Raw genomic sequence first — 72,089 nt, forward strand, 5'->3', positions numbered from 1 at the left:
AGTGTATTTTTGGGACTTAATTTGTAAAGATTTTCATAATTCAAGGGGTGTTTGGTATTATTTGGACTTAATATGTAAGGATTTATGGAAGCGGGGACTAAAGAGTAAATTTTGGACCTGTGTTGAAAAGGATTTGTGGAGGGAGGGTTGTTGGGTAAATTTCGGATTAGACTTGAAAGGGATTTTTGAAGTGTAACACCCAAAAATTTCATGCCAATTTAAAACTTTTTCAAAATATTTAAAAACCAATCATCATTACAAAGTTGTTTTCAAAATATCTAACATCAGAGTTTTCCCAGAAACATAAACAATTATGAGGAGCGGTACGATCATGTCTTCGCCTTGCTGCGGTCCCCTGATGTACCTGAAACAATAAACTGAAACTGTAAGCCCGAAAGCTTAGTGAGCTCCCCCAAAATACCAACTCCATACCAAAATAACCACAACAAATAACAATTTCAGATCAACATGCATAATGAGCCTTCAGCCTAATTGGACCGCCTCACAGGGCCTACAACCTATCTGGACCGCTCCCGAGCCTTCGGCATGACTGGACCGCCTTGCAGGGCCTACAGCCTATCCGGACCGCTCCCCGGGTATGTTGGCCTACAACACAAAGCAGGACCGCCTCAACCCAACCCCCAGTCAACGAACATGTGCACATAAATACCATACGCTAGCTCATATCATATAATAGTCAATTTGATCTAACATATCACTAATCATAACAACATCCCAATAACCGGGATACAGACCTAACCGGTCACTAACATAGCATTATCCTATAACCAGGACATTGACCTAACCAGGTCGCTAAGCATAAGTATACCATTGTCCTAACTACCAGGATGTAATCAATAAACATATCATGCCATAATCCCGATACAATATATAAAGGGCCGGCCTTGGTGCCTTAGACCCTGTTGATTTAGTGAGGATAACTCACCTCACAATGTTGTGCTGAAAATGATAGGCTCAAACTCTCGAATCACCAACACGAACTCCACCACCTATAGTTACCATAAAACCCTTTTTCCATAAATCTCCAAATTACCAAAATACCCCCAGAGGTCAACTGGTCAACCTTGGGTCAAGGTCAAAGTCAACAGTCAAGGTCAACAGTCCATGTTGACCCAACTCGTCGAGTGCAGTTCACCGACTTGTCGAGTTCTTCCTGAACTCAAAAAGTCGTGAAATACTAGGTTGACTCATTGAGTTCCCTTATAACTCGTCGAGTTCATACGTGTCCAAAGGTTGAGAAAAACCCTAGCCGACTCGCCGAGTCCAAGGTAATCTTCAACGGACTCACCGAGTTGTTCATCAACTCGTCGAGTTCATGCCCATCTTTATATGATTCGCCGAGTCGACCTTGCGACTCACCGAGTCCCTTCAATCCTTCATCCATACAGATGCTTTTAAGCCATGCTAAGGCTCCATATTGTAGATCCAGCTTCCCAAGGCATGTTTATCACGTAAAGTTGCAAACTTTACGTGCATGCAAGGCTCTAAATGACAAATATAGGATTATAATGGAGTTTTACACTCAAGGAAGGCTTCATGCAGGACCAAGCTCGAAACTTTACGAACCTAGAACCCAAGAAGGGTCCAGATCTGAAGTTGCAACTTCAGATCTAGTTCATACACCACAATATCATAATAACCAAGCCAAAAATACCCTAAACTCCACCCAAATGAGATCTAGAAAGGAATGAGGTAAAGGTGACGACTTGATACCTTCAAATGATGTTAACTGAGGTAGATTTCTAATCCCCACAAGTTCCTTGCTTCTAGTTCCTCACTAAGATTCACCTTCCAAAACTTATAACACACAAAATGAAGCACACACACAAATTAGGGTTGGTTTGGTTCTCAAAAGACTACAAGGGGGATAAAGGAAGGCTGTTGATCCTTTAAATCAGGTGCAAAACCCCGAGATTTAGGGTTTCATCTGCCAGCTCCTACTCGTTGAGTCCCTCCTTGGACTCGGCGAGTAGGTCATTAAAACGTGTGGACTAACCCGTTGCTACTCGACAAGTAGAGCAACCAACTTGTCGAGTAGCCCTTGAAATCAAGATACATTATATTAAAACAATACCTGAAATCGGGGCGTTACATGAAGATAGGGTAGAAATGGTAAATTTGGGATCGAAATTGAAAGAAAAGGAAGGAGGAGGGACTAGATGTGTAATTATGGAATGAAGTTATGGGGTCGGGGTATATAAACCCGTTACCCCTAAACCCTAACTCTAATGGATGCTACAGCCGCCAACTTCACCTTCACCCTCCTTCAACTCCAGCGCTGCACTACCCTATTGCCTCATTTCACCACCGGCGATGCCACCATGCAGTTTCTAATCGGAAAACGATGACAGCGACCACCGGAAGCTGCCATTCTCCTTCTTCTCTTTTTCCAGCCACCATCACAAAGCCTCATCCATCACCACCATGTCTCCTGTCGATTCTGCCATCAAAACACCGCCATCACTACATCGTTGGACGTCGTGTGTGGTCGAAAAACCACATGGATTGTTTCCCCGTTGCGCTGAAATGGTAAAGACATAGCCGCCGCTGCCGTGGGACGTCGTGTGTGGTCGAAAAACCACATGGCGGTTGGTTCATCCGGTCAAGTTCTCCGACTTCCTTCTGTCGCCGTTGGTGGCATCTATTCCTAGCAAGTCGAGTGTCGCTGTTGTTTTGGGTGTGTGAGCCTTTTTCTTTTGATCGGAAGTGGAAGAGAACCACCATGGTCGCCAACCATGGTGGCTGCCACCATGGTCGCCAACCATGGTGGCTGCCACCATGTACCACCGTCTCCCACCACAGTGCAGCTGAGTGTGTGTGTGTGTGTTATTTTATGTGTGTGTGTGTGTTTGAGTATTGTTGTAAAGTTGTAATCGTGTGGAAATAATCAAAGAAAAACCTATAACCACCACCAGTCGTCGTGTTGGGTGGCGGTGTGCCTTGTTTGTGTTTTGACTCGTTTGGGATGCTTGGACAAAATGGACTAGAACCATAACCACCACCATGAGGTGGTGGCCGCCGCCGTTGACCACTGCTACCCGAGGTGGTAGTGGGTGGTGTCCGATTAGTGAAACCCTAATGGCCCTAATAAACCCTAATGGATCTAAGGACTTAACTTTTGGGCCTAATGGGCTAGTATTGGGTTGGAAAACCTAACTGGGTTTGGAAAACCTTAATGTCATGAAACCCTAATTTTGGGGATTGATTGGGACCCGCACTTGAATTATTCAGTAAACTTAAAATGTTAATTAATAATCATTTGCAAATTAACCTAAGATAATATTGGACTTAATGGATTAAATCCTTAATGGGTTAAGTATGAACACTTAACCCTAATAGTCATTTCATGTGAAATTCCTAATTTCACTTGGGCCTTGAGTTGGGTCTTTTCTATTCGACTTTGGTGATTGGGTTATTGATGGGCCATCTAAGAACAAGCATATGAATTAGAATGTTTAGATGGGCTTTAGGGTAAGGCCCATGTGAGGGACTTGGGCCTAATTTGGAAAATTGGGCCATCGATGGGTCATAATTGGGCCTTTATGATTATGTGATATTGGACCATGGGAATACCAAGAGTTTGGACTAGAATAATTAGACGGGCCTTAAGGAAAGACCATGTAGAGGTCTGGGCCAAATTTGGAAATTTTGGCCATATATTGGGCTTTAGCCCATTACTTGACTTTTGGGCCTTTGGAGTGTGAGTTGGACCTTGGGCTTGGAACCCAATTATTAATTGGGTATTGTTTGATGTTGACAGTTCAGGAATCTGTCAACCAACAGCTAGAGTTTTATCTGCGGGATTTCAACTAGGGGTGTTGATCGGGTAAAATTTTCGGGTTTCGGGTAATTCGGGTTTTTCATATAAAAAAATTTACCCGTTGCCCTACCAAAAATAAATTCGGGTATGGGTAATTCGGGTAATGGGTCGGTAAGGGTAATTCGGGTATTACCCGATTTTTATTTTTTTTTTTAATTTTTTAATGACACCTAAAAATAAATGTAATGAAATAAGTATGTCATGCTAAACTTTGAACATTGAGATTTTTTACTCAATAATATTAGAGATATCAAGTATTCTTTCCAAACTTTCGATCCTGGGTTGAATTCTTTATTTTTTTTTCTATCTTTCTTGTGGAACTTAATCATTGGTTGGGTTGTCAACTTCAATCGTCTCATCTTCTACTTCAATATAGTCATCCATTGGTGACGAATACCAACAAAGAGCGGACGAGGTACGAGGGTTTTTTGACGTGGGGAAAATAGAACGAGCCTCAACGAGGGAAATTGGGATTTGGGAATTGGGAGGGTTAGATAAACTCATAAAGGGACATTATTTCTTATATATATTTCGAGTAATCGGGTATACCCGAAACCCAAACAACTTACCCTTTACCCAACCCGAAAAAAAATTCGGGTTACCCACTTACCCGAAAAAATTAACCCGATACCCAATTTACCCGTTACCCGAAAAAATCGGGTGGGTAATTCGGGTAACGAGTATTTTTGACAGGGCTAATTTCAACAGTGCCAGGTGAGTTATCCTCACTGTATCAAATGGTTCTAAGGCACCAATGTCGACCCTTATTGGATTTGTATCCAGGTTTATCACATGATATGCTTATTGATTTACATCCTAGTAGTTAGGATGGAGTTATGCTTAGTGACCTAGTTAGGTCGGTATCCTAGTATATAGGATGATGCTATGTTAGTGACCGGTTAGGTCTGTATCCTGGTAATGGGATGTTGTTGTGATTAGTGATCTGTTAGATCGGTTTTCTGTTATATATGCTAGCATATGATATGTATGTGCACATGTTTGTTGATTGGGGGTTGGGTTGAGGCGGTTCTTCTTTGTGCTGAAGGCTAACATACCCAGGGCGTTCCGGATAAACTGAAGGCCCTACTAAGGGGTTCAGTTAGGCCGAAGTCCTAACGAGCGGTCCGGATAGGCTGTAGGCCCTGCGAGGTGGTCCAAACGTGTCAACGGCTCGGAGAGTGGTCTAGATAGGCTGAAGGCCTACGAGGCGGTCCAGTCAGCCTGAAGGCTCATTATGCATGTTGTTTACTTATATGTTATATGATACGATTATGATTTTATGGCATTGGTATTTTGGGGGTAACTCACTAAGTCTTCGAGCTTACATTTATCGATTATTGTTTCAGGTATTTTGATGATCGCGGGAAGGGGAAGGCGTGATCGTGCACCTCCTTACATTTTCATGATTGATTATGGGGATACTCTGATGTTTAAATTATTTTAAAAGTAAACTGTAATAACTTAATGGTTTTAAAAGTTTTAAATTGGCTTTAATTTTATGGGTGTTACATAATTAATATGGGTCTTAATCTATTAAGTCACAAACTTGGCCCAAAAGCATAAAATTTCCCATTTTACCCTTGTGGCCAAAATTCATCCTCTCAAGCATTCCTTCTCTTAAACTCGCTTATCTAATCTCATCTTAGCGACTTAAACTCATCTTGGCCAATTTCATGAATTTATAACTTCATAACCTTACAAAATTCTCATAAATGACCATTTTTCCTTTTTGGTCAATATTTAACTTAAAGTTAAAGCTCTCTAAATTTTGGGTTCTTACAATCTCCCCTCCTTTAAGAGATTCCACCATCAGAATATTTTTTTAATCTCTTAGTCATTTTCGCCTCCAGTGACTCATTTCTAAGGTTATATTCTTTTTTAACGTTATAACCCAAAATAACAATCTAATTTCCATTTATTTGCATTCTCAATGCAATCCCCAAACTTTCTTCATCTATCTACTCACCGTGGTTGTTATTGGACATCTACTACTCTATCTACTCTTATGCAATCACATTGCATACTAAGCATTATCTTTCAACTTTTTGTCCCACCTTACACAACCATGAGTATAGGCTTACCCTTTTCATTTTTTTCTCTCACAAGTGTGGGTTCAAACTAACACCCTTCTTAACCAACTTCTCTAAGGTAAGTTACAACCCCATTGCACTTCTATTGTATCATTCCGACTCCATTGGTGGCTACACTACTACTCTTCTAACTCTCTTCTAAGCCCTTAGTGAAGTATTGCATCTACTCACTTCACATTCATCCTAAATTGTCGCATCTAACCACGACCTTTTAACTCATCAACCTCCTAGTGTTCGTGTACTGAACCTTCAAATATATCTTTATGTTATTCACAAGACTCCAAGTCTCATTTCATACATGGTAAATTTCTTTCCAAATACCATGCTAGCACTTCTTACCCAAACCACCTGATCCTCAGGTCACTTTATCATTCCATTGAACTACAATAAGTATAATGTGTCTGCAATGCCCATAATACAACATGCAAACTATACTTATATACCTTCAATTTCACCACTCCATTCCTTGATTCATAAGTATTATATCTCTTTCTTCTCAACCTAAATTCTCAACATGAAAATTCATGGTTATTTATCTTCTTTAGCCCTCAGCTGCCTTATGGCGGCTTACCTACTCTATACTTGATACATCTAAAAGATGTATTTTCACATACAAACTCATATCTTATATTGGGAAATCACATACACCCAATGTTTCTACAATACGGGACAATTTACAGCTAACCACTAGTAATATCAGTGTTAACACTGATAATTGAAGAAGGCGCCCCGGAAACGAAAGAAAAAATAGGCAATCTAGACAAATCAGAAACCATCATGATAAATAACACATACTCGGACCAAGGAATTTGCATATGATGTACCAACCTCACTTCGAGAAAAGCTTGGTTAACTTGTTAATAGAATATGTTGACATATTCGCCTGGAAACCAGCAGACATTGTTGGAGTATCAGGACAAGTAACTGAGCAAAAACTCAATGAAGGGCCAGTAACAAAACCGATTTGGCATAAGAAGGGAGGTCGATATGGAGAACGCAACAAATCCATAAATGATGAAGTGGATAAACTAGCAAACGCAGGCATTGATTAGAACATTTTGTTTCTGAAAAGTGCAAAAATTAGAAAGAAAATATTTTTGTAGAAAAATTAACAGGATCATCGTGACCATGTAGTAAAACTGAAGGCATAAGATCTTAAAGAGGATAACATGAGTATCATTACTTATGATACTATGTGTAACTCAAGATGAAGGAATGAAATGATGATGCTTTATGAGACTTCTTGATGAATATTTGAGACTAGTCTTATATAAAATGACTAAAGATGTGAGATCAAATTGGATTAAGATCTTAAAGACCGTTTGGGAAAAACATAGAAGGTAAGGCTGGGTTTCGAATTGTAGCTTATCCTAAGATCCATATATAAATCTTATTTCAGACGGAATCTATCATAATATGGTGGTTTTTCACTTCAGGATCAGGATCTTTAAAAAATAGACAATCCGTTAGGATATATTAATGGTAAATGGTAACACCGTAGATAACATAGGATACGAGTAAACAATTTACTTTTGAATATTATTGTCAAGAACACTGGTTCAGATTTTAAGTTTTACCCCAAAATTTTCATTCAGGCTTCTAGTTTTATCTGCCCTTTTTACCTTTTATCACCTGTAAAAAAAGTAGAACTAGAAAGTAGAATGTAATTAGTAATTAATTATATTATAGGGATATATACAGTAAAGTCCTGATATTTTCATCCAATTGACACGAAAGTCCCAAACTAATTTTTTTTAACACAAAAGCCCGAATTACCGGCATTTATTGACCCAATTGACCTTTTCTGCCGGTGCATCCGGTTTACTTGGTGAAGTGGCACCAAATGCTTACATGGACCACTGATTTATTAAATGAGAGGCTTATGTGGAGTTTTCGACCTTACTTAAGCACCATACCGTCAATTCCCATGAACCCTAGCTTCGTATTTGTCAAAGGAAAAGACGAGAATGTCGTCTTCTTCATCTGTTGGAAGCAAGGTTATGCGAAGGTTCAATCCCCCTCAAAGGACACATTGCGACTGCGGTGACTTAGTTGGAAGGTGGACTTCATGGAAGACAAGAAATCCTGGAAGAAGATTCATTGGGTGCCCAAATTATAGGGTTAGTTGTTAATGTTGAAATTCTTCATCTTTTAGTTTTTTTTTCTTTCTTTAATCTTGGATTATCCAGGATTCGAGTAAAGATTGCAAATTCTTTGATTGGATGGATCCTCCATTCCCTAATCAGTGGTACAAGGACTTGCTCTTACAATTGCACAATGGGTGGAATGGAGATGTTGTAGAACAAATGGAAGAAGCAGTAGTAGAAGTTGTTCCAGCTCAAGTTCAAGGTGCGGGTGGTGTTGTTCCAAGGTGGTCAATGTTCTGGTTTATTTTGGGTTTATGTTTTGGTTTGTATTTTAAGATAATGTAGTGGGATATGTAGTCACTATGTACGATGTTGTTTCTTTTGCAATGTAATGAACATTTTACTTATGTTGTATTGAATTATGGTGAAATCAAAGTACGACAACTATGAACCACATATGAATAATAAAACTATCAATAACCAAGGCTAACCTGCACAACCAAACTTGAAATAAAATATGACATTGATCAATTGTGACCATTGATTAATGCCCTTGCTTAATTACCAGTAATTGTTTACAAAATATGAACCAATATAAGTGGATATGTACCACCATTTACAAAATATGAACCACAAGGTGGTATGCAAAATATGAACCAAAAGATGGTATGCAACAGTTTACATAGTAGCACCTTTTACAAAATATGAACCAAAAGATGATAACCCCTATCACTAATCTATAACTAATGCCTTATCTTCACACATTCCTATACCAAGAGGGTCAACCACCTTCTTTTTCAGCTTCTGAAGAATGATCCTCTCTGAGGGTCTCCTTGTTCTTTGTTTCATATTATTCCCAAAATGCCCTTGTTGTACTGGATCATTCACTGGAACACCTTCTTCATCTTCTTCTTGTCCATCTCCTTCTCCTTCTTGTCCATCTCCTTCTTGTCCATCTCCACCTCCTTCCACTCCATCTCCTTGTCCATTTCCTCCTTCTTCTTCATTACCTTGTCCATCTCCTTCTCCTTCTTGTCCATCTCCACCTCCTTCCACTCCATCTCCTTGTCCATGTCCTCCTTCTTCTTCATTACCCTGTCCATCTCCTTCTCCTTCTTTTCCATCTCCTTCTTGTCCATCTCCACCTCCTTCCACTCCATCTCCTTGTCCATGTCCTCCTTCTTCTTCATTACCCTGTCCATCTCCTTCTAGTCCACCTTCAACATTGGCAGCCTAAAACAGAAAAAAAAAATAGTAAAAACACTTAATCATATACATAAACACTAAATGAAACCTTACCACATATCCAAACTCTTCTAAATGAGCTTTTGTAATTCCAAGGCATCTCATAATGTCTACATCAGTGTAACCTGATTTCCTCAACTCTGTAATTTGTTGTGTAATGTAGTCCATATCTGCCATATCCAGCCCATCTCCATCACTCATCACATCTACATCCACCATCTCTTCAGAATTATATTCTTCATTGACCCTTTTTTGGGGTGGTACTGTATTTGAGGTTTCACCTCTTTCAAACCAGCTATGAAAGCCACCCCCACCTCTAGGTACCCTACCACCTCCTCTATTTCCCATTCTCCCCCCTCTACCACGTCTTGTCCATTGGGTTAGACTAGGGTCCAATCTTGGCCTGCCTATTTTCTTATTGGGTTTAGGATCTGGTTCAACATGTGGAGTTTTACAGGTTTTCTTGTTGTGCCCCTTTTGTTGACAGTTTTGACATTGGACAGTTCTGCCCTTTGAGGACACTTGAGAGAACTTGTCATCCCTCTCTGATACATGCCTTTTCCTTTTCACAGTAGGCCTGCCTGGCATCCTCCTCTCTAAGGGGGGTAAGGGCTTAAGATAAGGAGCTTCTTTCCATAAATTGTTGCCATTAACAGGTAGAATGTTAGAACTATAACTTGAAATGTACATTGCCTTACCAAACCACTTGTTGATAAATGTCTTTGGATCCTGATGAGTTAACATGATAGATGCTTGGGCATGGACACATGGTATCCCTGATACATCCCAAAGTCTACATGCACAACTCCTTTTCTCTATGTTGACTCCATATGATTCAAGACCATTTCTAACTTCAAATTCATTTTGTCCACTAGGGTGTACCCTCCAAAACCTGCAAATAAAAGTTGTTACTAAATTAGCATAAAAGTTATTAATAACTTAGCATAAATGTATACAAAACAAGGAGAACTTACTTCAAGTCCTCACCAAATTCTTCCATTTTCTTAATTGCAGATGGACACACATCTCCTTCCCATTTTTCAGCTAACTCCCTGAGGTTGTAAAACCTGTCCATCATATACAGCCTTATCTCTTCAAGCATGGTCAGTAGTGGCTTCTTCCTAGCATCAAGTATAACTGCATTGAAGCATTCTGCCATACCATTTTCTACAGCCTCACAGGCCAATCCAGTGGAAAAGAAAGCCCTGCACCATGTATTTGGCTCCCTTGCCATTAGATGTTCATAAGCACCTGGGCTAATCTGTCTAATCTCATCCATGTGATTCTTGAATTCACCCTCTACAGTTGATTTGGCAGCCTTCCAGAATAGGTTCCTTAACTGAATTCCACTATATACTTTTCTGAAGTTGGCATAGATATGTCGTGCACACTGTCTATGCTCAACATATGGTAACACCTCCTTTGTTGCCTCAAGAAGACCCTTATGTTGGTCTGAAATTACACACATGCCCCTTCCTGCATCCATTCCAAGGTCAACCTCTAACAACTGAAGGAACCACTTCCAGTTAAACTTATTCTCAATATCAACTATAGCCCAAGCTATGGGAAAAACGTGATTGTTTGGGTCCCTACCTATGGCTGTTAATAATTGTCCCTTACACTGCCCTTTCAGAAAAGATCCATCGATCCCTATTACCCTTCTACAACCCATCTTCCACCCTTCTTTGATTGATTTGAAACATATGTACATCCTTTTGAAAATAGTTGTACCATCATTGTTGTCTTCAACACAAATTTTAATGGTGCTGTCTGGATTGGATCTTAGCAATTCACCACCATAATCCCACACCCTTGCATAGTGATCACCTAATTTTCCCTCAATCATGGACATTGCCCTACATCTAGCCCTATAACTCCTTACCCATGAAATCTTAGTGTGAAATTTGTGTTGAACTTTTTCTTGGATTTCCTTAGCTTTCAAATTAGGTGTCCTAATAAGTTCTTTAAGGAATTGTCTAGCTAACCATGTTGGTCCCATAAGTTTTCCATTGTTAAAATTCTTGACACATGTATGATGTGGATACATTTTCTTTATTTGGAATGACTTTTCAGTGCTCATCCAAGAGGCTTTAACATAATAAGGGCAACCGAATTTCTCATGATCACTAGCACACACACAGTGTAGTCTAACACTATCACATTTATTAAACCTAATCTGATAACCTTTAGATATGGCATGATTTGTTAAACAGAGTTTAAGTTGCTGTGGAGATTCATACCTTTCTCCCTCTTGAGGTTTCATTCTATTCCATTTCACATTTGGATCATGTGTGGAATATTTAAACTGAGCTTCACTATCATTTTCCTCTTCATCCACAACTTCATCTACATTTTCTTCCTCCTCCTGTTCGTCATCCAAAGGTTCTTCTTCCACGGGTACTTCATCATCTTCAACATTCTCGAATAATGGGATAATGAAGTCTTCATCTTCATCGTCAAGAGACAGTGATTTCAAGAACTCATCTCTACATCTCCTACTCTGTTTCTTTAGAAGGTCTTCATCTAGTTCCACGTCGATCGTGTCAAAGTCCAACACACCTTCCATCTTCAAGGCTCCAACTCGTATCTCCCTTTGACTCGAATTCGTATCTCCTTCACAGTAAAAACCCTAGAATTGTCGCAGTAGAAAGAGAGGTTTTTCCGGCTCGATTAACCCTTCTTCATTTAATGATGTCCTCGTCATCTTCCAAGTAAGCGTTAGTAGCCACATCATCTCGATTACCGGCTATTAAATAAGTTACCGGCAGAAAAGGTCAATCGGGTCAATAAATGCCGGTGATTCGGGCTTTTGTGTCAAAAAAAATTAGTTTGGGACTTTCGTGTCAATTGGATGAAAATATCGGGGCTTTACTGTATATATCCCTATATTATATTATATTATATATGATAAGTCTGAAACAATTTTTACGTTATTTCCAAAGCAAGCAGCACTTGCATGGCAAATCAGCTTGGCACTTTATAATGTTGACCGACTGAATGCTACATAAAAAGAAAAAACCCTATAGTACATACAGATGCAGTTACTCTATGCAACCAAACCAACCAATACTCTCTACATACATACATACAATACATATACATATAGATATAAATACCACAATAAAGAATAAATTAAAAAAAAAAAAAAAAAAACTTGGGGAAAGGAGGGGCTCAATCTTGAATGCGTTGGATCTCTCCCATCATAATACGGTTGCTGGTAACCTTAAACCCAAGCAGAGCCGGGTCGATCTGCCTCCCCTTTTTGCCTTTCTTTTTCCCACCGCCAGCACCAGCACCAGTTTTGCTATTATGTCCCTCTGCTGCTGCTGCTGCTGAACCCTCTGGATCTGGTGAGGGTGGCTTCCTAATAAGATGATGATTATTATTGTTATTATTACTATTGCTTCTAAGCATGTCGCTAAAAGATGCTGTCTCTGATACTGCCACTGATGCATCACTCAATGATGACGTCCTCCTAAACCCACCACCACCTACCATCATCATCATGTTCTCCCTAGTTTCTCTTTCTCTGAAAGTTGAATCCACCTCACGTAACCCCCCTTCATGAGATGATGATGATGAAGGGCGTCTCACCAATATATTTATATTATCACTACTACTACTACTACACCTTTTCGACCCCCTGTGCATGCAAACCCTCAACATAAGAAACCAAAACATATCAATTATCTGTTCCAGGATAATAACTGAAATTACCTGTCTTGACCCTCTCCTCCTCCTCCTCCTCCTGCTGCTGCAAAAGACTCAACCCTGTCATTGTATAAGCTTTTATTCCCACCTGCTAATATCATATCACAACACAAATATATTTATTTGTATAAAAAATAAATACCATCATAAACAGATTAAAATTTACCAAAATTATTTGGCATTTCCCCATGGTCTATAGCAGCAACACCACCTTGTTGAGTTTCTGCAGCTACACGTATCATCATGTTATTGTTGTTGCCAGCTTCACTTTTAGGTACTTTTCTGTTTCCCTGCATGTTGGAATTTGTATAGACTGCCTCCTGAGTCTCAGAAAAGAATGGTACTGCTCCTCCAGGTCTAGTATGCACTCTACCCTCCCCAACAATTGTCTCCTCACCCAAACCCACCAACCGTCCCTGTCCCTGTGGCCTGTTCACCGAGTTAAATCCATAACCACCAACACCAAATGCATGACTCGAATAATCCCTTTCCCTACTATCAGACCCTGCCATATTATTATTACTCACATCCAATGCTAATGCTTCTTCACTAGTGGACCGATTCTCTGCGGGGTTCTGACTCTGTTGAAGCAGTTCCATAAGCAACCTCTTTGAAGGATCATCATTGCTTCCAGCAGACATCCACACACTTGGATCTTCAGAAATCCTTCTCGCTTCCTTCTGCCTTTCATTATCAATATGCAGCTGTTGAATCCACTCATTTGGCATTTGTCCCTCTGCACCCATTTGAGAGGAGGGATGGAAGCGGTTTGAGGCTAACGGATGCTGATTAGCAGCACCACCGTGGTGCAATGGAGCATTGAACTCCTGCATATTCTGATTAACTCGACCCATGGAATTAACATCAAGGTTCATTGCAGGACCACCACCTGACATACGCAATGAGCGCTGCTGAAGTCTCTCTTGCATTGAAAGATGACTCAACTCATCTGGAGATAGCCTCTGTTGTTGCTGATAAACATCTAAAGGACTGAGGCCACTGGAGTTGACCCGGTGAAGCCCACCAGCATTTCTTAGAAACTGAGTGGTTTCATCAACAGCCCCAGGCCATACAGAACCAAGACGCCTCTCTTCTTCCATCTCCATCCTCTGCCTTAAACCCAAACCCAAAGGCAAAGGCAGCTGCTGCCTTCCCTGAAACTGCTCCTGCTGAAGCATATGATGTTCCATCTGGCCATGCTTCGCATGTGCAATGAGCTCCAACAGCTCGTTTGGATGTCCTTGACCTTGACCTTGACGACCATACTTTGCTTGAATCAGATGCTCTATTGATGATGGATCGACATGCTGTGAACGCTGGTGAAGTTCATTCAAGATCTGATGCTTGAGAAGAATCTGATCGAGTGCATTATTTGATCTTGCAGCATCCGCACGTGATTGTGCTTGTGCTGCACGCATCTGATTTTGGGCCAACTGTTCAAGAAGCAACTGTCGTGATTGCTGTTCCTTGAGCAGCATTTGCTGTTGATTCAACTGCTGTAACTGCAATTGTTGCTGCTGGTGAAGCTCAATCCGCCTCTGCTGCTGCTGCTGCAACTGCAGTGCCACAAGGTGATCCACACCTTGCCCTGAAAACTGTTTTAGGTTTATAGGAGGTCGAACTTGAACAGGATCCAGCATTGATTCATTCAACTGATGATGAGAGTTGAGCAGATTATGCTGTTGGAGCAACTGTTGTTGAATTTGGTGAGACCTGAGTTTCTCTGATAAATCAAACTCGGTGGTCTCTTGATCCATGGCATTTCTTCTATAAATATCAGACCATTCATCAGCATCGGGGATTGTGTTGAAATGAGATGACCTCTGACTTGGTGAATTCACAAATTGCTGCTGGATACCACCAGACAAAGATGTCCTAGATTGCTGATCGTTCCTTAAACTTGATCCTTCTAACTCAGACCATAGCAATCCAAACGGATGCATTTTATTATCGGTTGGAACAGGAACAGTGTGGTTGTTCATAAAATTTACTGCAGAGTCACTGCTGCCTGGTCTTCCTGGGAAAACAATTTCTGCGACAACAGGGAAACGACATTAGGATGTTACATTTTATAGAATGAAAGAAAGGCTAGATTAGGTTTATGAAAGAGTATTTAACCAACCTTCTTCATGAAAGCTTTGACCCTCTGAGTAAAAATGCTCAGGTATTCTGGCTTGATTATCTGATGCAGACATAAATCCCATTTCAGAAGCAGGCACAGGTACAGAGACGACATTAGCATCCAGGTTCCCATGGAAACCATCAGACGACTTGTCCAAGTTGGGACTTGGATCATTGCTAGTGGTGTAATCATGCCTGGGAATCAAGTGTGGCATAACATGACCTAATTCCATGAAAGGAGCTTCATCTGGTGCATCTGCCACTCGAACTGGCAAATCTGCCCCAAAAAATCCTTGCTCAAACCATGAGATGATGTCTACCCCAAGAAATGGTCCCTGGATCTCCCCTTGAGGATCACGATAGTAAAGACTTAACTCCTCAGGCATGATGCCCCTGGTTAAATGTTCATTTGTATTATCCTGCATATTTCTTGTCCAATATTGCTCAGAAGATGGATCAACAAATACAGAGTTTGAATCATTAACCAGATTTGAATTGGTATCAAATGAAGATGTCTGGAAATTATCCAACGGATGATGCCCCATAGAACCCAAATCTGGACCGTCGAGATTAAAAGCTTTATCTTGACCACAGTCAATAATACTGGTGTTTGACCTTGTTTGCAGTTCATATGATTCCATCTGAGGGACTCCTTGCTCTCGATCCTGATTAGCATCTCGACCTGAAATGCTTTGTTGTTAAACAATGTATGTTGTCATAACTGATTACTGACAACCAGTAGACTACTAGAGTTCATGGATCATAGTTGGTCAGTACTCACCCTCTTTTGTTATTGATCTTTGGCTGTCAAAGAGTGAAGTATTTTGACTTGGATCAATCATATCATCCCCATCTTTCCCGTTAGTGGATGTTAAATCCAAGACATCTGATAAAGGATAATATCTTAGATACAAAAAAAAAAAAAAAAAAAAAAACATTTTCATATCCATAAGCTCCATTACCTGTAATGTTCTCAGATGACCCGATAACTCTCGACCTGCTGGCCACCAACTCACTACCAGTGAGTTTTCCCTTGGAAATATCACCAAGGATGGCCTGAGTGCTTATCAGGTTAGCAAGATAGAAATACATAAAAACTTTACTGATGGATTAAAAAAAAAAAGACATTACCTCCTCTTCTGCATCAGGAGCAACAAAAGCAAGAGGTTCCAGTGCAGCTACTTGAGTAATAGAAGGTACTTCCTGAATCTTTTCAGGCATGTTACCAAAAGAAGGGTCAAGTCTCTGTGTACGGTATATATCAAGAAGCTTTCCCCTTGGGTAGAAAAACATATCCCCAACCCCAGGAGGCTTTCCAGGCACACCCTCGATGGAATCTGGAGATGAAGGCCTTACAGCAACAGTAGCACTAGATCTGCCACGTCCAACAGTAAACCCCATGTTAGGGTTTGAGTTTGAGTTTGAGTTTGAGTTTGATCCCTCAACCCTTCCTTTGTCAACCCCAAATCCAGGTGCAGCACGAAAGGCACCAGAACTTGCCTCCATTATTCTATGTCGTGGCCTCCATTTATCACGTGATTCGGGATCACGCTCAGAGACCACTCTAGTGTTGTTGCCTGCATTTCCTTGAGAGTGAGACTCATCTTCCTTCTCTGCATCTGTTGTCCTCTTCTCCTTCTCCTTCTCCTTTTCTTTCTCATCTGGGCCCCATCTGGATGACCATTTGCTATCACGCCTTGCCTCGTTCCCAGAATTACGGTTACCCACATCAAGCCACTTGTCAGAGGAAGGAGCTCTGTTATCAGACGCCACGTCAGCACGGCGATCGGTTTTCCTGCGCTCTCTTCTGCTGCCAAGTAATCCTGTTTCTCTTTCTTCTTCACGCCAGCGACGCCCGCTTTCTGTCTCACTTCCAGACTTCCTCCAATCTTTCTTGTCATCAGATCCATCCGCACGCCAAGCCTCCTTCAAACCCGAGTCAGCAGAGCTCCCAAGGGAGAGAGAACTTGGTGCTCGCATTTCCTATAACCATAATAACAGAGGAGATTGAATTTTTTTTTCTATTTTTAGATAGATTTAATATGCCAAAACACAGCACTACAGCAGTGGTACGGTGGTAGAGAGAAATACTTAATAGTGTTTGTTGTATATTAACTAAAATGAATATCAAGGGAGCTGCTAATGACAATATAAAAAAGCCATGAAAAATAAAACTGAGAAACTATTCATGCGGAGTGTATTTCATTGATCTCATGTCCATAAATATATCTACAAGTAATGTTTAATCAACTAAAAACACTCACCATCTTACTCTCGCCTGGTTTAGAATAGAGCCACTGAGGAGACAAGGGGATGCTGTTGTCCAAAGCTGCTTGATCTTTATATGAACAATCAAAAAGCAAAAAATGTGAAGTCAAGAAAAAGACTTGGGGGAAGTTAGCAAACTCCCCAAACTGTTTACTTATTGACCAAATACTACAGACCACAATCCATGGATAAAAGCTACCTTTGGGATCATAACCAGTCATCTTATCTTCACCATTCCCTCCAGAAAATTCCACTGTCATGACACAATTGCATGTTAAAGATAAGAATATTGGGAGAACAAAATTTGGCAAAGCAAGAGTAAACAAAAACATATAACACCACATGGCATATCTCTATCATGCTTTTAAAGAGTATTCTAATACAATACAAGTTACTGATGAAAGAAAAGCATATAAACCTGTCTACATATGAAAATTTTAGAGTTGCATAAATTTCAGAAAAACAGTGCTGCCTTGTGTTGTCCTAAATAACATCACTTGTACAGCATCCTTATATCAAACTCTAAGCCTTCTGTTTCCTTCACTTTTATAAAACAAGAAACTCAAACTCTTTTACCAATCCAAAACACAGCGGGCTTGGACTGTTATATTGCAATCTACCAAATAAAATGACAAAAATCTCTCCAAGTACCCAACCATGTCTGTTAAAACGAAAACGAGCATAGCGCTAAATCAAGCAAGATGTATTACTGTGTTTTACTATACAAACTAATGAGACAAATGGAGGCAGATAGCAAAATGAAGTGTTAGATCTATAACATTTGGTAGTGTAGAAGAACTTTAACTTTCTGATATCACACTTAAAAATGAAGAGATCTAAGTGTAGAAGAACTTTAACTTTCTGATATCACACTTAAAAACGAAGAGATCTAAAAGGCCTGCGCCAACAATTTTTAAAAAGTAATAAATAAATAAAGCTATCAAATAGGCCGAAACTCAAATCATCTTCCAATATAGCGAATATCTGCGATCAAATAGAAGATTCATTCTACAAGTGTGCGTAAATTTGCTGGAAATGAAATTCAGCTATGATATGATCACACATACTACCAACCACTCAATTATAGATGCAATCAAATAAACCCGAACTGAAATAACTTTCACATCAGAAAATTTGCAAATCTGGATTCGATTTTCAACAATTTTGAAGAAAAAAATGCATATATCATTGTGACCAACTGTAGATTAAGTAAACATATATAAGTTATAATCTGAAAATCCTTGATTCAAAGAGATAAACAATGTAGATGCAGTCAAATTGCAGTAGCATCACAAATCCCATTACGTACAGATCAAATAAACCCTATCTTAACGTGAACCCAAGGAATTCGCATCCATTAACTACGGAAGATTCGGAAAAGGCCGGGCGATAAGAGATTACCTTTAGAGGTCCAAGAATGATCAGAGTGTTTGGAGGAGAGAAGATCGTCGGGAAGATCAAGCTTGCCTTCAGCCATCGAACGGTCAATGAGAGAGGATCCGTTTGGAGATTGAGGGATGAGAAGGAGAAATAGAATTAAGAAAGAGATTGAAACGAACGGAAGCTCGAGAGAGAGAGAGAGATTCGTTGTTAGGGTTTCGAAATCGAAAAGCTTCGGTAGACACTGGCACAGAGCGAGATTGGGAGAACGGAGAAATGGGGCGAGGGTTTGTATGGTGGTAGTAGAAATCCGGATTTATTAACTCTTACGTCATCAACTATTTAATTTTTAAAACTATAGGATTTGCCGATCAAGATTTTTTAAAGCCAAAAGCAAAAGAGTTTTTCCAATTACTTTCTTGTTGCCACATTCATAAATTAATATTCTTAACATAATCTGCTGTGAATAAACTTTTTTATAAACTCATTTTATAAGACCTATCGATAGATTTTTTTATATGTAGCTACTAAAGTAAAAAAGAATGAAATAAACCCAAAAGCTTTGAAAAAAGAAAATCGAAATAGCTTTTAGAGTTTACCAAATTTATGACCTAATGATCTTCCACTATAGAAGTTCTAGCCATTAAAATGATTGTATATAAACTATAAAAGGTCATATTAGCGGATCGTCTTTTAAATTTCTAACAACAAATCATGCTAACTTCGTGAAAATTACTTTGCAAATTACCCAAAGAAATATTTTCCGATAAAAATGACAATTTTTTCTTTATGATTTATCTATATTGGATTCGCTAACTCACATCAGGGAATTGAAAACGGTCAACCCTTTGTAATCTAACTTTGGACCGATTAATGTTGTATCTTTTTTCTTTTTGAAACAAGTTATTAATATTTTATAAGGAGGAAACATGGCGAAAATGAAGATGATTAAAATAGGAAAATCTTCAAAAATTGTTCTTGTGGTTTCCAAGAAAATCAAGTTCACTTCTTAACTTTTTAGATCATGAATGATGGTCCTTGTGGTTTAAAAACTTTTAATAAATGATCCTTCACACATATAAAAAAAAACATGTATGCCATTTTCTTTTCCTTTTATAATTAAATTTAACGTTTAAAAAAACACAAAGGATAAATAGTGGGGTCCACATTCTCTCTCTTTCTTTGTGTGTGTGTGTGTGCAAACATCAAATGCAAAGGAAAACTCACCTCCATTTGAAAATCAAAAATAGACATGAAGACCTATTCAAGTGATCAAAGAAGGACATTTTCAAGAAGAAGGATATATATATATATATATATATATATATATATATATATATATATATATATATGTGTGTGTGTGTGTGTGTATGTGTGCGCGCACACACATTATTTCAATATATTTTAGTCATATTTTGGTTAATTACAAATATATTTGGTACTTATGAGTATACATTATATTTTGTAACCGAAGAAAGACATTCTCAAAAAGAATGACCAAAACTAAAGAAAGTTGGAAACTTTGAGGTTGGAGCATGCATCAAGAGGAAAAAATAATGGAAGTCGTACATAAAATGTTTCCCATGACCTGGCCTTCTCATTGTCACGGCGTGGTGGCGTGTCAGATCTGGAACCTTCATCAATTTTGCTTGAAGACTTGTTGAATATGCGTTTAAGATGTCTTTCATAGCGTTGCAGGCATATGACCACGACGTGGAACTTGATTTTTAGCAAGTAAAAATATTGATTTTGTAACACCTCATGTAATGCCCCAGATTTCAACCAAAAATTTTCGATTAAAACTTTAAGTATTTATTTAATTCACAATTGCAAGATCTTAAGACATTTATCAGGGTATCATTAAAAGTTATCAAGTACATAAGTCCCCCGTTGATGCGATGTAATCGAGTCGTGCCCCTCCTTTAATATGAGAAAACCTTAAACATGTAAACCACAAATCGTAAGCACAAAGCTTAAAGAGTCCCCCAAAATATCACACACATCACAACACAAATAAACAACTATGAGTTATCAGCAACCCTGAGGACTATCGGCAATCCAAGTGGGCTAACAGCACGCCCGATGGGTTGTCAGCAACCCCGGAGACTATCAGCAGCCTCAGTCACATATAAACGACATAATACAATAATAACAGCTAGACTCGGCTGGTCATCACAAATACAACTATTTCGTCACACAAGTTCATACAAACATGTGAGAGTCACAAAGACAGCTAGCATCTTACATACATAATTTAGTAAGTCGGCATTGGTGTCTTCGACTCACGAGCACCGGGAGAAGACTCACCTGAATCGAAGAACCTTGAAACACTGCGACACAATCTTTTTTCTGCACTGCTCGCACCTGTGAATCCACTAATACCAGAACCAGATAAATCTTAATTAATAACCCAAAACCCTCAAGTTTGACCCAAGGTCAAACTTGGTCAAAAAGTCAACAAGTCAACTTCAGACTGAGTACGCCCAGCGTACTCACCACATACAAGTACGCATAGCGTACTCGAAGGTACGCCCGACATACTCGGCCAAAAGGCACTTTTCCATTAAGAGCTTAATCTCTTAAGTCATTTCATCCAACACTTAGATCTAGTGTCACAACATCATTCTAAGTCATAAAGTTTCCACCTTTATGACTTTCCATGTCTAGAAAAGGTCCAAAATCCAAAACCTTAACTTATTAATCCATTAAGACATCATGACACTTTCATGGAAGGTATAGAAGGATCAAGATCACATTTTTATGGATCCTAACAGATCCACAATGGATAAAGTTTCCAACTTTATCCATTAGAATTGTAACACCCGGTTCCTAGTATGTATATTTTAAATTAAAACATTCATTTTTGCAAAGGGACTCGACGAGTTGGAGGCCCCAGACTTGTTGAGTAGGAACAAATGATTTGACGCGGGACTGGAAGTCTGCTCGACAAGTCAAGAGGCCCCGACTCGACGAGTAAGGCTGCTAGGGTGAAACCCTAATTTTCAGGATTTGCACCCTGTTTAAACACTTTAACTGGCCTTAACCACAGCCTCCATCACCTCCAAACCTTATTTACGAAACCCTAACCCATTTTGAGTGTTCTTGAGCCATTTTTGTGTGTTCTTGGTGATTTTGAAGCTTAAGAAGGAAAAGGAAGCTTGGGGGTTTAAGAAGAAGCAAGTAGATCCAGAGTTTGTGCTCCAATAAATCTCCCGCTCTCAGCTCTAGAGATCATATCGTTCAGGGTCTCGCACCCTGACTCATGTTCAATCACCCGCAGTTAAACTGTAGCATCTGAAACAATCTCTGCCCTAAATCGGGCTACGACTACTCCTAATACATAGTCTCTAATCCCAAAAGTGCAATAGATCACACAACCAATCCTTATTGTCCGATGCAAGAAATCCAAGGCGAATCGGATCTCACAAGATACTTATGTCACCTTGAACCACCCGCGCTCACCAGCGCCGAACTACTGTCGCCAATCCCGACGACCAACTGACCCCGAGCTGAAATATGACCTGATCCTGGGGTCACAAGCCTGCTCGATCCTTCGAGCCCGTAAACTGGAAGGGCACAATCCTTACCCTAGAAAATGACATTCCAACCCTATCACTTAACCATCCTACTTTCAGCTGCCTATATCCAGCGGAACATAATCATTACTCCTTTTCGGAGTCCCCGCGACTCATATTCCGGCCTCGAGCAAAACCCCCGAAGCCTCAATCTAAAAACTCATATGCTAGACTCTCCCGCTTGGTCCGCGGAATGTAACGAGTACAGAACATCTCCCTGATCCTAAGTAACTGCAACCCTTTGCTCATTAAAACATGTCTCGGTACCTGCGAGCTTGACCAGCTCCTTCCCTTACCGTCTTTACAGTTGTTATAGCTGTCGCGGCACCCGCTCGGTAATGGCTACATAGCGCTCATAAAAATACTCAACTATGGCAGTCTTGATAGACCCAAACATCTCTGGCAGCTATCCATGGACAACCTCGATTACCTCCTCTCGGATGATCTCACTGACACGATCCTCTGACAATACTGGCCTATCCTGGCTGCCAGCTCCCAATCCTGACCCGAATCCGGTCTCAAGACGTATCGCAACCAACATTCTGATAACACACCAGAAATATCTCTAATAGCCCATATAATGACAGGGAACCAACTCCCAACCAAACCCTAGGGGTTGTGACTTCCTTGCTACGCATATGGGTCCTGTGCTTTCAGTAGTATGGGCCCATACTACCTTTCACACCTACCTATATTTTTCTCAAGTATCACCACAATGCCCTAACTGAATACACAACATGGTGAGCGCTCAATCCTCACTCCTAGAGGAATGTTAAATATCTCATAACTGGCCTCCCGGCCTCTCACAACCCACCCATCCATGAAACTTCCACCAACCCTGCAGCACTAGTATATGCTAGTCATACATAACGTTGGACCCTGTAGACTTTCAAATACTTGATCCTACCCTAAGCCCTTCATCAAACAAGAACATGAAATAAGGCCAAACCAAACATTCTCAAGCTATAAGATCTTAGTTATGTACGACCGTGAAGCATACACTAAGCAACTACAATAATGATGTCAATCTCATATAAGGAAAACCCTAAGCTACCAGGCATCATGTAATCAGACAATTCTATCATGCAATTCCTGAAGATCCCTAGCCTAGCACTAGCATGTTGTTCTAACATGTCACATAATCAAATACTGTATGGTATTTTGGGGTCTACTTACTGGCTCCGGCTGATCGTACACCCAGCATCCTCCTTTACTTATTTTGAAAACAATTTAAAAAAAAAACATTTTGAAAAGCTTTCCTTGATTTGAGATTGGATTCACACGAATGTGCCTCCAATTCACTCAAACCAAGGCTCTGATACCAACTTGTAACACCCATAAAAATCAAGCCAATTTAAAACTTTTCCAAACATCCAAAAGCCATTAGATATTACAAAATGTTTTCAAAATAATTTAATACCAGAGTATCCCAGAAACCCAAGTCATAAAAAGTGAGGAGTTGTACGACCACACCTTTGCCTTGCCACAATCCCCTGATGTACCTGGAACAATAAACTGAAACTGTAAGCCCGAAAGCTTAGTGAGTTCCCCCAAAATACCCATACCTACAACAATACACACATAATCATAAACAACATACTATGGGTCCAGTTAACCATTGGGTTGGAAAACCCCAGGCCCTCAACCAACAGGTTGGAATGCCAACACACTATGGGTCCAATCAACCATCAGGTTGGAATACCCCAGACCCTCAACCAACAGGTTGGAATGCTAACACACTATGGGTCCAATCAACCATCAGGTTGGAATACCCCCGACCCACAACCAACAGGTTGGAATGCCCACATACTATGAGTTCAATCATCCTCGGGATGGAATACTCACGACCCACAACCAACAGGTTGGAATCCCCAGGTCTATTGGCTTTCACACAAAGCAGATAAGCCTCAACCGCCAAACAAACATGTGCACATATAACAGATAATCACATAACAGTCTATAGACAACAAACTGATCTACTAGATCATACCACATAACATATAATATTATCCTACCCTATAGGATATCGAACTAACAGATCATACCACATACCACATAATATTATCATACCCTCTAGGATACCAATCTAACGGATCATACTAGCATATCATAACTAGATAACAATCAAAAGGGTCGGCCTTGGTGCCTTAGACCCTTGAGTATAGTGAGGAAAACTCACCTGGCGCACTGCTGAAGTCCCGCAAACAAAACTCCAGCTGCTGGTTGGCAGATTCCCAAGTTGTCAACATCAAACAACACCTAATTAATAATTGGGTTCCAAGCCTAAGGTCCAACTCACACTCCAAAGGTCCAATAGTCAACCAATGGGCTAAAGCCCAACAAATGGCCCAATTTTCCAAATTGGGCCCTCTATATGGTCTTTCCTTAAGGCCCATCCGATTATTCCAATCCAATTCCCATGACCCATTATCACATAATCACAAAGGCCCAATTATGGCCCATCAATGGCCTAATTTTCCAAATTAGGGCCAAGACTCTCACATGGGCCTTATCCTAAAACCTATATAATTATTTAGTCCATTTGCTTATTCTTGGAAATCCCATTAATAGTCCAATTGCCAAAGCCCAATAGAAAAGCCCAACTCAAGGCCTATGTGAAATTAGGGTTTTCACATGAAATGACGATTAGGGTTAAGTGTTCCTACTTAATCCATTAAGTCCAATATTGCTTTAGATTAATTTTTGCCAATGATTATTATTTAATATTTCAAGTTATTAAATGATTCTCGTGTGTGTGTCCCGATCAATTTCCACAAATTAGGGTTTTCCAAACCCTAATTGGGGTTTCCAACCCAATACTAGCCCATCAATCAATTGGTTGGGCTTTTAGGTCACTTTGGGCCTCATTGGGCCCATTAGGGTTTTATTAGGTCAATTAGGGTTTCATTGGGCTCATTATGACCTCATTAGGCCCACCAAGGTTTCATGCATCCCAAACGAATCAAACACAACAGGGCACAACACACCGCCACCCAACACGGCAACCGCTGGCGGCAGCCACCACCCTACGGTGGTGGTTTGAGTTTTTTCTTTTCATTATTTCACTTTTATTTGTTACAATGTACAATGCTAAACCCCAAAGAACACACACGCATACACACAACCACCTTGTGTTGGCCGGTGGTGGCAGCCACCACCTCACGATGATGGTGGTGGCCCTCTTGTGAAATCAGATCAACTAGCCACACACACGCTCTTCTGTTTGTAAACGAGTCCAGCCACTCATCTGGTGGCGTACGGCGGCAATGGTTACACAAGAAGGCGGCAACCTCCATGGCTAGCAGCCATGGTGGTTTGTCTTCAAGTTTTTTCCTGTCTGTCGCACATTATCTCACAATCAGCAACCCAAAACACCCCCACACTTGCGTCACACGGGCTGAAACACACCAAGACAACCTCCTCGGGGTGGTGGATGACGACCAGAGTAGTAGGAGAACTAAACAACGACAGTAGCGACTTCTTAGAATGAGAAAGTGAGGAATGGTGGCGTCACAACAACGATCCGGGAAAGAAGGAGGCTTCGTGACGATGGCAGTCATGTTCCAGCTCCTCTGGCTTCTCCCAACAGCCACAACGATCCTTCTCATCGGTCCTCGTTCTTCGTCGGTAGTGGATGAAACAGTGGCGATCCTCAACGATGCGACTTCCGGCTTCGTCGTCATCGGCAACAGTCGTTCGGTGGTTCACTAGAGTGTTACGGAGGCGGCGTCGGAGGTGGGTGAGGGAAGGGTGGCGGCTGGTGTGAAGGGAGGCATAAGGTGGCGGCTAATCATCCGATTAGGGCTAGGGTTACAATGCATGCGTAATGCATTTATATGCACCGTCCCTTCTCAAACTTTGTCCCTCTTGACACTTCCAATACCTCCTTATACTTCTTCATTCAAATTAGATCCCAAAATTTACCTTTTCTTTCAAATTAAATCCCAAAATTTACCATTTCTACCCTGGCTTCCAAAATCCTTCTCAGAATAAGTCTGATATTTACTCCTTAACCCCCTCTTTCCATAAATTCTTTTATATTAGGTCCAAATGATACCAAAGGGCCCCCTCCTCTTACAAAACCATTCCAAAATAAGTCCCTTAATTACGCTTTAACCCCCGAAACTAACATCCCGATAATTATTATTTGTTTTTGGGCTATAATAAACTAAAATAATAATAAAATTACTTCTCGGGGTTCCGGTTTATTATTTAATTATTCTATTTTAAAAGGGATGTTACATTTTACGCCCATATAGTGCTTCATATACCTTCAGTATATTTTATATTGTTTGGATTTTTCTATTCGTCTGACCATCTGTTTGGGGATAATAAGTTGTGTTGAGAGTGACACGAGATCCCAATTTACATTGCATGCTTGCCCAAGAATGAGAAGTGAAGCTACTATCATGATCGGAAATAATCTTTAGCGGCACACCATGTCTTGCAACAGTTTCATCCAAGTATACATGTGCGTATTTATCCATTGGAGTTGTTTCACGCATGGCAAGAAAATGTGCACTCTTAGTTAGTCAGTCGACAATTACCCAAATGCTATCATTCTGTCTAGCAGTCTTTGGCAATTGGAGCAACACTAGACATAAAGTCAGTTCAGAATTTTATTTGCCTATCCGGGGGAAGTCCAGGCAAATCATTGGGGAAAACATCAGGATATTCATTAACAACGGGACCATCATTTACAGTTTTCTTCCCCTCTTTTGAGATATCAGTTGTATAGGTTAGATAAGTAGAATACCCCTTTGATATAAGTTGACGAGTTTTTAGGAAAGAGATTATTTTTAAGATTTTAAGTCTTTGTTTACAGTAGACATAAAATAGAATCCTTCCCTTTGATAGGGATGCGTACCATCTTTTTGTAACATGAGAGTTCTGTGCAGTTCTTTGACAACCAATTCACGCCGAGAATAATACCAAAGTTGGGTAAAGAGATAGGAATCAGGTTACCAAGAAAACTATAACCTTCAATTTTTATGACACAATCTTTATAGACTTTATCAGCAAGTAATGATACACTTCCCGCGGTATCTACATGAAATGATTAGGCGAATGTATAACAAGCAATTTGAAAAGAATGCGCAAATTCATGAGACACAAAAGAATTTGAGGTGTTAGAATCAAATAAGATATGAGCAGGTCTAGAGTTTACGAGAAATGAACCAATCACAACTTTCGGGTCCTCGTGTGCCTCTTCTATGGTAATCTAAAATGTACGACCTTTAGCTAGATGATTGCCAAACTCTTCAAACTTAATTGATGGCGGTGCTCAAATCTGCACTTGCTCGTCATTCTCTATTGGGCTTTCGGTACTAATCTCCGAGTTAAAAACTCAATTCTTATTGCAGACTCTTACTCCTTTTTAAATTCGATTTATAAACTCAACTGAAGATAAGGTCTTCACTTTTGCTACAACAATAATTCGAATGGTCATATTCTAATGACCTTTGATTTCATAATGCAAAAGACATACAACGAATCATACTCTTATTTCTATTAGTCAAACACTATCATAGAAGAAACCTTCCTTCATGTTCTAATGTGATATAATATTTTCATAACTAGTAGCATTTCTAGCTAATGGTTGCTTAATCCTTTAATGAAGGTTGTTATACTTTTATTGACTACCTCGACCATCTCCTTCTTCAATCTTCCGACTGAAGTTTCGTCGCTACACAAGACATGGTTCTCTGAACCAATCAATTCACTTTGCAGATCTATATTAGTCGGACTAGATTCTTTATGACCACTAAGGTCTGAACGAAAATCATTTTCTTAGTAACCTTTTGACTTTCCTTGATTCAAGTGTGAGTCATGTGCTTCCAGTAGTATAGGCCTCTACTACTATTCACACCTACTCATACTCATCCCAAATATTGTTTTGTAGTTTTCCAAGTCACCATTCAAAAGTTTTCACAAAGCAACTTTTCACACCTGAGTGTGTTCAAACAAGTACATACAACAATTTCTCTGTAACACCAGATTCCTGGTACGATTTCTAGTTATGTATTTTTCTCATTTTGCCTTGGACTCGGCGAGTTGGAGGCCCGACTCGCCGAGTAGGAGCGATTTTGGCATGGGATTTAAGCGAGGGACTCGACGAATCGGTTCCGAGACTCGGCGAGTCCGTGCTGGATGATTAAAACGCTAACCGGGTGTTTGCACCCTATTTAAACACTCTAACTCGGCCTCCCTTGTCCCTAACACTTCCAGAGAGCTGTAGAGCGAAACCCTAGCCCCCATATTGTTCTTGTGAGTGATTTTTGGCTTTGTGAAGGAAGTTTGGAGCTTAGAAGAAGAAGGAGGAGGTTGAAGAGTGCAAGGAGGGGAAGTAGATCCGAAATCTATAGTGTGAGAAGCTTCCATTCGGGTAGAAAAGTTCCTACCTTGATCACTAGTTCATTAGATCCCCTTTTTGTCCCTAATTGGTGGTTTTCAAGCCCTAAAACCTCAAACTCCATGTGTTATGCTCTATGTTCTGAAAGGACTTCGGATCTAGACCTTATGGACATCTTAGAAGTGTAAAGTCTTTGTGGTTGAAGTGACTGAGGTCCCTATTGAGTGTATGACCTCATAAAGAGCTTGGAATTGCCTTTGGAGCTCATAGGGCCATGCATGCACGTAAAGTTTGCAACTTTACGTGATAAGCATGCCCTAGGAGCTTAGATCTATGGTTTGGAACCGTTGCATGTCTCATATTTGGTCTGTATGGGAGGAGGGTTGAAGGGACTCGGCGAGTTCTATGAAGATGGTCTTAGACTCGACGAGTTGGATGAACGACTCAGCGAGTCCTATGAAGATTGCCTGGAACTCGACGAGTTGTTCTTCAAACTCGGCGAGTCATATGAACTGTTACCGAGTTAAGAAGGGTTTAAGTGTAGAAGGTCCAACCCTTCGTAGCTGCATGCGGAATTAGCAATTTAACGTGTAGCAATAATCCTAGAAACCCAAATCCTCAAGATGGATGCTCTGGTGAGGATTTGGAAGCGAGTAGGAGATCTGCTCGTGGGACTCGGCGAGTTGTTCTCGGACTCGGCGAGTCGGATCGCGAGTCGGTCTAATCGTCCCAAGTAGTGGGTTAAGGGTGACTCAGTGAGTGGGAAGAGGGACTTAATGAGTTAGTGTTGGGATAGTAGGAGAGGGACTCGGCGAGTCTGTGCCATGACTCGGCGAGTCCAGTCAACTGGAAGTTGACTTTGACCAAGGAGTTGACCTTGGACCAGGGGTAGGTCAGTTATTTGACCAAAGGGTATTTATGAGTGACTAATCTATGTTTATAGATTTATAGCCGGAGGATTACCGGTGCAGCAGTCAGACGTCTAGCAAGCAGACTTCAGCAGCTACTTTTCGAGGTGAGTTACCTTCCAGTAGCGGTGGGTCTACGGCCACAATGCCGGCCCACCAGTAGGGATCGTATGTTAGATGTTTGTCTTTGTGATATTCATCTGTGTTGCTACTACATGATATGTTATATGCTAGCATGATAGGATATGTGAGAGTGATAGAGTTCGGTTGTTAGGACCGAAAGGGTAGGTTAGGCACCCCAGATATGCCTAACAATATGTTATGATATGTTTAGCTGCTAGCATGATATGCTATATGAGATAGAGGTAGTAGAAGGGAGGAAAGGTCCCTGAGATTCGGTCATTAGGACCGAAGGGTAGGTCGGACACCCCAGATATGTCTGACGATAGATTATGCTATGATATGTGTGATAGTAGTAGTAGGGGTGAAATAGTCCCCGAGGTTCGGTTGTTAGGACCGAAGGGTAGTCAGCACCCCAGAATAGCTCGACATGGGTAGGTCGGCACCCCAGAATGGTCGTACCGGGTAGGTCGGGCACCCCAAAAATGTCTGGCAGTATGTATGTGATATGATTGTATGGTATGTGGTATGATGGGGGAACTCACTAAGCTTTGTGCTTACAGTTTACAGTTTTGTTTTCAGGTACCTCTTCAGCGAAGGGGAAAGAGTTGGCACGGTAGCGACACATCATACACACACATTGGTTTTTCCGCATTATGAGATGTTATGGGATTGTACTCTAACATTATGATTATTTTCATGCTTTGGTTTTCAGACACGAGATATGTTTTATGAATTGATATGTCCGGATGATGTCTTACTACTAAAGTTTTGTTAACCACTTAATTTAAAATGAAAATTTTGGCCTATATTTTTGGGACGTTACATTCTCCTAGACTCAACTAGGGATTTCACGTTTCTATCAACATATCTTAGATTTCTTAAATTCACCTTCTAGAATTCTTTTTATGCATAAGCTCGATCTAGCATATCCTAATATTTTTCCTAAGTCGATAAGAATTTCACTTCCAAATTCTTCATATAAATTCTTTCACGGATAGTGTCTACTCTGCAAGACAAACTATACCAGAATTACCCTAGTAGTATGGAGACAAACGGTCTCCAACTATCCGTATCATCTTCTAACTCATGCAAGTCACCATGCACATTTATTCATTTCATTATCCTTTCATGACATCGTCGTTCCTTTATATGAGAAAATTTTCTTCTCATGGGTGTATCTTTTAAGTCTACTTCATAGAAATTTATCCTAGGAAGTCTGCATTTTAACTGCATCTCAACATGTTCTACTAGCTTCGACTTGGTTCTTTGTCATTCCTAACAACAACATCTCTTCCCATCCCATACTATGAGTTTATATCTTCTTCAATTATGTACTCTACCTTACTCTAACTAGTAAGTCATTCAGCCTAACTAAATGCCTCATTTCACCATCCTAATCAAGTATGTTAAAGTCAGCTTAACACACTATGGAACTTTTATAAGGATGTGATAGAATTCAATTGTCACTCAGTATTATTAAATACTAAATCTGAGCATCTTGTATAGGGTTACATATCAGCTCTTACCATACCACTCAAACTGCATACTACATTACAATGTTAGGCAAAGTCTTGGCCTATTGAGTCTGAAAACTTTGTTAGCCTTTCCTTTGATCTTCATTGAATTCTTCTAAATCTTGCACGACATCGATTTTGATATTTTCGAAGTATGTATCACCATCTTCAGCTCTTCTAACTCTGTAAGCAATCACTGCTTCAATCTAGTCTGCGGTGGAACAACTTCATGGATTACACCAAAACATTCATCTTGTCCGAATGTACTTTGAACACACAACATTCATCCAAAGGTGTTATTATTTAATCAAACATAGATTGAATGTATAACACCACTCTATAGGTATTAATACACTATTTATGGTATCACTTGTTACATTTTATTTTACGATATCCTATAACACCAGCGAAATTAGGGTCAAAATTTAACTTTTATAAAACAATAAGTGGGATATACCAAGTGGTATATATCGTAACGAGGTTTCCAAAAATATAAAGAACACTAAAATCCGAGTTATAACGAAGAAGTTATGACCAATCGAAGATCCGCGGCAATACCGATAAAACACTGTTAAGCGTAAAATGCGAAATCCCGATAATATACTTTTTAGCCTTAGGTATCTAAATGAAAGTCATATATATCATTAAACCGTGAACATACATAAAAAGAACGCCCAAATCCGACTTCGTATAAGGAAGTTATGATTTTTCGAAGCTTCTGACCTAGTAATAGACAACTAAAAACTCGAAATAGAGATCGAGCGGTCTTTAGCCGACACAACCTAAACGAAACTTGAAGACCCCGACAATAGGAGTACAACAGTAAAAAGTCTGACGAAAATGGACACCAGATGAAGGAGTTATGGAATTTAAACGGACTTTTCTAGGCCCGGCCTATTAAAAATAATATAATAAAAATAAAGTCAAAATTAGCCGACGGAGTCTAAACGAGAGTTGTATAGCCTTTTCTTAGCTACGCATAGATATAAATAATGTCAAAAACGGAGTTCGTATGCGAAAGATATGATTTTCTGAAGTTCGGGACACGAATTTCGACGCTGTGTCAGAATTGTTAGTATTCACGACGTGAACAGTCTGACTGATGCATTTCAGAGCCACTTGACAGATGATGCATGCCATGGCAAATTTGGGACAAACTCACGACATGAACTTCGATTTTTAGCCTATATATAGAAATCGAAGCCTTTCGAGTTTGGCTGCTCATTCCTAACCTCTCTCCTACTTCTACTCTCTGTTAAGCCCCTCTAAACCACCCCGAAGCCCCGGTAACACTCCTGGAACACGACGCAAGGCCCGACGCCCCGAAGTTCCCGAGACACTGCTTCTCTCCAGTCGAAGTACTGCCTGCATGAAGCCCCGGGTTTTATACTCAAGCTCTGAAGGAAGTTCTATACTCCCGAGATCCCTGAGAATCCCGAGATTTCAACTCTCTCTAGTCGAAGTTCTGCTCGATTCTTCTCTCGACTACTTCAAAACAACCACTTCAATCAAGTGACTTCATACCCCTACAAACACACTTTAAATACGTTTTTAACCGCTTTTAAACACTTTTAGGGGGGGGGGGGATACAAGTAAACACACGGCTAAAATCGTGTGAAACATTGATCTTTTGCTATACTTTTCATACTGTTGTTTTAACTATCATATGAAGTTGTTATCATGCAAAACACCTCACAACACAACTTTACCCTCTTGGGATACAATATGTCATATAAATAGAAATATGTTTTATTTATACGTTTGCATACTACATCATATCAAGAGTAACCATTTTCAACTATAACATAATGCTTTTACAAGAAAACTCAACTCATCATCACGCCTTTGTAACACGGTAGAAAAGGAAATCATTTCATACAAACGATTTTTCATCATATTACTCGTGAACTTGTTGTTAGCCATCAAGTGAGTTCATACCCCTTTTATACACCTTCAAATACTTTATAATGTACTTTTAATACATTTCGGGGGAGAATACAAGTAAACACCCGGTTAATCCCGAGTGAAAATGTGAAAACTCTTGTTATACTTTGCATGCGTTAGACTTATACAAATGCATATATCCAAGGTAGCCATCCTTGTTAAACTATTTTATGCATTCAAACAACTTATGATTTTATGCTTTGTCAAACATTATGAAAGAGGATAAACATTGCATACAAAACTATCACTTTAATACATATTTAGTTGAGAATCCGTGAGACTATTACATCTTCATTGCTACCTTTTTGTTAAAAGGTACCACCTAAAGTCCTGTCTATTATAACCAGAGTCTCCCGTTTGAAGAGTGTGTCAAATGTGTACAGATCTATACTGGAAGTCATGATCCCGCGCCCTGACTGTTAGCTACAGTCCTTTGGGTGACAGTTTGTCATAAACGTTTCGACGCCTGAAGACCGTCGCCACAGGCATCTTATGTTTATTATGGTTATAAAACTCACCGGATAGACAATTATTATGGTATTCTGATTCTATGAACGAGTAGCTATTAAAACTATTATTCATCTAACAAGTGCGATCTTCTTATAGCTTTATTATATAAAACTATGTCTCAACCTTTAAGCATGCCAGTTGCTTGCGATTTTCGGTCTTAGAGACTGCCTGTTACTTTAGGAAAATAAGGGATTTTCTTGTATCTAAAACAATCAACTAATAGGAAAATAAGGGATTTTCCTGGTGCAACTATTTATAATTCACAACACGAACATTCATATGCATTTCATACTTTTATAAGAAAATAAGGGATTTTCTTGGAAAATGCACGAACTTTGGAATGACATACATTTTATCAAAACCGCTTATGAACTCACCAACTTAATTGTTGACACTTTTTCTTTGAAATAACTTGTATTCTCAGGGAACCGCTAAGCAGGTTTGGAAATCATCTTTTGGGGATTAACGTTCTGGCGTTAATGACTTCTTTTGAAACATGTTATTGTATTTATATTTTGAATATGTAACAACTACGATTATGTAAACACTTTTAAATATTTATATATTTGGTGGTGTGTACTTTCCTTACTATGCAATTATTATGATACTGAATATGACGTCCTCCGCCCCCGAACGTTTCCGCCGTTCTGGTTTGGGGGTGTGACATATCCCTTGACTGTTTATTTATGAAGTTATCGATGTCAACTATCGTAGGTCTCCTTTTCACCTCGAAAAGTTTCATGCAGATGGAATAGAAGAAACATAAACAGTTATATCGACACGTGGATGCTTTGGAAGAGAAAGAGTGACACCATGTATCTCCAAGTCGTGCCCGCGCCTTCGGGCATATTATTTATCTTTTAGCACATATTAGCATATAAGGCATCTCCCTTAAACTATGCTAGTGTATACTATAGCAAGTGAGGTATTCAACCTAAGGCATGCTAAAACAATTCAATTAGTATATAATATTAATTAAGGCATATACCCTACTTAAGTCTTTCCTGTGGTTTGTATCCATATACTCGCAATGAATTCATTCATATATTAAACTTCCGACTGTTTAAGTCTAAATATCAATCCGTGGTATTTAGTTCACTTAAACTACTGCTCTGATACCATGACTGAAAGACCCCTTTATTACTCCAAACATGCGACATGCATATTCATAAACATATTTTACATATATGGTCTTATTACAAAAGACTAGATGCAAACCGACTAACGAGGTTTTTATAAAGTTTTATATATTACATAACTTCCCATGAATTTATACACTAAATACAAAAGCTACAATACTATATATTCTACATCTTCTAACAGTACATAACTATAATGGATGCTTATCACCTGCAATAATTAACCACTGAGAGGGATAAGCGGTGATGCTTAGTAAGTTCAATAACAGTTACAATATAACGTTATGCCATATATATATATATATATATATATATATATATATATATATATATATATGACAGAAGCAAAGGGTTACAAAGAACAACAAGGGCAGATGAGTATCATATGACAAGCTTTCCTTATCAATGAATAATCTGATTCAAAGATTTACAATCAATGAAATACAAAAATTTCAACATGATATACATCAATAAGACTTCAGCCCAAGTGACATAGAAAATAAACGATTTCTCATTATCATTTTGCTAGCAATTTACAGGCTTTCAGCCCTACCTAGCCTTCTGCCAATGCCAAAGTGATGCTTAGTCATTCACTTCATGGACAAAGGCTACATACCAATACCAAAGTGATGCTTAGTCATTCACTTCATGGTCAAAGGTATAGCTCCATTATCATAATAACACGGGTAAGCACATCGCACATATAACACATAGCATATAATTGTCCCTATATTGAACTCACCTTGAAATAACCGAATGATAAAATGTTGATTTGGGCAGCACTTCATCTCTAAAAATGACTTTCTTTGACGAAACCGGCGATTTCGTTGAAAACCGGGCCTTGCGCGGGCGGAATTTCAACTCGAAAAACTCTTTTCTCGGGATCTTCGGGCTCTCCGGGGCTTGCTTACGATGCTAGGATGATATTCTAAATTTAGGGGTATTTAATGTAACATAAAGGAAAGTAGAGGGAGAGATAAGTGAAAGTTGTAAACAAAAATCGGATGGCTTCGATCGCTATTTATAGGGGACCGAAGCTCCTCATTACGTTGGGCGTAATTTCCTCGGTACGCGAGGCGTACCGCCTCGCACATCTCTTCGTTGGGCGTACGAAGTGGATTAGCTCGGACACGTCAAGGCTACGACACGTGGCTCTCATGCGAAGGAGTATGGAGGTTGTCGGACTCCGAATCACTTTCACGAGTACGCTGGGCGTACTCTTTCGGACCAGCCTCGAAGTTTGTGCCCAAAACTTCAAAAATTCGTATCTTTCGCATACAGGCTCCATTTTGACGTTCTTTATATGTATGCGTACGTGAAAATATGGTCTACGACTTTCGTTTAGACTCCGTCGGTTAATTTTGACTTCATTTTTAATATTATATTTTTAACGGGCCAGGACATGAAAAGTCCGTTAAAAATTCATAACTTCTTCATTCGACGTTCATTTTCATCTGTCTTTTTACCTTTGTACTACTATTGACGAGATCTTCGATTCTCGTTTAGGTTGTATCGGCTAAAAATTACTCGATCTTTATTTTGAGTTTCAGGTTGTGTACTGCTATGTCGATTCCTAGAAAAATCATAACTTCCTCATACGAAGTCAGATTTGGACATTCTTTTTATGAAAGTTCTCGGTTTAACGAATACTACAACTTTCGTTTAGATCAAAAAGGCTAAAAAGTAGTTTATCGTAAACTCAATTTTTACGTCATATGGTGTTGTGTCGGTTGTGTCGCGAAACTTCAATAAGTCATAACTTCTTTGTTATAACTCGGATTTCAGTGAGGTTTTCGCCTAAACGTTTCTAACGAGATAATTTACAACTTTCAATAACATTATTTTTACTTATTTCCAACTTAAATTTTACATTTTCGTTAATTTCAATATTTGACTTTTGATTGGAGTCTCGTAAGACTTCCAATACTTCCGGAATGATTCTAAACATAGTTTTATTTCAAATCTCATAAAACTATCTTGTTAGAACTCAATGCTCAAAACCATATAATATTTAATAATATTCATTTTTTAAACTAACAAAAGACGATAATTGAACGTGTATGTTACACTTTCTCTCTCTCTCTCTCTCTCTCTCACACACACACCTTTCTCTTTCTTTACCATTGTTTTCACATCCTAGGTGTGGTAACGAACCACACAAAAGTGTGGTATAAATGATGTGGCTACTACATGTCAAAGGAGGAGTGTGGTTCTTATGACACCACTCCCTCCAGCCTTCACGGGAGTAGCGGTTCTTATGACACCACTCCCTCCAGCCTTCACGGGAGTAGCGGTTCTTATGACACCACTCCCTCCAGCCTTCGCAGGAGTATGATCCACCACAAAAAAATATTCCAAGCCGTTTTTGGGCCGAATCTATGAAGATGCAGCTTATGTCATTAATCGAATATTTCCACAACAAGGCCTTCGATATTTATCCCCTCTCAGGAAACTCTTGAACATTAAACCCAATATAAAAAAGGTTATAATTGAAAATTAATAATTGGGAAAAGTATGAATTCTCTATAGAATATACAACTGAATACAATCACTTATAAAAAAATGAATTTAACGTTAACTTTACAACAAATATCTACGATGTGACTATATACCCTTGTGTTAGTAGTGAAATTGGGCTACGTGAACAAAGTGACGACGTCTCTACGGTAACCTCGAACAATCAAAATCCTAGGAATATTCTCCACCAACAAATCCATATACTCCATGTAGAAATAGGCCGGGTGGTTGAGTGGCGGAGGCGGAAGGCTGACAAGCACCACCGCGGCCATTCTGGAGTGGTACATAATGGTAGAGTTCAACTTAAGAGTTGTGTAAAGAAACTTATCCACCTGTTGCTCATTCACAACCACATTCTTCCCATCTGCCATTAACGGCTTCCCTTCCTTCTCAGCCCTTTGTTGCATCTCTGCCAAGTAATCCTTAATCCGCCCTTGAGCCTTGGTAAACGCCTCCAACGATTCATCTTGAGTCTGGGACGCGCCGCTCAGATGGTCCCACGAGTTGATTGAAATCACAATGACTTCAGCTAGCATTCGAAGATCATAAAGAAACTTTTTGACGTCAGCTTTAAGCTCCTCCGCATCGGAATCCTCCTCAGCTGCACAAAAAACCCTAATCTTGCAACTCTCAAATATTTGTTTTGTTAGAAGAAGTTGAGATAGAAGCAACATGAGACCGCCGTCTCTGACGATCCAATACAAATCGATCGTCCCGTACTGTCGTTGAAACTCATTCGGCCATTCATCGAGCCCTTTCACTATCACAACCGCTTTATTAGCAACAATACAATCGTTGATTATCGAAACAAAAGTGGCCGGAATCTGCCTCAGATTCTCCCGACGCCATATCTCAGGGTAACGAATTACCACTATATTCGGCTTAAGATTACCAAGCCCCATCGTTTGCACAATCCCCCGGAAACCGTCGGCCATGGTCGGGGCCACGATTATCTCCGCCACACCCTCACACTGTCTATAGTCGGTGTACGCAGCGAGCTGCTTGCATGCGCTTTTGGCATTTTCGGCACACTCATAGTAGTCCCCATCAAGAATGGACACAAATATGGACATCCCCCTGCCTTTTTTCTTCATACAGTTGGCAAAATCAGCAAGTTTCGGATGACAAGGTACATTTTCCGGTAGCTGACCCCATGGTCGACAGAAAATTAGGGGTATCGGGTACCAGTTTTTAGGATGGACATTGTTAGCTGTAACCAATTAAAATTAAAAACAACAAGGTTAGATACACACACACACACATATATATATATATATATATATATATATATATATATATATATATATATATATATATATATTGTATAAGAACCAATATTTATATAGACTAGACGACCACGACCTGACCTCCTAAAGATCGAAGACTACGAAGAGCTAGTTGAAAATAAGCGCTCTTTAAACCGTCTCCCCAGTCACCGGCTTTTCCCTTAATGCTGACATACCAATATATTACGCTAGCAAGAGCTAGGGACACCACCGTAAATGACCAAGAAATCAGAAACATGATTACTGCATTGACCAAATCATATACAGTTAAAAAGAATCAAACAAATAAATCTATTTTAGAATTTAGATAAAATGAATATCAGCTATTCAGCTTAGATCATATACGGACCGATACATAGACATGCTCCAAATAAAGATGCACTCCAGTGATGAAACTTCCAGCGAGGACGCCAGCTAGGCGCATCTAAGAGATCGAGAAGAAAACATGATAAATTGACACCCGCATAACACAGAAGATAAAACATGGTTATGGTTGGGGAGATGAGGTCCAAATTCCCAATTATGACACACCCAATACACAGTAGTGTTGTAAACAAGGTTGCCACATGAGGTTCACCGGTATCTGGAACCTTAAAGTAGTTAAGAACAGGTAGGATGTTATCATTTGCAATTGCTGCAAGAAGACGTGGGGCCCCCGTAAGGCTCTGTAGGGCCGCACCTAGAGTTGAAAGTACAATGCCTACGTATATGATTGTTGAAGACGGCCAAGCAATAGTAGCCGTCAGTAATCTGTATAAAAACTTAAAAAAGTTATTTTAACCCAAAAAAAAAGTATACTATTAAAAAGTTGTTTGTTACCTATCTGTATAAAGTTTCTCCCTGGTGGCAACAGATCCAAAAAGGAATACAGATATTATGTACAAGAAAGTAGTGGTGAGTGTCGCGGCTAATGTCCCAATAGGAATGGACCGTTGTGTGTCTTTTAATGAGGCTGAACGATTAGACCCCGCCATAATTCCTGTTACAGCAGGGAAAAAAAGCCCTACCAATGCACTTTTTCATGGAAAAAAGTTAACAATATAAAAATGTTGTTGATACTTGGTAGTTACATGATTCTGAAACTTACTTGAAGTTCCAGTATCTTTCACCATCAGGATCAGGTATTCCAGCATCGTTTGTTTTTTGGTAAAAGGAACCCCAGTTCTCTCTGAAAGAGTCTGAACTCAACCCAGTGATTCCAGCTATTGTATTGTATTGTATTAAGAAAAAAGTAAGGTTGGTTAGTTACAATTATGGTTTTTGGAGAGGATAAGAGGGTTAAGGGTTTGGAAATAGTACTTTCGTTATCCCTGCGTGCGAGAAATATCCCGAGGAAGATGCAAAGGAGAGAGAATATTACAGGTATAAGAAAGGCTGGTGCGACCTTGTTAATCATTTTTACACCACCAAAAACTATAAAAACTAAAATGATTGTAACCACAACCCCATAAATTTGCAAGTCATGTACACTCGGAGTTGTAATTGGTTCTTCAACCCCCGCTTCATTTATTTGTATCACAGTCTCTGTCAAATTTCACAACTATATTTTCAGAGTTTTGTTTTGATTATTTTCAACTTATATAGTACATAATAATAATAACTACCTCTAAAAATGCCAGCCTCTGGGACAGCACTTAAAAATGTCTCCACTGCTCCCAGGACATACCTACAAAAGGTCAACTATAAGCAACATGATGATGATGGATGGTAAGTAAGTATATATTCTGACATACATAGAACCGGCAACTGCATTTCCTAGAAAGAAACATAATCCTATGCTCACTCCAACTTCAGGCCCCAAGGCACGACCTATGAGGTAGTAAGGTCCTCCACCCTAAAGGAAAAACAAAATCACAAAATCAATATCATCATCGATATTATATTATATATATATATATATATATATATATATATATATATATATATATATATATATATATATATATTAAAGGAACCAAGAATATCCACCTTCATCGCACCATTAGTTGCAATTGCACTCAATGATACAGAAGTCAAAATAGTACACAAGCCACATAAGGTAACCAACAATAGGGATTGGCTTATGCCAGCGATGCCAACAATCCTGCCAAGTTTCAATTCACATTATACTCATAATCCCGTCAAGAATATTCATATTCCTGGTAGAAAGATAAAAGAAGATTCAAAACATTTGCACAAAAATTTATGTTATGTACCAAGAAAATCGGATGTAATAGATGATTCCCAGAATGTTTTGCAAGCATGGAATAAAGACTCCCATCATTGTTCCCAATTTGTGTCCATTGCTTACCTGCACTAAGTAATTCCAAAGGACATGAATTATGATAGCCAACCCAACACTTAGGATGAGAACCTTCAAGTGTCTATTTATTATACTGAAACCAGTTTTAGGTTAGGGTAGACTCAAAACCAATTACTTTTGAGCAGAGTACCTTTGGAATTTGGTCAGCAACAGAATGACCCTCACCGTTTTTGGGACTACTAGGCACAGAGATCTGCTCTCCTGTCATGCTGATATGGGAAGCTCAAAACATCAATGACAAAACAAAACAAACAAGTGATTGAACATAAAAAACTAATGTCAACCAGAGTAGAGATCAAAATCTCCTAAAAGAGAGAACAACATGCAACATAGTTTTGATTTTTCTTTTTCATCAAAAGAGCATATTTCATAGAGATATGAAATAAATGACAGTTGTGCAAATTAATAGCCTATTTTGTTATAGTATGAGTATCACAGTTTCCCACCATCAGATCAAATACAAATACAAATACAACCACCATTCATTGTAGATTCAGTTAGTAATAATAAAGAACATTGAAGATATTTATTTTATCCATGTGTAGTGTGTAGTGATCAATAGCTCACAACCAAAGTGTACAAAACTTAAGTTGATGTAAAATTATCAAATAAGGATACATACCAAAAGGAATAATTTGTACCTTTTAAGACCAAGGATATTTACGAGAGAATCAAATCCAAATAATTCCAGTTTAGATTCTCCCCGACCACCATTTTCTCCTCCTCGGTCATTACGTGTTGGTTCTTCTCTGGCACCCGTGCTTGTCTGCCTAGTTTTTACTTTCCTGTCATACATAATCTAATATTTCAAGCTATTACCAAAGCATATACAACATGTTGCCATGTGAAACCCTTTTTACAGTCTACTTAGGTAACTAAAGACTTCAATTGAAGTTTCTTTTAAATGAAAAAACAGTTGAATAGACATAAGGAGAAATGGGATCTCAACTGAACAACACTTCACAAAGTGAGACTGCCTGATGTGGAAGTGTTCAACACATTATGGAGCATTTATTTTCTAATCTCCTTTTCACTAGTAATGTTTAAGAGAAGATCATGGACTCGAATCACAAAAAATACCTCTTCACATATTCAATTGAATTATGGTACCTTTTTTTCTTCCTAAAATAAGTATGGTATACATTTGGGACATCAATGATGTTAATTGGGATTGTTCTCACAATATGACAAGAATTTTCAGGCTGCTATTGCATCTTATTTATACTGTAAATAGACTCTAAGTATCAAAGTTTTCTACATGAAAGCAGTTACTAATATATACTGGCTATGCATATTTTTCGATGTCAAACCTATACAACTTCAATTTGCTGATTTTCTTCTTTCTTATTCCTTAATTTCTCTAGTCCGACCCTTGATTGTTCCAAGTAGTATATGAACGTTAAAAACACAGACGGAGACGAGGAGAACATAAAAAGGAGAAAAACTAACTTCAAGGAAGATGAAGATCCAGGATCAATGGATGACATCTCGAGGACGACGGGATCATTATCATGGGCGACAACTGGGCCGTAGCTCCCACCTCCTTGTCGTGCCGATGACGCCATATCTTCATCGTCAGAACCTTCGATCTCTTGATTCCTCATTCAGTCTCCCGAATCAACAATTAATCAATGGAAACATATATTTGTAAATATGAGGGAGAAAGATGAAGAATCAATCTAATGCCAAAGAGAAATGACAGTGATTTTGTGCGTACAATGGTCTATGGAGATAGAATCTGTTGATTCCTCATTTGAATCAACCATTGATCAAGGGAAGCATGTATTTGTAAATATGAAAGGGAGAAATGGAATGGTGGTGATTCAGATTTGGTGTGTAGAATCTATCTATCTATGTACAGAGAGAGAAAGAAGGAGAAAGGTATATGCAGTATGGAGATAGAAACGCCTTTGAAAGAGGAAAATCGGAAGAGAGAGGTACATGCGTAGGTATGAAGATGGAGGGAATGAGATAGGGAGGGTTTGCGTTTTGAATAGACCGAAAAAATAGCTAACTTTTTTATTTATCCAAATTTTAGATTTTATTAAATATTAATGGTGTACTGTAGATTATGAAAATATTCAGGCAAACCAACAACGTGTATGATATGCATTTATTATTTATTATTTATAGATTCGTTATCCTCCCTCCACATGCTTTTCCAAAGCTATTATACTGTCTACAAAAAGTGGTTTTCAACATATCATCTATAAACGTGTATGATATGCATTTACCATGTATATGTATGTTAATGCTTAATTTACAATTAGATAAAATCCTCCTTAATAAATGAAGGTTTTTTTGTCATATGTCAACCTCTCATTAATTTTGACACTTGTCATTTTGTGGTATTTTAAAAATAAATATTATCCACTTGTCAATTTTTGGTTTATTTCAATTTTTAAAATTAAAGTCATATACTTATATATGTAAAGTATTAAATATGATATATATGATATTAAATTGCAATAAATATGTATCTTATTTATTTTAAAGTTATACATTAAAAAATATTTTATGTTTACACTTTAATGTTTAAATTTTTTTTAAATCAACCCGTGTAATACACGGGTTTCACACCTAGTAACACAATACAATAGGGTGATTTCTTTGTGGATCATTATTATTAGAAAATACATTTGAAAATATTATATTATTCATGGTTCCAAAAATAATTAATGATTTATTAAAACTGAAACAAGTCCATATCATTTGGTGATGTATGCAGAATGCCGAAAGAAACAATAAATACCCTTTAAGAACTTGTTTCTACTAAAACAAGTATTGCAATCTCAAATATCTAGACTGTGTTCTATGATTTACCTTTTACCTAATCATGGGAACATGAAATTACCTATATTTTTTTTTTAGTTCATCAGCTACGGATATAAGGTCAGATTTAGAAGGAGCATATCAGCAATAGTGATCATACAAATAAGCTCATACCGTAAACAACAAAGTTTTTACATGGAATCATTATATTATATGATGAAATATTTGAGTAGTTTATAAATCATATAAGATTCAGGGAGAAACTAACCAACCAATACAAAAAACTAAAAATGAAAAACAATGCAATAAGTATTACCAAAGAGAAGTGGATTCAAAAACATAGTATACAACAACAAGAATATAAGATTAAGACACAAACTTACCTTAATTAAACCCTTTTAGTTTTAACATATCTTATGTCGGCTTGTTGCTATTTATTTCCTTACACTCTAAAAAAAAATCTAAAAAAATGAAGCAAGCCAACTTTCATCTCCCTCCAAATTTGTGAATACAAAAAGAAAAAGAAAAAGAAACATTGAATTACTGCTGGTCTGAACCAATATCACCCCACCGAACCTTGTACTTGGCAGCAAGATAGTGGGAGCAAACCGGACCCCGGCTGCCATACGGGTAATACTCGGGCACAATCTTCTTCTCTTCAAGCTCCTTCAGTACAGGACTGAATAAAGACCAGGCTGCATTCAGCTCATCACTCCGTATAAAAAGCCTTCTTTCTCCTTCGATTGCATCCAGAAGAAGTCTCTCATACGCATCAGGAATCTCCTTTGAGTACCTGTTTTCCAATATCTCATCAAAAACCTCCTCCCTTTTTTTCTTTTTTTTCTTTTTTTTTAAAAAAAAAAAGAATTTTTAGCTGGCACCTACCTTGCTGCATAGAGAAGATTAAGATTACTTCGGTCCAATCTCATCCCCAAACCAGGGACTTTGTTGTTGATCTTGAGATATATGGCTTCATCAGGCTGCACACGGATCACAAGCTCATTTGTTGCCAGGTCAAGATCTGTCCCAATATTCTTGTTGTACAGATTACCAGGTACATGTCTAAACTGCACTCGTATCTCAGCCCTGTATATAATAATATATATATGTCATGATTAAAAAAAGAAAAAAAAAATTATTAACACAAACCAACCTTCGATCATGTAAAGCTTTTCCAGCTTTCATCAAAAAGGGCACTCCATCCCATCTGGCATTATCAATAAAAAGAGCAGCAGCAGCAAAAGTTGGTGTTAGACTGCCAGCTGGCACAGTCTTGTCATCTGTATAAGCCGGGTACTTAACACCCCCTCTTGTGTGACTCTTATACTGTCCTACCACCACATCATCAAGTCGCAGAGGCCTCATGGAACGTAAAACTTTCACCTGTTTTTTTTTTATATTTAAAAAATATATATATATATACATAGAAAACAATTCATTTTCAATGTTAAAATAAAAGTTTACCTTTTCGTTTCTGATATCTTCTGCATCCAAGCTCACAGGGGTTTCCATGGCAAAAATAGCCAACATTTGAAGCAGATGGTTTTGCATAATGTCTCTAATTATTCCATAATTGTCAAAGTATCTAAAAAAGAAGGGAAAATGAGCAAATGTCCCTTGGAAACAACATAAAAATATGAAGAAAAAAAAAAGAAATGCTTACCCTCCTCGCCCTTCAGTGCCAAAATCTTCAGCAAATATGAATTGTACGTTTCTTATATATTGTCTTGACCACAAGGGTTCAAAAATTAGGTTGGAAAATCGAAGGACTGAAAGATTCTCCACTAGCTCTTTCCCAAGATAATGATCTATCCTGCAAGATAGTAATAAAAAAAAAATCAAAATCTTGTTACAATACACAAAAACAAAAAGTGTTAGAAAATTACTAAACTTACCTGAAAATTTGGTCTTCATCCAAGTATTGCTTGAGGGACCTTGTCAATGCAGCAGAGGATTCAGAATCCCGACCAAATGGCTTTTCCACAATTACCCTTGTCCATCCATTTGCAGATGATGCAGATGAGCTGGCACATTTGACTGCATCTACAAAAATATTTGGTGGAATTGATAGATAGAACAGACGATTTGCAACCCTTCCAGCCTACATAAAAATCAGATATTCTCAAATTATAAATCTTGCAAACAGTGTGAGTATCATATGTATATATATAAATATACATTACCTCGTGTTCCTTGAGCTTTCTATCAAGCTCCAAAAAGTTTTCTTCAGAATCATATTGACCAGGATGATAGAAACATCTTTCAAGAAAGTGATCCATCTTTTCACCACAGTTCTCCCTAAAATATGCCATTCAAACATTTATCAAAACCCAAGAATTTTTTTTTTTTTTTTTGACAAAGAAATAGTAGTAGTAAAAGATGTGTTCACCTTTGATCAATTCTGCATGTAAGTGTCTTGCTGACCATGGTTCTAAGTTCGGCATCACTCATCTTACTTCGTGCATATCCATATATCGTGAAATGCTGTTGACAGTTAGCAAATATAAAACAATTAAATCCAAAATGGTAAATGGGTTGAAATCTTGAATTCAAGGTTAGAGAAAAAACACGAACCTCAGGGAGGCAGCCTTCATAAAAAAGTGCAAAAAGTGCAGGAAAGATCTTCTTTTTTGCAAGATCACCCGAGGCTCCAACAACTGTTATACTGACAGTAGACTTGTCTTTATCAAAATCAAAGCTTGCAATGTCTTTGACTTCTTCTGGGGGTGGTACCACAGGTACGGATAATATTCCATCTTTCAATATCTTAACAGGATCATCATTTTCAACAGGGGATGTTTTCATGTTTGTAGCACCTATATGTATATATAAGATTAATAGCTAAAAACTAAAAACAAAAACTTATATATATGTTATGGTGAAAACTTCCAAAAAGAGAAAACATTGGTAAATTTCATGGGGTTATCGATTAAGCTACTACTGAAATTAATCCGTACGTTTTAAGAAAATACCAATAGCCTCCCTAATATATTCCCAAATCCCATATCCATGTGTACCCATACAGTCAATGCATATATAAAGGATTCTACAATGGGTTGAAGCACCAAGGCTTCTTAGCTCATCTTTGTGAGATCTCTTGGATTCTACTCTTATACATAGTTTTGCTGTTGTTCCTTTAGCTAACAACTTTGTCAACATCCGAACCTCGGATGTTGCATTTTCATGTTGGAAAAAGCATCCCATTTCTTGTCCTGAACAGATTCAATTTTTTTATTTTATTTATAATGTATGTTCAAGATTAGAGACATACAAAAAAATATAATAAAGAAGCATGGGCAATTGTGCATACAGTCATAGAAAAAGGTACAAGATTCAAACAGATAGATGATCATTATGTTTTACTGAATAATTATAACCAGATAATCAACCCTATATATTGATGGTTTTTCATCTGCTGAATGTTCTACAAATTCTGATTATTTAAGAGATTAGGGGATATAAGTAATTTTCTCCTGAAATTTCTTAATCAAATTTCTTTTGCTAGTATGAAACTGAGTGGTTGATCTTGGAAAAGGTAAATTAACACCAAGGCAACTTGAAATCACACATCAAACCCCCTTGAATTTATAATCAATCAAGGTCAACCCAAATATAAAATGCTTGCTTGAATAACCCATGAGCACAAATTGAGAATATAGATTTTGTGAAAAGAAACGGTAATAATTAGGTATAACAAGGAAAGGAAACTAACTAACCATCTTGAACATGAACAGCTTTCGAGAGTGAGACCCCGTTGGATGATTGTTGTAGAGACAACTTTCTTGAACGACATCGTTTGGGAAGAATTGAGGATAGCCCTATACGTTGATGAAGTCGATTACTACCATTAATGATGGACGAACTATTCGAATAAGCCGATGACGATGGACAATGTGTCGATGGAGAAAACGTTGCCATGGTACTGGTAGACTACACGCACAGTGTATATGAGTTTGTGCGCGTAGATACAGATGGACGGAAGCTATGGATCGGTCGACTTGTGAGTTGAAAATGAGAAGAGGGACGTTAATAAGGAAGTTCGGAGTGGTCGAGATGAAGTCCCTTGATATCTCCGAAAGGCTGCCCTGCCTTTGTCTGTTCGCTTTGCAAGAAGCAACAACATCTTACGTGTACGCCGACTTCTGTTCTCGTCTGGTACATTTGGGCTTCTGTTCAGCCTAATTGTTTTAACGTTTTGGGCTTTACGGGCCGAAACATGTTTGCTCTCTTGGCCGTTACCGGTTACCAATTTTACCATTATAACTGTTTTACGGCTGAAAAAAAAAACAAAAAACTCTAGAAAGCAGCTACAGCAAAAAAATATTTAGAAAGTAGAGATCAAAGAGTTGGGTTTTATATTTTTTTGAACAATGAATAGTAACTTACCAATCATCTTCGCCAACTTTGTTGTAGGGGTGAGCATGGTTTGGACCGAACCAAAAATTTCGGTTTTTATTTTGGAAAAACTAAATCATTGGTTTTTTTCTATTTTGATTTTTCAGTTTTTTAGTTAATAAATTATTAGACTTGACTCATTGCATTTTAAAAGTTCATACTTGTTTAATATATACTACAATACAAATATATAATATGTCTCATCCATTTAAATAAAACTGAAATATATATATATATATATATATATATATATATATATATATATATATATATATATATATATATATATATATATATATATATATATATATATATGGTGTCTATTGTTTATAGGCATTCTCATTTACAAATAATCAATGTGGGATGATTAAGTTAACTATTTCCCTTCATTTTATAGTATAAAAAAATCTTCATTTTTGAATCTTACAATCGATATGATATGTAAGTGATTAAAATCTTTTTAAATATTTAATCATCTAACCTCTCCTATCATATAGACGTTTCACCTACACCATAGAATATTAGTTGTTATTATTTGATGGATTACTTTATTAATGGTGTGATATTTATATATAAAGCGACGTCATTTTGTGTATTTTGGTTCGGTTCGGGTTTTTTTCGGTTTCTAGATATAGAAAAACCATTTCGAACCTAAAAAATCGGTTTTTCTAAAAACAAAGACCAATCCATTGGTTTTTCAAATGGTTTGGTTTTTCCAATTTCGGTTTTTCTGGGTTTTTTTTCGGTTTTTGGTTTGGTTTTGGTTTTCTTGCACACCCCTACTTTGCTACCCTCTTTTGCGAGACCTCTCCTGCTTACTTCTTTATCTCATCTTACTATGTGTGGAAAGATAATTGTGTTCACATGAGGAGTTTCAACACCAGTTTTGGTATCAACTCCCACCCCCCCCCCCCCTATATTCCTACGATCGAGATATGAACTTTCTGATGAACCACATTCAACCATCGACATAAGTTTTTATGGGGGTAAAATTTTAGGGTTTAAAGTTGACAAAGATCGAACTCATTGATTTTAGGCACGTTGGGGTTTCTTCTTGGTTTCTTTCTTATTACGGAGGTTAAAAGACACGAAACTTTAGGTGAATGCAGGCCCGACCCTGACAGTAGGCGACCCGGGTGACCGCCCATGACCCATGTCTTTAAGGGGCCAAATATTTCTAGGCCATATAGTGTATATATAAGAAATTAATGTGTGTATATGTTTTTTTGAGGCCCAAGTTAGCCCAACCTAAAATTAACCCAAGAAAGTAAGCAAGTCGGCCTGCAGGAAGCACTGAACGTATTTCATCTAAAGTGGGAACGTAGAAAACGCGAATTAGGGCGTTGAATCTTGTTTGTTGTTCTAAAAAAGGACGATGAATCGATAATCAAAACGTCATCCTCGATAATTGAATCATCACCTACATCACGCGAGAATGCCTTGTGAATCGATGAATAGTTCAAGAGTAATAATGTTCACGATGCATCTTATACCGCTCCATTATCGATTCAAAACTCGTCATTATCACTCTCGTTTAGTCGTTTCTCTCTTGTTCATCAGAAGACTAATACCATTCCTAAAATGATCGGAAGACTAATCTTGTATTCCGTTGTGATGATTTATGAAGTGAATTGCATTCGCACATTCCTACTCACATCGGCATTCAATTCTCCTCACTTCTTGAATCTTGCAATCTCGCCTTCCCATGTGTTGATTATGTTGATTATTGAACCAGATTATGAGATATCATAATTCATATAAAGTATGCGAGTATGAGTTTTATTTCTAATTTATGTTTCTAATTTTTGAACCGATTGGAGATTTCAGAACTGAATCGAGTCTTGACATACCCATAATTTTTATTTATGGTTTTGTATATCAGTTTTTTATGACTTTTGTTTCTCAAAGTTTTCAAGTTGTATTTCTGATTTTTGTTTGTATATCAAATTATTGTAGTCATTTTTCAGCCCGAACTGTGAAACCCATTGCTCTAAGTTTAAGATTTTTTAGTAAATAAGGTAATGTGTTTGTAGATTTTTGTATGTAATTGTATAATCATAAGTTTTATGTTCCAAAATTTCTCATGTTTGTTGTTACTTGTTCTTTTAGTTTTAGCTTTAAAGTATCATTTTGACTTGATAAGGTAATGTGTTAATCAGAATTGTTGGTTATCGGATTTTTTCCTTTTCTTTTATTTATCAAATTTATGACTTTTGTTACTGATTTTTTTGCAGCATGCTTTGATATTAGGCTTCTACAAATTTGAGATAGAAATAAGGTGTATTCATACAACCCTTCGTAATAGCATTGCTTATTTGGTAATTGTTTTGAAAATATTATTTATAGAAAAATGTATGTTAGATAAATTTGATCTTAATGAACTTTGTAATAACATGTCTTCTTTTGAATTTTTATTATATTTATGACGTTAGGGTCCCTTTTTTCTTCTCACCCTGGGCATAAAATTATGTTTGGACCAGCCATGGGTGAATGTCCTCAAATAATGAGATAAAGATAGGTGACGAGTATGTATGTAAGAACATGTATAAGAGCATATACACATATTAAGAGTATGTAAGAGGTATGCACAAGATACATGTAGCAGGGCATGTATGTATACAAAGAGTATGTAAGTTTGGATGAGAAGGGTATTTGCTAATACCCGAGAGATAGAAGATGATTGTAGGCAGTATAATCATACGAGTATATATGTATGTCTATACATTAATGGTATTGTGTAGAGTGTCAATATATTATTAGACACGTATAGATATTAAGTACTTAATGAGTTAAGTACTATAAGAAAAAGATTAGAATGTCTATTGATGAGACAAAGAGATTGATTCTCCATTGGACTAGTGTTATGTGATGAGTCACATAACAAAGATAGAGATGTAAAGATAGATGGTTCCTTCGGGGACAAGAGACGTAAGGTTCCTACAGGAACAAGAGTAGAGTTCCTACGGGGACAAGTGTTAGATTCCTTCGGTAATAAGAGCATGGTTCCTACAAGAACAAGAGTGGAGTTATGTGACATCCCCTTATTTCCATAATCAGTTAAAACTTTTTCTTAACACTTTAAGTTGTTGTGTTGCGGAAAATCCCAGTTTAAAATAATTGAGATAACATAAGTTATTCCATTTTATTAAAATATCATGTATGTCACCATTAATACCCAAACATAGGTTGCAACGTAAAAATAAAAAGGTCATGAAATACTAATACAGTCTCGTCTCTTATTTCACTCAACATCTTAACTAGATCCCAACAACCTTAGTTCTGCTACCTGTGATTAGACCTGGAAAAACCTAACACAAGACGACAACCCGAAACGAAATTAGCTGGTTTGGGTAAGAGATTTTGACATGTTTATGTAAACAGGTTGACACGACACGACACGATAATTAAACAGTAGAGTTAGGGTAAAGACTTCCAAATCGAAGATGACTCGACTATGACCCGTTTAATTATATATAATTTTTAAAAGTTTCATATTTTTTTAAATGTATTATATATTATAGACTTGTAATGAGCCAAACTCAAGAATTAAAAGTAAAATTCAAACTTTTCAAAGTAATTTAATTTTACTCGTCCTCATCACTTATCCAATTTGTTTCTCAACTCTAACTCTTTCTATTTTGTTTTCTAAACTTACTATGAATTTTGTCATTCCGCCTCCCAACTCTAGTGTTTCACTTTTTCCTTTTTACATCCTCGTCTCCTACTTTCCAACATTTTTAAAATGTTTCAACCCGACATGACATAATATATTTACAAGGTCTAAACCTTAACCCGAAACCCGACACAAAATTGATACAAAAATAAATTAGTTGACACGACATGACACGATAATTAAATAGGTCGGGTTAGGGTAAAGCTCTCTCAACTCGTTTAATGTATTAAAACGAAACGAAACGTTTTCCAGATCTACCTGTAATGCATATAAATTAAGTGGGCCAGGTGTGGGAAACCTGGTGAGATACATAGGGTTTTCAAGCCCATAATAATTTTAATGATAATAAATCATAATAACATTCATACAACACAAACATTATAGGTGTATATAATCTGATGTAAGACCACCTACCATGCCCAATCGATTCTCACAAATCTTAATTTGATGGTCATCTGGAAGAATCACCTTATTGATGAACCATATGAGCACATGTTTGACTGCACAGTTAGGGGATTCTTTGGCTAGTGTTAGTCATATTAAGACAACCAATGTACAAAGTAATTGATAAATATGATACTCCATTTTATCTACGTTTGTGGGTTATAAGTCCTCACTATCAGCGTAATTCACCAGACCGCCTAGAATAGTCCAGTGTTGTCATCTACTTTGGTCGATAACCCAAACATACTTGCCAGTTGTATGATCTGGACCCACCATTTTTGGTCATCCAAAAAAAAGAGGACTACTACACTCCACTCTGATCTTACACTCTACCCCAGAATGAGACTTATAAGATGTTCAGCCTATTTGGAACTAAGTACCCTTTATAAGTCTACGACTAACCAAAACTATAACTCAAAGGCAAATCTGATCTCCAACACAATTTTTAATAAGCAATACTATTATAGAATACAAATAATATAGAGTATAATTAATACAATTAACATTTAATAAATACTTTTATTAAATTATACCCTTGAAAATAACTACGCACTCACCTGAAAAAACTGGGTGATTCGAGGTTAGGGCAGTGCTTCGCCTTAACACCTTATCCTTTTTAAAAGACCTAGATACTAATGACACTAAGTCTTAGTCTATTTTTATATTCCTCGTGACTATAGTAATGATAGTATAGATTCCTCAATAATCTCAATGCCTACATCAATATCTATCAAATAAGGAATAATCGGGTAGGATCATATCATAGGTAGGGCCTGTTTGGTATACAAAGTATACTGTTTGGAAATCCTATTGTAAACACCTCACTAAATCCAGCCTAGATATCATTCTCGTAAGTGGATCAATCAATCAAATGACTTAGAATCAATGATAAATCTTATTTATAGGTTCATAATATGATTATAAATATAAGTTACACTTAAAGCAATATAAGTGTAGCTCAACTTACACGGATTTCTGACAAAAGTCCGGATATTTTGCAAGCAGACCTTCGACTCGAACACTTCTCGCTAAAAATCTCTAAAATCTAGGGGAAAATCGAGCTAAAACTTCATAGAATTGCAAAGAGAGGTTTGTAAAGGTGTAAAGAGAGAGGAGAGGTATAAGATTTCGTCCCTAAGAAGCCTTGGGAAGGTCTAGACGAAATTATGAGCCAAAGGGGGTTTATATAGGTGTAGAGATAGGGTTTCAGTCCTTATCCTTATCTAGTTGCTTGCTTACCAAGCAACCCATAAGATAAGCCTTGAATCCTTATCATGGTCGAATTCTAAGGCCCTATCACCACAAATTCGTCCAACCTATCCTTAAGATAATCCTTACCTTATTTTGTAACTATCACATAATTACAATTCAGCCCCTCTAGTTTAATTAATTACATTTGACCACAAAATTAATTCTTAATTAATTATTGACCAATATGATTTCTCCTTTAATATATTATTCTTATAACATATTAATAAATCATAATAACCTCTCTCTCTAGTTATCTCTCCAATCAAGTTGCTTTGGTGAAGGCAACCCAAAAGGACCATGCACCATCGGGTCAAGTACATACCAAAATAGTTATGGACTTAGACACTAATCCAACAGTCTCCCACTTGGATAAGTCTAATAACTATTATGCGTATGACTTCAGATCATGATCTGCAATCGTAGCTTTCCAAAGCCGATGTCAACTCTGATCATATCAGATACGCGTGTCCTTAGATAAGGGATCATATATTCCTCCATTCTAGATATCATATGAGATATGATTTCAAATCATTCTCTTTGTACTGTATCTCGATTCCCGATTTATGACGACTGGCTAATTGAACAAATCAAATTAGCCCTAGCCCGGCCGAGCATTTAGGTTTATCATCACTAAATCATCGAGGGGCCCAAAGATATCGCTTTTATCCTACTTTGGATAAAAGGAACGGATAAACTTTGATACAATGCTTGCTTTCACTCACTAACCAAATCACACACAACAATATGTTTTATAACACCAAGTTACTAGTGCGTTTACATATTATCAATGTGCAACCGATTTGCAAGATACAACTCACACATCTCGGTTTCAAGAATATAAGATGTTATCGTCTCACCAATCACTCGTGATACAATTCATGGAGTGATCCAAGTGAGCATGGGTTTAATCCAATGCTCAAATCATATTCATAAGCACTCATGAACGTTGTAGCAAACATTTGCTTATGTCTAATACTCTTTTAGACAATCCACACACCAATTCATGACAGTCTTTATTCATACCTACTTCCAACATATGAACGACTGTGGCCCGTTTGAATAATTTGACTGTTCTTAACCAATTAAATTATTCTGGAAGTCAAAACATGCAAAGGTGAAACACAAGAATAATACTAATCCCATATGACCTCAAACCTTTGAGTATAAATAAAACGCCTTTTATTTATCACCATATTGATTACTCATTATTTGCCGTTTCAGGTAATCAACTTTTTACTTGAATTACAACACTTTTCCCATGCTCCTAGCATGCACACAATGTTTACCTATGGTTCTTACTTTGTGAAATAGATCACATTGAACACATTTCCAATCATTCTCATTTCACAACTCCAAATCCTTTTTCCATAAGTTAAAGAATATCAAATTCTTGCTACTTATAGAATATGCTAGATTCTAACATTCTATGCAACTATCCTTTCGTAATGTCACTGCACCAAAGTCACAAAGACTATTGCCAATGATATTACAAAGTCCTCTATCGGAGATTGTTACAAGACAATTCCTTAGATATGATGTCTCTCACTCAAAGTACATTCCTTTGAACATCCTTTTGCATAAAGGTTTCTAATCTAGACATAGATTTTCAATATTCAATTCCCAATATAGATACATTTCCACATTTTCCATATGACAACTTATTATTAATAGAATCTTATCTATTCATAATAATGTCGATATGGTCCATTCAATACCATGCTTCCAACTACTCACAAGCAACCAATCCTCGTCGAACTTTGGATTGTCCTTTGATAGCTGTTTAATTATTTCAGTCAAAACCGATTCTAGTCATTTTTCCCTCTAAATGCACTAGACATTTGAAAAAATTTTAGAATGGTCAAATATTAAAGCATTTGAAATCGATCCTGTATCCGAAGCGTATGGGACACAACGCATAATGTTTTATTTGCTATGTTCTCAAAATTCAAATTGTGAAGAGGAATGTCGTAATCATAATCGAAATTTTAAGAACACACTATGTACCTTTGACTAAATTTATTAACATTCCACAGCCTAAGCCTTTAGATTTGAAATGAAGCATAATATTCTCTCCCTTAATTATAGCAAAACAACTATCATGATGATTACTATAAAACATAACACTTATGCTCCCACTAGCTTCGACATGTATTCATAAACATCTTAACTTTCAGAAAAACAATACTTATTGAATTTCTTAAGTTCATGTTTCTAATACTTAGTGCTTTGATAATCTTTTATCAAGGCTTCTTGAACTTATACACCTTTGCCTTCGATAGTTCATATGTGTGTCTAAACAATTAAGACTAATTGCCAAACCTCACAATTCAAATTATGGAAAGGGATACCGTAACCATAATCGAATTCGAGAATAAAATTTTACAATCACTATCTTCTTAAAATCTTTCTTAGTGAAAGCATTTCCTCACAATCATTTTCATGAAGGAGGAAATCTTATGACACTTAGATTTAAACGGTGTATGTGTTCCTATCCATGTGAATTTGTTAAAACCAAAGTTTACGACAAATTCAAACTCATATGGACCGAACTTTCTTAATCTTGATTTCTTGCCTTATGGTAGCACAGCTGCCCACCATGTCTTCCAAGTAGTTAAGCAGCTCACCCTTTCCTATCAATGTACCTTTCATTGATTAAGGTGCTTTGCCTTTTATGCGTTCAAAATGAGAACTCATAGAACTCACATGCATAATTAACTCAATTGGAATAGCACAGAAACAAAATAATGTCAACACGATAGGTTGTAAACCTCAACTCGTGTGCTAGTGATGATTGATAAGGTTTATTTGATTTGTTCTTGAAACTTTTCAAGACCATTAAGACTCCCACTGACTCCTTGACATATAAGATTCTCTTGTCAATAACCATTTCTTGACAAACAAATATTCAAGAGTTAGTGTATCTTTTATCAAAACACTTCATAAATTGATCCTAGTTGGTCTTTGTCTTATCCAAGACATCACAACTTTCCACATTTGATGAATGTTATAAACCTTTAATACTTTTCACTCATTGTCACAATCTTAACTTTAAGACTTGTTATTGGAATGAAGTATGATTGACTTCTTGATTTAACCATTTCTTCAATCCTCGATTCCTCTTCTTAGACATACAATTATACTAAGACTCACTTAGAGGATCAATTGAGATATGGTTCTTAATCATTAAGACCTATCATAAAGCATAAAAGCTACTCTCCCTTCTTCTTAGAATGGGGAAACTTTTATCTTTCTGCCTACTTGATTCTTCTTATTCGTTTTGCTATTGATTTAAACCTTTTTAATCAATTCCTAATTACACTTAATCTTATAAGTATAATCACATTTACTAAATCTTTAGTAAATCATGATGAATATCTTTGTTACTCTTGTGGTGGACTTGATCAACACGCAACTTTGTGTATTCGATCTCCTAGTCCTTCACTTGACACTTTGTCAATGAATTAGTCTAATTTCCAAATATGAAATTTCTCATTCATCGTGCAACCAAGTTGCATGATTCCAAGTTTCTGTCAAATTGAAACTTGGGCGATGAGAAACTCTCCCTATTTGGTAAACTCTCGACTTTCCATAAATAACATAATAAGAACCAAATCCATTATTGCTAATAATAGAAACATTCAAACATCAATTTTTCATATACGCCATTGCAAGGATAAATAAATAATATAAAATCAAAATTTATTTTGTTGCGGAAAAATTTTGTCCTTACAATGCAATTCATTGAAAAACTATGCTAATACATCTTTCTTAGCAATCTAATTCTAACTCTGAGTAGTAGCTCAAGAATCTAATCTTCGAGAAATGCGATCGAAATCCATTCCTTCACGGTTAGATTCTGCTCACTTCTTCCCTTAAGCTTCCTTTCTTTTCTTCGATCCTACAAAACATCAATTGTAATCTTATCACATTATGTATTAAGAATTTAGAATAGAAGCTTAAAAGAGTTAGTTAATGGATTTTACCTATATTAGAGCCATACGTTTCGACTCTCCCATCTCTTAGATCTCTTAGGTAAATGGGGCAGCTTCGTCTCCAATGCCTTTTCTCTTGGCAATGAAAGCAAATTGACTCTTTTGGAACATGACATGGAACTACTTCAGACATTACCTTTCTCTTATGATCAAACTTTTCGATCATAGCATGTCTTTCGTTTCCATTATCTATATCCATAGAGGTCTTGAAGGCAGATTCACCAATCAACTTTGCTTTTCTATTGCGCCAAACCATTGCTGATTCAGCAGCAATGAGCATATAGGTGAGATCTATAAGGGTCACGTCGCGTTTCATCATATAGTACTCTCTTACGAACTCACTATATGAGTTAGGAAGTGACTGAAGAACCCAATCAACAACCATTTCCTCACAGACAATGGATCCTAACATTCTTAACCTATCAATGTGTGACTTCATCCCTAGGACGTGTGCACACACCGACTTTCCTTCTTTATGTTTACTTGCCAAAAGGGCTTGAGTGATCTTGAACTTTTCAAGCCTTTGAACTTGTGGGTTAGGGAGAATAATTGGAGGAGGTGGAGGAAGTGAAGCATGATTTCTTGTTCCTCGATCGAATCGTGGAATATCATCTTCATGTGGAATGCTTGTTCCACGGGATTTGATAAGACCATAGTTGTCAAACTTTGACATCTACAAAACGGGAGAAAACGAATTCAAGTCAGTTGATTGATTGAGTCCTTAGTAAATCACCCAAATGAGATACTAAGGCTAGGACCCAAAACAATATTCCACAACTCGGGAGAGGGATGTCGTAACCCTAATTGCAGAACATTTGAAGGTAAGTGAATGACGATTCACTAATTTCCACCATGAAAAACGAAAAAGAAATTTAAGTTTTAAATCTATGAAAACTCCTAGATCCTTTGAGATTCATTGAACACTTCAACGGCATGTTTAAATCTCGATATGCCCCTCTTGTTTGTGACTGGGATGCCGAGGATCACAAAGCGGGTGTGAATAACCATGCAAACTTACATGGTGCCCTCACATGTTTCAGTCACCTATTCGATGTGCCGGTAAACCACACACGCTCCACCGAACTATGACAAACATTGAGTCACCCTTTGCTACCTTTGCTTAGAACCATTTAGTGTGCCGGTAAACCACACACGCTCCACTAACGTCTTCGCAAGGGTACAAAGTGTAATTTCATGGAATTGCATCAATTCACTTTGCCTAAGTAACTAAGATTAGGAATTTGAAAAACATTTAGTTACTTTATTAATTCATTATACTTATAATGGAAGGTTTCGTCCTATCCTACCCGTTCGGCTAACGACCCTCCACTAGTCAAGAGTGCGGTGGGTAAGAGTGGATACCCATTCAATCGCCATTTTATAGGCAATTTCCTTAAACACCCCTTATAGACCAGCTTCGTGAATGAGGTCTACTAACGGTAAGACTGACTTTTACTCATACATATATGTAATGTTAGACTTTTAATGTTATATATATAGTATAGGGTGTATTTTATGCTTTTAAAATACTAGGTGGTCAAATTTAATAATCATACTTTTAATTCAATTAAATTGCAAACCTAAACTTTTATGGATTTATTAAACTTCTTTTAATTATACACCTTAATTAATTAATAAAACCATAAGGGTGTGATTTGAACTTTTTCAAAACAATACTAGTCTTTTAGAATTTAGCAATCCTAATTAAACTTTTAATCAACTTTTAAATTCCAAAACTTGAGGGCAAGTTTTGAAACATTTCAAAACATTAGGGTTTAGAATTTAAATATACATCAAAATTAAACAATTAATCAAAATTTAAATTCCAAAACTTGAAGGCAAGTTTTGAAACCCTTTTCAAAACATTAGGGTTTTAACTATTTAAATTTCAAAACAACAAAACTTTTGGGTTCAAATTTAAACTATAAAACCTAAAGGGGAAAATATGAAACTTTTCAAAGCACAAGGATCAAATAACAAATAATCTAAGTTAACAATTAATCACATAATTATCCATATTTAATTTATTTAATGATTTCTTGCAAAACAATTTACCAATTTAATCAAAATAATTAATCAATTATCACATAAGGAAACAAATATTTTATTAATTGATAAATATCTTCAATTAGATCAAGAATATAGTCAAATATATCATAAAATCGGATTTATATTGATCTAATATGATAAGGTAACTATCCCAAATCAAAAACAACAAGAAATCCCGAGATATACTCCATCTGACGAGTTGACTCGTTGAGTCTGCATGGACTCGGCGAATTCAGCTATGGACTCGGTGAGTCCAGCCTCCAAAAACCAAAAAATCGTATTTTTTAAACATATCAAGCATAAATACAATAGAAACCAGTCTAGGCTCTGATACCACTGATGAGTTTTCGTCCTAAGAACATCCTATGTGCACATACAAACCCTAATGCTTGGATCTAGGTTTCTCTATTGTACATGCAAATTATCCAAGACTATAAACCCTAATTCTAGCATTCAAGTAATCATATTAACATGAGAATAGGTTTATAATGTTACCTTGATTGTTATGTAGCAATAACAATCCCAAATCTCCTTGTATTGACTTTGGAAGGCTTAGAGTCACAAGTGTCACTCCTCTAATGGCTTACAAACACCAAGAGCAAATGGAGAAGGTATAAAGAGATAGGAGAGGTATAAGATTTCATCCCTAAGAAGCCTTGGGAAGGTCTAGACGAAATCATGAGCCAAAGGGGGTTTATATAGGTGTAGAGATAGGGTTTCAGTCCTTATCCTTATCTAGTTGCTTGCTTACCAAGCAACCCATAAGATAAGCCTTGAATCCTTATCATGGTCGAATTCTAAGGCCCTATCACCACAAATTCGTCCAACCCATCCTTAAGATAATCCTTACCTTATTTTGTAACTATCACATAATTACAATTCAGCCCCTCTAGTTTAATTAATTACATTTGACCACAAAATTAATTCTTAATTAATTATTGACCAATATGATTTCTCATTTAATATATTATTCTTATAACATATTAATAAATCATAATAACCTCTCTATAGTTATCTCTCCAATCAAGTTGCTTTGGTGAAGGCAACCCAAAAGGACCATGCACCATCGGGTCAAGTACATACCAAAATAGTTATGGACTTAGACACTAATCCAACAGTTTCCTTATGGAACATAGATAGAGGATCCCTTAGTGGATGTAGATAGATGATTCTTACGATAATCCAGATTATGTATGCTTAGAGAATATAGAGAAAGGTTCCTTGAGAATGACAAGATAAAAGAGTTCTTTGTAAGAACTTAGATGTAATATGTGAAGGACTAAGAGTAAGGAATCCGTGAGGATTCAAGAGTAAGAAGAAAAATTAAGGAATCTATGAGGGATTCAATAGAAGAAGAAAGAATAAGGATCCACGATGGATCATAAGAGAGATAAGTAAGATCGGGTGGGTATGCTTGGTAATGTAGGGAAGTTATTCCTTTAGAGCATGATATGGGATGTGACCTTTGGGTTTAGATGAGAGTAGAGTGTTGAGGCACTAGATATGAGATTAGTGAAGATAAAAAGTAAGGGTTTGATAAGAGAAGATACACAATTAGAGATAGATTTATAATATGTACAGAGTATGAGAAGACCTAAGAAGAGTATAAGAAATAGAGTAGATGACAAAGAAAAATATAATGAGATTACCTAGGGGTAAGGAGTTGACTCTCTCAAATGAGAGGTCATGGGTTCAAGTCTCGGTGTAGACATAGGTGGTTATTTAGGAATAGGTTAGTTAGTTTGTCGTTTCATAAAAGAAATACCAATTAGAGAAGAAAGATAGAAGAGATAGAAGAATGAAGATAAAGAATAGCAGTGTATGCTATTTGAGAAAGAGTTAGATGATAGGGTACAAGAAATAGAAGTTAGTGGTAACACAAGAAAGATAGAACAACAACTCACCAGACACGTTGTATCTGATATTAGATAGATTTTATGTTTTGCAGGTTCAAGTTATAGCAATTGTGGTACTAGAAGAGAAGACATGATCACAAAGAATATATAAATAGTAGGTTGCTATTATTGTAAGTTCCTTATTGTTCAAATTTGTATGTAGATTTTTATTGTAAACCTATGCTTTATCCTGGGAAGTAAAGTGTTTTAATTAAAGTATAATTATGCAATTGTATGAAACTCTCATATTTCCCTTAGATTAGATGGTAGAAGATCCGGGTCATTACATACTTAGTTGGTAAAAAACATAAAAACGTCATAAAGTATTTACTAAACACGATCTTTAAGCAAACTAATTCATATCCCTAATGCTCATAATTTTTTATTCTTCAAATCTTCACTCCAAAGTGCTTCTCCAACCTTGAAATCGACCAAAATGGGTTTATGGATGTTAAGAACACCTTCTAACTCATTAGGAAAGCTTCCCAAGAGTGCACACTACATTAGTGTTGAAAATTATGCATATTTATATATTTCAGTGATGTCGCGTCACGGTAAGTTCACCGTTGCGTTGCTAAGTGTGTTCTTTTTTGACTGTTCTTGAATTCTAACGCAGGATCGTGTCACTGTATTGATATTGTAACGCCCCGTTCTTAAAATATCTATTTATAGGTCCCCGGGATCAAGAGTAAGGGCGTTTCGGTCTTTCATGAGCAATGGGTTATTATTCGGGAAGGTTTCGGATCGGGGTGTGTTACTAGAAGCGTAGATCTTCTCGCCACCTTTCCGTGTATATAAAGTTTGTCGGAAACGGATCTAGAATGAAGGAGTTATGATACTTTAAAGATATTGACATTTATGGCCTACAATGGAAAGTGATGAAAAAAAACATGCATGCGTTTGGGGACACGCGTGGGTACGCCCATCGTAAGTTGGGTTACGCCTAGCGTAGTAGGGTGAGTGATCGCGGGCACAGGACGCGTACGCCCAACGTACTAGAGTTACGCCCAGAGTCATTAAACCCTAATTTTAGGGACATCCACTATAAAAGGAACATTATGGTTCCAACCCTAGCCTCCATAAACACTCTCTTACCCTCAGAAAACCCTAGAAAGCCGTCCCACATCCATTGTTGGGTGTGTTTGACCTTGGAAAGCTTGTTTTGGCAAAGGAGAGCCAAGAAGAAGAAATATGAAGTTGTCAAATAAGGAGTGGGGTGGCTGGATCTCGTAGATCTGGAGAGGTATCATCTTATGGAGCCCTTTTGAGGTAAAACGTAATGAGCTTGATGTCTAATCTCTTAGATCTCCTCTAGTACAAGTTTATGGACCTTTTGGTCCCAAGATTGGGTCTTTGTGAGTTAAGCTCGTTTCTAAGACCGGGGTTGCCTCCTTTAGAGTCATATGAGTCCCATAAGCAGTAAAGTTCCAACCTTTGGGTTCCTATTAACCCCATGCATGAGATCTAGTTCTCTTATTAGATGTAGAAGATCATTTTGGAAGTTTGAGTTGGTTTGAGCCATATTAAGTCACCAAGTCAGTGACTTTATGGTTTAATTCGTGAAATCAGATATGGATCTGAGTTTGTAGCCCTTGGAATGGAGTAGTAAGCACTTAATGAGGAAATGACTTAAAAGAGCACTACGCTGAGCGTACGTGCAGGTACGCCCAGCGTACTCGTCATGGAGCTGGTACACTAAGCGTACGTTGAGTTACGCCCCGCTTAACGCTGCCAGTTGGACCTTGAGTATTTGGGCCTCGGTGTGGGCTGCGCTTTGGACTTTGGGTATTTGGGCCTTAGTGGGCCATTAAGAGTCAGGGAAGATGGTCCAAGTATGGGTGTTGGGCTTAGGGTAAGGCCCAATAAGGAGAATGGGCCCAATGTAGCAAATTGGGCCATTAATGGGCCATTAGTGGGCTTGAGAGCTTACCTAGTGTTGAGCATTTCATATTTTGATTGTGGGCCTTAGTCATGTACCAGATTGAGTTAAGGGTAAATTGGTCAATTTACCCTTGGAAGGATATTGTGATTGATCTAATGGTTATTTTTGCTATTTTGGCTAGTTCGGGATTTTTGGTGAGACGGTGGTTCGGGCATCTGTTTCTTGAGTTCAGAGTTTCGGCATTTGCGAGGTGAGTTATCCTCACTATATCGACAGGGTCTACGGCACCAAGGCTGACCCTTTATCGGATGGAAATCCGGGTAGTTGTTTGTTATGTTATTGGTTTGCTATGTTTGCATCCTGGTAGTTAGGATGGTATATGTTAGAGACCTGGTTAGGGTCGGTATCCTGGTTTATATGATGATGCTATGCTAGTGACCGGTTAGGTCGGAATCCTGGTAGGGATGTGTTACGTATGTGATCTGCTAGATTGGTTGATTTGTTGTGAATTCTTATATGATTATATGTTTATGTGCACATGGTTGTTTGAATGGGGTTGGGTTGAGGCGGGTCCTGCTTTGTGCTGTAGGCCAACATACCCAGGGCGGACCGGTTGTCCCGAAGGCCCAACGAGCGGTCCGGATAGGCTGAAGGCCCTGAGAGGGCGGACCAGTCGTGCCGAGGCTCGGAGAGTGGACTAGGCCGACTGAAGGCCCGGTGCGGGCGGACCAGTCATACTGTAGACTCAGAGAGTGGACCAGGTGGATTGAAAGCCCGGTGTGGGCAGACCAATAACATTGTAGACTCGATGTATATGACTAGACTCGGATGGTGGACCAGGTGGACTGTAGGCCGGTGCGGTGGACCAGTCACACAGTAGACCCGAAGTGCATGGCTGTTATGCGTTTTGTTGCGATATGGCATGTTATGTATATGGTATGTGGTTGGTATTTTGGGGGTATCCCACTAAGCTTTCGGGATTACAGTTGTGGTTTAAATGTTTCAGGTACTTTAGGAGACCGTGGCAAGGCAAAGGCGTGATCGTACCGCTCCTCATGTTTATGTTTTATGATATGGTTAGAGTTTCCTGATTTATGATGCCTGCTATCCTCAGGTTTCTTTCTGTATGAGATTCCCAGTGTTCCTCTAGGAGTGAGGGTTGAGTGCTTGTTATGCATGTTCTTCACTAGGGTGTTGTGGTGATACTTGATATAAATATGGGTAGGTGTGGAAGGTAGTATGGGCCCGTATTACTAAAAGCACAGAACCCATACGCGTATCAAGGAAGTCACAACCCCTAGGGCTGGGTTGAGAGTCGGTTCTCGGGATAATGAGAAGCGTCTGATGTTTTGCGGTAATTTCAGTATGGTGGTTACGAGGCATGTTGGGAGCGGATCCGGGTCAGGATCGGGAGCAGGAGGAGGCGGTCAGGGTGGGTCAGCACCACCCGAGGGTATCGGTCAGTTGAGCACAGACGAGTTCGATGCTAGGATTCGTGAGATCCTGCATGATGAGGTTGCTGCTATGTTTCGGGCCGAGTTGCCGGAACTGTTTGGGTCGATCAAGACCTCCATGGTCGAGTATTTTGATGAGCGCTATGCAGCTCTTACAGAGACGGCTGCCGCAACGGCTACAGTGGCTGTAGCAGCGGCAGGGGGAGGAGCCGGTAGAGGTTTTCAGTATCGGGACTTCGATAATACGAAGCCCCCTACCTTCGATGGGGTTTAGGATCCGATTGTTGCTATGCGATGGTTGTCAGATGTGGAGGGGTGTTTCTTCACATGTTCATGCCCTGCTGATCAGAGGGTGAGGTGTGCTCTGAACCTGTTGAGGCTCGGGGCGAATGATTGGTGGAGGTTGACTACGGGGTCATATTCGGATGCGCAGTGGGTTGCAGTCTCTTGGGATCAGTTCCAGTAGATGTTCAGTACTCGATATGTTCCGAGGGTTGAGATAGAGAGAGAGGTTGGCTCAAGAGTTCTTGGAGTTGAAGCAGGATTCAGAGTCGGTGATGGAGATCACCAGGATGTTTACTGAGAGGGCGATGTTTTGCCCGGAGTTTGCTTCGGAGCAGGCTCAGATGTCCCGATATCTGAGTATGCTCAAGAGGGATATTAGACAGTTTGTGTCTACACAGAGGTGTGGGACTTTGCTGGAGTTGGAGGAGGCTGCTTGGCGGCGTGAGTTAGAGATTGAGTTGCAGTTGCGAGAGCAGAGGTAGGCCCCGGCACAGTCGCAGCCGGCGCGGAAACGGTCCAAGACCGTTGATTCTAGGTTGGGAGATCAGGGCAGCCGCACTTGTGGGAAGTGCGGGAAGGGTCACACCAAAGTTTGTAGGTCCGGTGGTGCGTGCCGCAAGTGCGGAAGAAGGGGCACTATGCGAGGGATTTCCGTCAGTCAGCCCCAGTTCAGGATATGAGGATTTGTTACCAGTGTCACCAGGTTGGTCACATGAGGGCCAACTGTCCACAGCTTACTGCAGGACCGGTGCAGGCTCCAACACCGGCCACTTTGAGGATTACGGGTGGAGGTCAGGGTGGAGCAGAGCCCCCGAGGGCTCAGGTACATGCTTTTCAGCTTACAGCAGAGGAGGTCAGGGCAGAGCCGGATTCAGCTGCGGGTATGTTTCCTTTTTGATATCTTGTTATCTTACGGTTGTTATGGAGTATTATATATGCTAGTCTTGTTCGCATAATTCATGGTATTGCATTCGTTCGATCTTTCGGGTTTATTGTATATTTGAGGGATCAGTTAGTATCCAAGGGATTGATGGTCAGATTTTGGTTGATTGATCTTGTTGTCGGGTATAGCAATTGCAATTTGAGAAGTGTTCAGCGAAGAGTTGAACTCCCTTAGAGTTCGAGATGTGTGATGTCGGGAAAGTGATTTTGTGGAGGTTGCTCATTTAGAATCAGTTCAAGTATAAGAGAATTTGTTGAGTAAGAATGTTTAAGTGATGCCGGTTGGGTCACCGGTGGTTGGAAGTCAATGTTCTAAGTGGAGAGAATTGGAAAATTCTCAGGAGGTTCGACAAGCATTAGAGGTTGATTAGCCGTTGAGATTCAACAGTGTTTCAATCAGTCAAGAGTGTTGGCTGGGTAAGTGACAGTCAAGTGGGGGCAGGGAGCAGACCATGGTTACAGGAAAGGTAGTGGTTGATGTGAGGCCTGGGTTTAGGCCATGGAAAGGATTCCGGTATCGGAACGGGAGTTCGGATCCCCTAGAGGGCTAGAACAGTATGTGCAAGAGAAAGTCCCGGGAAGGATGGTTCAGGGTGACGGATGACAGTTTTGGAGTGGTCCGAATAGACTGAAGGCCGGAAGGCATACCAGTCAGGCCAAAGGCTCACGGAACGGTCCAGGCAGGCTGAAGGCCCGGAGAGGCGGTCCAGACCTGCTGAAGGTTCTGAGAGCGGTCCAGACAGGCTGAAGGCCCAAGAGGGCGGTCCAGACATGCTGAAGGCTCCGAGAGTGGTCCAGATAGACTAAAGGCCGGGTAAGGCGGTCCAGTCATGCTGAAGACTTTGTATGTGTTAGTGGATCGGTACGAGGAGAATGAGGAAAGAGTGTCACCGGGGGATGATAATTGATATGGTTTGGCCCTAAGTATTGAACATGTTAGTGGAAAGCAATGCATGGACCCGAGAGTCCTTACGAGCAGATTCAGGGTATATGGGAATTCGAGAATAGCAGTTGCTCTACAAGGATGATGTAGAATGAAGTGTAGCTCAGTGGCACATGCAGGTGCAGTAAGGGTTATTGGGTGGACTTCCTGGAAATGAAGGGTATGTAGCTCCGGAAGGAGTGTGGGTCCTCCGAGAGGAAGGCAGCAGAGAAAAAGGATGATCGAAGATGCTTCGGTAGTAAGCTCTGGGATTGTACCAGATATATGGAAGCACATACGGGTTGAATGCCCGTTGAGGTTGTGGCAATATCGGATGATATGCATGCATGTTTTTCAGTCTCCTTGGAAAAGGAGGAGGTCAGTGGCTCCAGATTGGAGTTTTGGAACAGAGGAAAGTGAGACAGCAGGTTAACAAACTCAGGAGTAGTTTGGACCAGTGTTGAGGACGGTATAGAAGATTTCGGTCGAAGGCCAAGGGCCTAGAGACTGTGATAGAGAAGATGCAATAGTAGGGTTGTAAGAACCTGAGTTGATTGAGAACTCGGAGTCTGAGTGCAGGGGTTGTTCTGAAATGTATATTGCAGTAGGCTTCGAGGGCGAAGCCTAATTTAAGTGGGGGAGAATTGTAACACCCCGTTCTTAAAATATCTATTTATAGGTCCCCGAGATCAAGAGTAAGGGCGTTTTGGTCTTTCATGAGCAATGGGTTATTATTCGGGAAGGTTTCAGATCGGTGTGTGTGTTACTAGAAGCGTAGATCTTCTCGCCACCTTTCCGTGCATATAAAGTTCGTCGGAAATGGATCTAGAATGAAGGAGTTATTATACTTTAAAGATATTGACATTTATGGCCCATAATGGAAAGTGATGAAAAAGACCATGCATGCGTTTGGAGACACTTGTGGGTACGCCCAGCGTAAGCTGGGTTATGCCCAACGTAGTAGGGTGAGTGATCGCGGGCACCAGGACGCGTACACCCGGCGTACTAAAGTTACGCCCAACGTACGCCCAAAGTCATTAAACCCTAATTTTAGGGACATCCACTATAAAAGGAAAATTATGGTTCCAACCCTAGCCTCCATAAACACTCTCTTACCCTCAGAAAATCCTAGAAAGCCGTCCCACCTCCATTGTTGGGTGTGTTTGACCTTAGAAGGCTTGTTTTGGCAAAGGAGAGCCAAGAAGAAGAAAGAGGAAGTTGTCAAAGAAGGAGTGGGGTGGCTGGATCTCGTAGATCTGGAAAGGTATCATCTTCTGGAGCCCTTTTGAGGTAAAAAGTTCTGAGTTTGATGTTTAATCTCTTAGATCTCCTCTAGTACAAGTTTATGGACCTTTTGGTCCCAAGATTGGGTCTTTGTGAGTTAAGCTCGTTTCTAAGACCATGGTTGCCTCCCTTAGAGTCACATGAGTCCTATAAGTAGTAAAGTTCCAACCTTTGGGGTCCTATTAAGCCCATGCATGAGATCTAGTTCTCTTATTAGATGTAGAAGATCATTTTGGAAGTTTGAGTTGGTTTGAGCCATATTAAGTCACCAAGTCAGTGACTTTATGGTTTAAGTCGTGAAATAAGATCTGGATCTGAGTTTGTAGCCATTGGAATGGAGTAGTAAGCACTTAATGAGGAAATAACTTAACAGAGCACTACGCTGGATCTGAGGTGCGAAGATCAAGATATTTTTTTTATGACTTCCATTCCACTTATCGATCCCGGCCCATAAAAGTGACCGACCAGCATACGTGCAGGTACGCCCAGCGTACTCGTCATGAAGCTGGTACGCTAAGCGTACATTGAGTTACCCCCCGCATAACGCTGCCAGTTGGGCCTTGATTATTTGGGCCTCAGTGTGGGCTGCGCTTTGGACTTTGGGTCTTTGGGCCTTAGTGGGCCATCAGGAGTCAGGGAAGATGGTCCAAGTATGGGTGTTGGGCTTAGGATAAGGCCCAATAAGGAAAATGGGCCCAATGTAGTAAATTGGGCCATTAGTGGGCTTGAGAGCTTACCTAGTGTTGGGCATTTCATATTTTGATTGTGGGCCTTAGTCATGTACCAGATTGAGTTAAGGGTAAATTGGTCAATTTACCCTTGGAAGGATATTGTGATTGGTCTAATGGTTATTTTTGCTATTTTGGCTAGTTCGGGATTTTTGGTGAGACGGTGGTTCGGGCATCTGTTTCTTGAGTTCAGAGTTTCGGCAGTTGCAAGGTGAGTTATCCTCACTATATCGACAGGGTCTACGGCACCAAGGCCGGCCCTTTATCGGATGGAAATCCGGGTAGTTGTTTGTTATGTTATTGCTTTGTTATGTTTGCATCCTGGTAGTTAGGATGGTATATGTTAGAGACCTGGTTAGGGTCGGTATCCTTGTTTATATTATGATGCTATGCTAGTGACCGGTTAGGTCGGATTCCTGGTAGGGATGTGCTACGTATGTGATCTGCTAGATTGGTTGATTTGTTGTGAATTGTTATATGATTATATGTTTATGTGCACATGGTTGTTTGACTGGGGTTGGGTTGAGGCGGGTCCTGCTTTGTGTTGTAGGCCAACATATCCAGGGCGGACCGGTTGTCTGGAAGGCCCAACGAGCGGTCCGGATAGGCTGAAGACCCTGAGAGGGCGGACCAGACGTGCCAAGACTCGGAGAGTGGACCGGGCCGTCTGAAGGCCCGGTGCGGGCGGACCAGTCATACCGTAGACTCAGAGAGTGGACCAGGTGGATTGAAGGCCCGGTGCGGGCGGACCAATAACACTATAGACTCGATGTATATGGCTAGACTCGGAGGGTGGACCAGGTGGACTGTAGGCCGGTGCGGCGGACCAGTCACACAGTAGACCTGAAGTGCATGGTTGTTATGCGTTCTGTTGCGATATGGCATGTTATGTGTATGGTATATGTGGTTGGTATTTTAGGGGTATCTCACTAAGCTTTTAGGCTTACAGTTGTGGTTTAAATATTTCAGGTACTTCAGGAGACCGTGGCAAGGCAAAGGCTTGATCGTACCGCTCCTCGTGTTTATGTTTTATGATATGGTTCTGGGAATACTCTAATAATAAATGTATTAAAAACCTTTTTGTAATAACTTTATGAAATTGGGTTGTTTTTGAAAAGTTTAAATTGGTTGGAATTTTTAGAGCGTTACAGATATGTCACCTCACTAAGTATAATTTTTATAGCAAGTTTTGATTTTGATCTTTATCAACTCCATTCTTGTCCCATTCTTTTACTTTTCTTCTCAGATCTGATTTTAATTGCATTTATCAATTTCAAAACATATTGAGTGTAAGAAACGAGATTTTTTGGATAATTATGATGTAGGAAATCATTTTCATGCTAAGGGAATTTTGGTCCCTTTTTATGTTATTAAGACTTGTGAAATGTTTTGGTTAAATTATATGCATTTATAATGTGTTATGAAGCTATTAGAATGTGATGTAATGGTTTCGAATGGAATGGAATTGATGATTTCAAGCTTATAATGGAATGAAATTGAAAAGGAAATGAAAATGAGGAATTAAGCCTCACCACGGCGCGGTAAAGGGATTATCGTGGCGTGGTAAGCGAGGTGGTGATTTGTAGAGTTTCTTCATCATAAGTCGTAGGCAACATACTTTGGTCCCACAACATGGTGTATGGATATCACAACACAATGAGCAAAGTTGGTTGTTATGAAAATTAGTCGCCATAACGTAGAGAAAAAGGAACCGTACGTTCATTTAACCCATTGCGACATTATGAGGTCTTACCCGCGGTGTAGTTTTAAGTAGACTAAAATATGAGGTTAGGGCTTATTTTTCATTACCGGCCCCCATTTCCTTTAGATCTCTCCTCCAGAGATTTGGTGATTAAGAAGGGATCAAGTGTCGATTTAGCTTGCATGGTACTAAGTAAGACCATCTCAAACTTTTATAGTAATTGGTATCTTCATTTTCAATATTTTGAAGGTGTTAATGGTGAAATTTGGTTTTGGGGTTTTAATGCTAGATTATTCCAATTAATATTGTTATTAATGCTTGATTACATGTTTAGAAGTGTAATATATGGTTTATATGGAGGTATTATGGTTGAAATACATGATTTGATTATAGGGTTTGAAACCCTAGATATGGAAATGAATAACATGGTGATTGTGAAGTATAATATAGCTAAGTTAAGAGTTTATTAGTTTGATTGATGTATTTTCACTAGAATTTGAGTAAAAGATAGCCAAGATAGGGTTTTTGTCCAAAATATGAGTTTTTGGATAAAATCACAAGTGATGTCTTAATGGATTAAGACATGCATGAAGGGTGGTGGTTTTTTAGGCCAACAAAATAAATAACCCTAAATCTTTTACACTAAAATATTGTATAGTGGTAAAGGGGTCGAAACCACGGAGATTGGTTCAATTTGTTACTTCTATGAAAATCTTGTTGTACAGATACCTATAAAACTAAAATAAAATAAAAATGGGGGATTTTGATCTTTTGAGATGTTTAAAACAAAACTAGAATTACACTAAGATTTAAAAACACAATTCAACAAAAGCAAAGTTTGATGTAAAATCAATAAGATAAAGATGGTTGACTTTAGACTTTCATTACTTGAACATTTGGTTAAATAATCATGAGAATACCAATGTGAAATACTTGTGTTTATAATCTAACTTGGCTATAGAAATTGATAAGCATAACTTGCCTCAACTCTTCTTTTATATTAAAATGACTAGAGAAGGTCATAACACATTTCCTAATTCAAAGTTACAAAACTAATGAAGCATGTAATTTTGTGAAAATCAATTAGCATTAGGTTTTAAGAGTCACCAAATCCAAAGAGCAATCTATTGCTTTCATTACCACTATGGATAAAATATTTTCTTGCTCTAAATGAAATGAAAACAAACATTTAAACTAATTGTTGCTTGTTAAATTGAAGACCCATTTCTTAGCCAAAAATTTAACCAACAAAAATAACATTCACATATCAATATTCATGACTAGATATATATATATATATATATATATATATATATATATATATATATATATATATATATATATATATATATAATGAAGGAAGTTTTCATAGAAAATATAATCATAGATACTCAACACAAGTTCATGGAGATAAGGCAGCTTGTGGAGATAAGGAACTTTACCATACTTGTGGTTTTTCAGGTAGATAAGGAAGCTTCGCAACCAATGCCCTTTCTCTTAGCAATA

At 38.4% G+C, this 72,089-nt stretch overlaps 5 protein-coding genes and 1 long non-coding RNA gene across 8 annotated transcripts; 2 read left to right on the plus strand and 4 right to left on the minus strand.

The window, feature by feature from the left end:
- The first annotated feature begins 7,898 nt into the window (after nucleotides 1–7,898).
- On the plus strand, nucleotides 7,899–8,363 carry LOC145097457 (uncharacterized). Its single transcript, XM_079035024.1, has 2 exons — nucleotides 7,899–8,051; nucleotides 8,121–8,363. Exons 1-2 carry the CDS (start codon nucleotides 7,899–7,901, stop codon nucleotides 8,361–8,363), a joined length of 396 nt encoding a protein of 131 aa, XP_078891150.1.
- Nucleotides 8,364–8,573: 210 nt separating this feature from the next.
- Nucleotides 8,574–12,090, minus strand: LOC145100885 (uncharacterized). Its single transcript, XM_079038016.1, has 3 exons — nucleotides 10,238–12,090; nucleotides 9,318–10,155; nucleotides 8,574–9,251 (listed from the first exon to the last, which is right to left on the minus strand). Exons 1-3 carry the CDS (start codon nucleotides 11,827–11,829, stop codon nucleotides 8,751–8,753), a joined length of 2,931 nt encoding a protein of 976 aa, XP_078894142.1. The 5' UTR covers nucleotides 11,830–12,090; the 3' UTR covers nucleotides 8,574–8,750.
- Nucleotides 12,091–12,171: 81 nt separating this feature from the next.
- LOC145100883 (uncharacterized) lies at nucleotides 12,172–19,043 on the minus strand. 2 transcript variants are annotated; one of them, XM_079038014.1, is made up of 10 exons: nucleotides 18,765–19,043; nucleotides 17,563–17,616; nucleotides 17,360–17,433; nucleotides 16,227–17,078; nucleotides 16,058–16,151; nucleotides 15,877–15,981; nucleotides 15,097–15,777; nucleotides 13,141–15,006; nucleotides 12,981–13,062; nucleotides 12,172–12,906 (listed from the first exon to the last, which is right to left on the minus strand). In XM_079038014.1, the coding sequence occupies exons 1-10, from the start codon at nucleotides 18,838–18,840 to the stop codon at nucleotides 12,435–12,437; spliced, it is 4,356 nt and encodes a 1,451-aa protein (XP_078894140.1). In that variant the 5' UTR covers nucleotides 18,841–19,043; the 3' UTR covers nucleotides 12,172–12,434. The 2 variants fall into 2 exon arrangements, with proteins under 2 accessions (XP_078894140.1, XP_078894139.1); XM_079038013.1 differs by having other exon boundaries at nucleotides 12,981–13,065.
- An 18,237-nt stretch (nucleotides 19,044–37,280) lies between these two features.
- Nucleotides 37,281–42,517, minus strand: LOC145100886 (cation-chloride cotransporter 1-like). Of its 2 annotated transcripts, XM_079038017.1 has the most exons (13): nucleotides 42,363–42,517; nucleotides 41,555–41,698; nucleotides 41,044–41,122; nucleotides 40,807–40,901; nucleotides 40,580–40,694; nucleotides 40,345–40,445; nucleotides 40,216–40,277; nucleotides 39,911–40,135; nucleotides 39,699–39,813; nucleotides 39,431–39,625; nucleotides 38,961–39,361; nucleotides 38,693–38,854; nucleotides 37,281–38,535 (listed from the first exon to the last, which is right to left on the minus strand). In XM_079038017.1, exons 1-13 carry the CDS (start codon nucleotides 42,515–42,517, stop codon nucleotides 37,445–37,447), a joined length of 2,940 nt encoding a protein of 979 aa, XP_078894143.1. In that variant the 3' UTR covers nucleotides 37,281–37,444. The 2 variants fall into 2 exon arrangements, with proteins under 2 accessions (XP_078894143.1, XP_078894144.1); XM_079038018.1 differs by lacking the exons at nucleotides 41,555–41,698; nucleotides 42,363–42,517 and having other exon boundaries at nucleotides 40,807–40,906; nucleotides 41,044–41,126.
- On the plus strand, nucleotides 38,319–43,059 carry LOC145100887 (uncharacterized). The gene is made up of 2 exons (XR_013705346.1): nucleotides 38,319–38,454; nucleotides 42,278–43,059. It is a non-coding gene; the product is annotated as an uncharacterized LOC145100887 (long non-coding RNA).
- Nucleotides 43,060–44,046: 987 nt separating this feature from the next.
- LOC145100888 (glucose-6-phosphate 1-dehydrogenase, chloroplastic-like) lies at nucleotides 44,047–47,791 on the minus strand. The gene is made up of 10 exons (XM_079038019.1): nucleotides 47,402–47,791; nucleotides 46,260–46,501; nucleotides 46,075–46,169; nucleotides 45,869–45,983; nucleotides 45,581–45,786; nucleotides 45,349–45,498; nucleotides 45,150–45,270; nucleotides 44,839–45,068; nucleotides 44,571–44,771; nucleotides 44,047–44,478 (listed from the first exon to the last, which is right to left on the minus strand). Exons 1-10 carry the CDS (start codon nucleotides 47,601–47,603, stop codon nucleotides 44,226–44,228), a joined length of 1,815 nt encoding a protein of 604 aa, XP_078894145.1. The 5' UTR covers nucleotides 47,604–47,791; the 3' UTR covers nucleotides 44,047–44,225.
- Between the last annotated feature and the right edge of the window lie 24,298 nt (nucleotides 47,792–72,089).

The sequence above is a fragment of the Lactuca serriola genome, chromosome 4 (genome assembly GCF_051521515.1).
Source record: "Lactuca serriola cultivar US96UC23 chromosome 4, Lser_US96UC23_V15, whole genome shotgun sequence".
Classification (NCBI taxonomy): Eukaryota; Viridiplantae; Streptophyta; class Magnoliopsida; order Asterales; family Asteraceae; genus Lactuca; species Lactuca serriola.

Coding starts and splice junctions, on each gene's coding strand:
- LOC145100885 (XM_079038016.1), bottom strand. CDS start 11,829: ATGGAAGGTGTGTTGGACTTTGACACGATCGACGTGGAACTAGATGAA. Junction 10,156..10,237: donor GAATTTGGTGAGGACTTGAA/GTAAGTTCTCCT, acceptor TTTTATTTGCAG/GTTTTGGAGGGTACACCCTA. Junction 9,252..9,317: donor TAGAAGAGTTTGGATATGTG/GTAAGGTTTCAT, acceptor TTTCTGTTTTAG/GCTGCCAATGTTGAAGGTGG.
- LOC145100888 (XM_079038019.1), bottom strand. CDS start 47,603: ATGGCAACGTTTTCTCCATCGACACATTGTCCATCGTCATCGGCTTAT. Junction 45,984..46,074: donor ACATGCAGAATTGATCAAAG/GTGAACACATCT, acceptor GGCATATTTTAG/GGAGAACTGTGGTGAAAAGA. Junction 44,479..44,570: donor AATCTTCTCTATGCAGCAAG/GTAGGTGCCAGC, acceptor ATTGGAAAACAG/GTACTCAAAGGAGATTCCTG.
- LOC145100883 (XM_079038013.1), bottom strand. CDS start 18,840: ATGGCTGAAGGCAAGCTTGATCTTCCCGACGATCTTCTCTCCTCCAAA. Junction 17,079..17,359: donor AACCAGGCGAGAGTAAGATG/GTGAGTGTTTTT, acceptor TTATGGTTATAG/GAAATGCGAGCACCAAGTTC. Junction 16,152..16,226: donor CTCCTGATGCAGAAGAGGAG/GTAATGTCTTTT, acceptor ATAAGCACTCAG/GCCATCCTTGGTGATATTTC.
- LOC145097457 (XM_079035024.1), top strand. CDS start 7,899: ATGTCGTCTTCTTCATCTGTTGGAAGCAAGGTTATGCGAAGGTTCAAT. Junction 8,052..8,120: donor TTGGGTGCCCAAATTATAGG/GTTAGTTGTTAA, acceptor TGGATTATCCAG/GATTCGAGTAAAGATTGCAA.
- LOC145100886 (XM_079038017.1), bottom strand. CDS start 42,517: ATGAGGAATCAAGAGATCGAAGGTTCTGACGATGAAGATATGGCGTCA. Junction 41,699..42,362: donor GGATCTTCATCTTCCTTGAA/GTTAGTTTTTCT, acceptor TATGTATGACAG/GAAAGTAAAAACTAGGCAGA. Junction 40,695..40,806: donor TATTACATCCGATTTTCTTG/GTACATAACATA, acceptor GAAACTTGGCAG/GATTGTTGGCATCGCTGGCA.